We start from the raw sequence: 72,089 nt of genomic DNA on the forward strand, positions 1-72,089 counted from the left end.
TTGAGCACGTGTCGAGCACAATCCACTATTCTCAATCTTTCCTTAAATACAAAGAAATAGAAGAACTGAAGCCATTCGTACGTAAATGCAGACACGACGAAGCATATAACCGACCATTCAGCATTGCCGAGTTGAGAGCTGCCTTGATCTCATGCAAGAGCACTGCACCGGGACCTGACCGGGTCATGTATGACATGACCAAAACTGATGCAGTGACACACAAGTTACACAACTCGCACTCTTCAACACTATTTGGGCTGCCGGATACCTTCCATACACATAGAAAGGAGCGATTGTGGTCCCTGTTTTGAAGCAGTGGAAATACCCATCCATGGCGGCAAGTTATCGCCTGATAGCTCTTACAAGCTGCCTGTGTAAGCTTTTTGAAAAAATGATTAATCGCGGACTCATACACTTCCTTGAACTCAACAACATACTTGATCCCTATCAGTGTGGCTTCAGAGAAGGCCGGTCCACAACAGATCATCTTGTACGCATTGAAGGATATATCCGCGATGCATTTGTACATAAACAGTTTTTCTTATCAATATTCCTCGATATGGAGAAGGCGTATGACACAACATGGAGTTACGGGATCTTGCGAGACTTGTGAGGAATGGGCATCTGTGGAAATATGCGGAAAATAATTGAAAGCTATTTGTTGAATCTTATCTTCCGCGTGAAAATCGGCAACGTATTGTCGCGACGTTTCACACAAGAAACAGGTGTACCTCAGGGAGGCGTGCTTAGTTGTACGCTCTTTATCGGGAAGATGAACACGCTTCGTGCTTCATTACAACCTGCCATTTTTTATTCCGTCTTCGTGGACGACATTAAAATTGGCTTCAAATCCTGTAACCACGCGGTATGCAAGAGACAGGTACAGCAGGGCTTGAACAAGTTGTCCAAGTGGACCAACAAAAACGGATTTAAAATCAACCCCCACAAAAGTTCTTCTGTTCATTTTACTAGAAAGAGAGGCCTGGTTCCAGATCATTGTGTTCAACTGTGTGGACATCAAATACCTATCAACAAAGAACACAAATTTCTAGGTATTATGCTTGACTCGAAGCTTACTTTCATTCACCACATTAAATATAATAAAGAAACATGTCTACGGACAATCAACTTAAAATTATATCCCACACAACATGGGGTAGCGACAGGAAATGTCTGATGAATGTTTATAAGAGCCTAATTCGATCACGACAGGACTACAGTGCCGTCATATATAACTCTGCCGCTCCGAGCGCACTAAAGGTTCTAGATCCTGTCCACCATCTAGGTATCCGCGTAGCCACTGGCGCTTTGAGGACAAGCCCTATTGAAAACTTGTACGCGGAATCAAATGACTGGTGATTCCATCTGCAGAGAACTTACATCAGCCTCACATATTTCCTGAAAATACACTCCAATCATAAACATCCATGTTTTAGCACTGCTAACGATATGACGTGTGCTACACCTTTCTGTAATCGTCCCTCTGTAAGACAGCCTTTCTCGCTTCGTGTGAGGGAGTTTGTGATGAAAAGCATGTCCCACTCCTCGAGCTTCGCTTAATGCATCCAACCAAGCTGTTACCACCTTGGGAGTGGCAGGTGGTAGAATGTGACATATCCTTTCTAGAAGTAACAAAACACGCAGCAGAAATCGAAATCCGAATGCGTTTCCTATAACTCCAGCAGAAGCACTCCTGCGCAGACTTCTACACAGACGCTTCGCAGTCAAATGCCGGGGTATCCTATGCAGCCGTCGGCTGATCCTTCTCAGAATCCGATGTACTGCATCCGGAAACAAGTATCTTTATGGCCGAGGCCTGCGCGTTACTGTCTGCTGTGAAGCATATAAGAGAATAAAAACTTGAAAAATCAACAATATATACAGGCCCCCTAAGCGTCGTGAAAGCCTTGATGTCACTCTATACACATAAAAATTACAGCATTTAATGAACTCTATTCCGTCTTGTGTAAAGCGTACATATCTAATCAGCATATCATTACATGCTGGGTGCCTGGCCATAGGAACATTGAGGGTAACGTTCTGGCGGACGAGAGGGCCACTTCAATCGCATCGCAAGCTGTTAACCCTTCCGCTGATGTGCCTCTCACAGATCTGAGGCCTTTCTTACGAAAGAAACGGCGAAATCACTGGCAACGCACGTGGGACGCAGAAACAAATAATAAGCTTCACGTAAACTAAGTAAAGGAAAGTGGACCAATCGCAGAAATCGACACCACCCTCTTCATCCGGTTATCGATTTTCAGTGCGGTGGCTCGGCCCCATCGAATCCCTCTACACTTGAGCGTGCTCCTTGCGTCTTGTCAGCCAATTAGATAAGACTAGCCGCGCAGCGTAGGTAACGTTATTCGTTTTTCAAGCAAACAAAAGCGTCCTCCTATAAACGAGGAGAGCGTTTGATTGGTCTGTTGGGTCAACCCTGCTCAGTCAATTTGACGTCAGCAGATTGGAATAAAAACTTATTGGAAGAGTTTTACGTTATAAGGCCCTTGAATATGGTTCTCTGGTCTGGAACCCGAATGCCAGAAGTTCGTATTCATAGATTGGAAGCAACACAATATCCTCCTGTGCGTTTTGTTTCTAATTCCTATAGTGGTTATGAAAGTAGCGCTACAAGTTTAAAGCGCTCTGTGTCACGGGAGTATGTATGTATGTATTTATGTATGAATGTATGTATCTATGTAGGTATGTATGTATGTATGTGTTTGTGTGTGTTTTGAAGAGGTTATACACTAAATCTTCTGGTGTGGAGGTGGATTACCCAAAGTGAAGCTGGTCGCCGCCACCTTGTTCGGGGCAAAAAGCCCGCGCCGCCGTGGTTAGTCGTAGCAGAGCACGGACTGTGCTGCTGCGCCGCTGTTGAAATCATAGGTGCCGAGTTGTAACGCGATAGCGTTAAGGGCCCCGCATCGCAGAAATTCGGTGTCGGCGTCGTACGTCGTTGCGCAAAAAATCATTCCGAACCCCAAGCACGCAGGCTCTCCGCTTGGCGCAGAGGCGTTACTCAACTAATTGAATTCCTCAAAGTAAAAATGCGTCAGAAAAACTTTAAAATACAACCTAAACACAACCTACAGACATGATAGCGTCGGAGTGTAATTTGAATGTACCAGAGAACATAATTCTGCTGCGTGGAAACTCAAACACACATCCCTTTTCCAGTGCTTCTACCATTCATAGAGCGAAGCGGCCTGCTCGAATCCATGCAACAAAACCATCCAAATGGCGCTCGCCTCCGCTCATCCGCAAGAAAGCTGCGGTTTCCAGAAAGCGTGAGAAGCAGTCAGGGATATTCGATTGCCATCGCGTTCTACCCTTAAAGGCGAAGCTTAAGCGCCCTCTAAATTTTCGATCCGCCGGTGGGGTGCTGGGGCTCACTTCGCACCCTCTCTTTTTTTGTTTCCATTCTCATTCGTTCTGCTCCCGCCCGCCTCCCCCAGTGTTCCTTATCAATATATATATATAAACAAGAAGAGAGGGGATTAACCGAGGGTCCCGATTTTTATTAGTCATATCACGAGAAGCCAACAAACACTGACACCGAGGACAACATAGGGGAAATTACTTGTGTTTACTAAATGAAATAAAGAAACGATGAATTAATGGAAATTAAAGTGGATGAAAAAACAACTTACCGCAGGTGGGAACCGAACCCACAACCTTCGCATTTCGCGTGCGATGCTCTACCGATTGAGCTACCGCGGCGCTGTTCCCCATCCACTTTCTTGGGTATTTGTAATTAAAAATGTAAAATGTAAAATAAAGATGTCCCACAGTCGGTACCCTAGCAGCGTAACCTTCCGCATGCTTCAATGAACTTGTGCAGAGCAGCAAGCATCGAACGATAGCTCGTGCCTGCTTGGCAGGAACCAAAAGACGAAATGTTTGGTGTTGTAAGTGCTAGACCAAGTCTACTAGTTGGAAATATGATGAAAATTCTGCTGAGGAAGCAGAAGCGGCGGCAAGAAAGAAAGAAATGGTCAATAGTTTCTGGTTCATTACACGAGGGGGCAAAGGTCAGATATGGATAAAGCAGATCTATCAAGGTAAAAATTTAGGCGAGGAACTCTACAGCGGAAGCTTGATAACGTTACCTCGATATGGCGTCAAAGGCATTTATTCCTGTTCCAGCGAAATTTTAGATGTAGAAAATCATCTGCGGAATGTATGGAGGATTCATTAAAATTCAACAATAAGAGGCGTTTAAATGTAGCTCCTGTTAGAAAAGGGAAATGAGGAAGAACATTTAAGATCGGACCATTTAATGATGACGATGCGAGCGAGTCAGCTGATCCATTTAAAAAGATTCCACTATGTTCCGGACAAAGCAGACGTTAGACAAATTGTCTGGGACAAAATACGAAAATATACTCAACAGGTGCGACCGATTATAAGAAGTTAAATGTGTACACACCGAAAGCACATCTGTAACAACTATTAGTGTAGATTTCTGTGGACCCAACTGCCAGAAATTCAGCAAGGAATACAGCAGTGTAATCAGCGAGACGGAGACCAGTTAAGGTGATTTGAAAAAAATAGCAACACCGGCCTTCTCTAAATTTTGTGTTACGACCGTAGAAAAAAAACCAAGTGATACGGAAATCGACTGTAAGATGATATTGAAGGAGACCATGCAAGCATGTGCGCAGGAAGAAGCTTTGTGTATTTTGGAAAAATATCATCAAAAATCAATTTTACCTTGAACGAATTAGATTTTGGAGAACTCAGGCTCGGTAGATGAACTTGAAGTTTTGATAACAGCCCCTGAAGAAAAACTATTTGCGGCTCTCGGTAACGCCGCCAACCTGTTCTGAAATATAAATCGGGAGAATTGATGAAAACGGTTTGTACATGGGAGAGGGATACATTGTAAACCTTCAGGAAGGTCAGGGCAATAAGTTGCTTAAATCTGGATTCAAGCGGAATAATTCTAGACTCCAGATAAAACATATTGTTAACTACAAAACTTGGCAGACCAAGGCTGAAACGCAGCGCTTCCCTTTCCAGTAGTGCTGTGTTAGCTTGTATGCTGCACATCCTACAACAGAACACAGCCAAATTCGAGAATGGGGCGGACGTAAAGCTCGTAAATAATGAGCAACTTTGCGCCTCCCTGTGTTATTACTGAACGGGCACAACAATGCCATTGCACATTCTCCTTGACTGGCGTTTGGTTAGATTTGCTTCTGCCAGTTTTGCTTACCTTTAAAAGTTATTCGTAAGTACTTCAAAGATGCAACTTGAGGAGTCTTCCCTTGCTTTGGCGCAGGAGCTTCTTTCTCTTTAACATTCAATTCCGATTCATGCGCCTCTGTGTGTGTCTGCTAAGTCTGCTAAGACACTCCCTAACGGGCTTGACCATTTTCTCTGCTTGATCAAACCTCAGTGCCGCTTTCTGCAACGCTATACTTACTGTTTTTAATCGCGAAAATACGAGTGTCAGGTGTTGGAGAATGAAGTATGCGTCGAATTTTGACAGCGCTCTGAAAAATCTACTGGCTTTGGCTCCGGCGTCGTTCCGTTCTTCTGATGTAAGGCCACGAAGAGACGAAATTAGGTGGGTACAGTTTTGAACAATCTACTTCAGAAAAGTGGCCCTTAGCGTCGACCTCGTGGGAGAAAACTTCCGCAAGTTTACGCTCTCATACTCTTTCTGAAATGCCTGGAACATACTCGTATCTAGGCACTTTGGGGAGCACGTAACAAAGTTTACGATTTCTGATATCATGCCCAAGAAATCGCGACACATTTCCACTTTCTGACGCGCAAGACCGTGCAAGTGCTGTGCTCACGGCTCCTTTTGTTGCATGAGGGCTTGCAGCCCACCGTGCTACCCTCTCATATATTCAGCGCCATCATAGCATTGCCCCACGGCGATCGTCAATGCCAACATTATTACTACGGCTGAGGGCGTCCTTTAGAAGTGCAAGAAGACTGGCCGCTCTGGTGTCCGCAGTGCTATAAGATCTACAGAATAGCTCAGGTGTTTCGAAGTTCTTTTGGACAATACGAAAGCAGATCGACACATGCTCCTTGCCATATATGTCCGGTGTCTCATCGGTGACCACGGCATAATGCCCCGCTTCATGAACCTCATTTGTGAGTGACCGGAGGGCCAGCTTGATACAAAATTTACATTTTCTTTGCCTACACTTTGTGCAGGCTCGTGTAGACGAGTGTAGTGCCTAGCGGATGCAGAAGCAGAGGCTATGAGGTCATGAGCTGCACTTGGCTCGCTTGGCTGTAGCCAATCAGAGCAGACGGCGCGTCGTCTTCGGCATCAGCAGACGAAATGCGCCCGACTCCACCCTTCGCTTGGTTTGGCACTTACTGGCTGCGTATATGCCATTGACTGAAACTAAACGCCAATGTACCAGCTTCCTTTCGTCAACAAATCTAGACAAACTCCAGCGAAATACATCGCGAATGCGCAGTGCACGAAGACAACTTCCCAATGCGTATAATACGGGTGTCACACGACGCGCTTTCGATCGCGATTGTCTCCTTTGCTCAAGCTGCGGTAGGGAGCCAATCGCGGTCGAGAATTGCTGTCCGGATCGGGCTCGACCGCGATCGAAAGTAGCCGTGTTTGAAGAGCCCGCACCATTCATGAGTAAGTTAATTTTATCTTCTTGAAAGATTGGCTCACCTTCTTCTTTGGCACATGGTAACGCCAGCACTTCGCTCCCGTCCTTGGAACGAATGTTCACTACCGTCGCGATATCAGTGCCGCCAGTCACAGACAAAATGGCGCCACGCGTTTACAACACTAGCCTGCTTGTTTGTCGTCTGCTGCCTACACTAATCGAAACCGCAGTGTAGAAAGTGTAGGCTTCATGCTACACGACAGGGTTCCAGTTGGAGAGCGGAGCTACACTTTTCTACACCAAGTACTAGCTACACTCGCGTTAGGTAAAGAAAATAGCCCTAATGTAGCGACCGCGTTCGCGCCCTTTCCGTTTGTGCTTCGACGCCGCGGTGCTCACTGTGCACACTATCGGCGTCCATACATTTGCTGGTAACCTGTGTTGACAAAGTGAAACCTTTTCCGTTCCGGTTTTCGTTTCGGTTCCGCAACGGTCCGGTTTCGGTTCAACTCCGGAGCAAAAAATGAAAAAGGTTAAAACCGGCTTGACCCGGCTCAAGTTCATTTGCATAACTGAAAGACAATTACAAGACTACACACAATTATTTCGTAAATGAGCGCGCCGCTGTTAAGCTGCAGTAAATGATTATGTGTGTTGTTCTGGTCGCATGTAGTTTGCACTTAAAAAATATTTGTGCAGATCGAACACCAATGCTGGAATGTGTGTGATGCGAAGGTTTAGGGAGAGAGACAGAGGGAATAGATTATTGTGTATGCTCGGAGAGTCCTCTAGCTTTGTACTCTTCACTGCAGATGGAAGGATTGAAAGAAGGAGGGGGGATGATGAGGATATGGAGTAGGATGCGACTATACGCGCGCTTGCCCAACTAAATGGCTCATTCACCGCCTTAACTATATTAACCGGCATTAACTAAACATACCGAGAGAGCCTTGATGGCTCGCTTCGTTCATATGATGTCTGGCCATATGTGAATTAATACGGGCCCTGGGCCAGCCCGCATTCATAGGACGTTCTTACGGTAGAATTGTTCGTAAGGGAGAATTCCTGTCAATCGTGTGCATATTATTACCGAAGGCAGCCAGCCAATATCAAAGAGCATTTACGAACGAAGCGCTTTGTGAATTCTGCCTCCGGATCCTATTTGGGAGGAGCACGGACAAACACGGCTATACCTGGGAGGTTGGCACTATTTCCCAAAGGGAAGGGTTGTTGCTAAAGCGGACCAGAGCTATCTACAGATCGCTGTTTGAGGTGTAACATGGGAAAGTGAACCGATGTATCCTAGCTCGCAGTGCACCGCCTTTACAAAGTAACGACGCAAGACATTTTACACCACCATAACCATGGGCGCAGTCATATTTGGTTACGTGTCAGCGCCTGCCATTGACTGCCTTATGATCTGCATTACATCGTTAATTCGTTTATCATGGCCACGGCGGCCGCAAGCATGGCTCAGACAGCCGCTATTTCGGCAATTAAACGGTGCGCAGTGATCGGGTATACACGAAAGAAAACTATAGCTAAAGAGGCAGCGAAGTACTCTTTTCGTTTGTCCGTTCCATCTGCACTGTAATTTTATTTTCTTGTGCGCTAGCTTACCGGCCGAAGGCGACGATACGTAGCAGCTTGATGTTTGTTTTTACCCTTTATGATCCACTCTTTAGAGCGGTATAGCTTTTTAAGGCTGTTACGGCCGTGCGGCTGTTGTCGCGTTAACTGCATATAATGAGCAACACCAGTTAACACCAGTTATCATGTATACCAACTAGCCCAGTAGCAAGTGTTACTAAGTTATATTTCTTCTATAGTGGGCCCTGCCTTCTGTTCCTCTCTTTCTGCTATATACGGAGCTGTCACTACTATACGCACATATTGCCTCAGCTACGCGCCGCGCAGCATACCTGGCATGGTGCAGCTTCTCAGATCTGTGAAGCCTTCAGTTGGCCCTGCGAAGATGATATTTCGGATTTGGAAGCCGGAAGTGTGGAGGCAAGGCTGTTTTCTGTAGCTGTTTACGCGCCAAGTGCTTGGGCTCGCACAGCGGCTGTATTTTTCACCCTAAAGGTTGAAGGCCTTTCAAGGAGCTGCTGCCCAGACGACTGAGTTTTGGTGGTGGTGCCCGCTGAATCATGTGCCGAAGGGGAGCAGGTGGGAAGCTGAAAAGCCTACGCAGCTTCATGCCCTAGGAAATGTCAATTAACTTGCCCGAAGGAATTTTAATCACGCTGAAAAAAAGGCTCGAAGTATTCTGTTCCGCCGGGTCTACGGGTCCACGAATTGCTGGCCCTGAATAGGAATCTCGCCAATTGAACTGAGGGGGAAGACAACGAAAGGTGACTTTTGAACGACGTGGATAGCCTTTTGTAGAAACGTCTAGCGTGCGCATCTTCGACCTAATGTTCCGACTAGGGACTTGGTCACGTATTAAAAAAAATAACCTTCAGCTCTTGCAAGCCGAAAGAGAGGGTGGCTTCGTCTTGTCCGGCCAGAGCATTTAGTGAGAAAGCAGTGCAGCACTAGACAAGAACACTGCCCTAGCCAAGACCCAAGTAAATAGGGTGAAGACCAAGGCTATTTTGCTGTGCAAAGAAGTGGAACTTCAGAAACTGTGCAAGGCTCTCAGCAGCTTCAGTCAAGCCGCGCTGTCGGCTTTTTTCAGTGCGAAAAACACATAAGCCGCATATGCCATCCAGATGTACTTTCAGTGAGCGGCACTCATGTCACCAATATGCAAGCAGATATTTACTTATGCACCTTAATACGCTTGATGTGAACGATCTGTTCACTGTTGAGAACTCAGCTAATGTTATGTACTTCTTACAAAGCTTTTACGGATGTGGCGGTGTCTTTTCTGTTGACGTCGAAGATTTATTTCATTGTCTACCACACAAAGAGCTGTCTTTAATTGTAAGAAGCTGCATTGAACAGACTGAGGTTCTCGCCTGTGAGAGAAACGGCTACTGGAATGAGCCGTAACAGCTTAGGCGGCAAAAAGTAAATAATGCCTCAGAAAAGTCAGTCAGAAACAAGTCCCAAATGACGCATGCAAGCAGGTATTTGAAATGTTCAGACAGTGTAGTCTACAAGGTTGTCTTTAATTTCTTTCACCTGCGGAAAATCATGCATGGGACATGCAGAGAGGCCGCAGTATTATATCACATTAAGGAACACAGGTTTGTGACAGAAATACTCCAGTCAACAGGACGTTTAGCGGACCACTGCGCACTATGCGCTTGCAAGCTTATCTTCAACGAAACCAATGATTTGGCTGATTTGAGTTGTAAAATAGCACCAGAAATCTTGGAGGCTTATTTCATGTCAAAAATGACTCGGGAAATTACGTTAGCACACCTCCTGTGGAGCTTCAAGAAACAGCCTTCAATTTCATGGACGACTGTTAGATTAAGCAATACTTGTAATATTGAAGTCAGATGTGCTTAAATGAGTTTATGTTCGTCTTTGGTTTCATGCTTTGTATTTAATTTCTGTCATCCTATCTTGTAAATACCTGAAATGCGCTTTCAAACTATGAAAAGTCGAATGTTTTCTCGCATCTCTCTCCGTTTCATGTATTTTGTCCTTTGTGTGAACATGGCAGCGAAGTAAACAGAGCAGTGTCATTATATTTGCATGTTTAATGTCGTGACTCATTGGTTTATTGCAGAAAAAAAGCAATACAGCATCCGTACGGCATCGCAGCTGTCACCAGCCCATTAACCTTCATTGACGCATTCACAATGTTTTCTACGACGTGGTCATGAATCCTCGCGAATTATCCTTTTGTTTTACCCCCCCGCCCCTCCTTATGTTGTGCCCCGTGTATAGGACCCTTAAGGAAATAAAGCCATAGTGAAAATGAAACAGAGATGCCTTCATTGGCATTGCTTAGTCGGCCAAATTCCGTAATACGTATAAGGCCGAAACATATGCATAACAGCGCAAACAAACGACCCCAAGAAGGAAGGCACGTACACACAAGCGCTGACTAACAACTGGTTTTACTGGAAAGGATAGCGCACCTTATATATGCCAGAGTGAAGCAAGGGAAGTGAATGGGAAAAACATGTCAAGTGCGATAGCGTGCAAACAACGCAAGCGCAATGCAGCCAACCAAGTGCAACAAAACGCAAACAATTATTTTCCTTTTTCTTTCTCTTTGCAATCAGAACCCCTGACAGCCGCATCCAGAAGTTCGAATTCAGCACCAAAGAGAGCAAGGGAAGGAGGGCTAAAGCACTCGCTAGCTAATTTTCAAATGTGGTAGGCTTCTAAACTGATGTGCGCGGTCTTGTCACTGCTCTTTCCTAGAATCGTGGTCTCTTTCAACCGGGCCACACAATCGGTACGCTTGCTAACGTGTGCAACTATAGATGTACGTATTTATCATCTAGTTTTTTTCAGTTTTTGAGCACGTTCCCCCAAGCGGTCATTGACACAGCAACCAGTTTCGCCGACGTAAAACATCCCACATGACATGGGAATGCAATACACCACTCCAGTGGAACATTTAACGAACGGTGGTTGGTGGTTCTTTCCTTCTGGCATTCACGTTTTCTTGAATTGCAGATACGTGGACACAACTTTCCCAGCTTATTTGGGGCAGAGAAAGAAATTGGCGCGCCGTGCCTACTCGCCGCCTTCTTAAGATTGTGCACCGTTTATGGATGTAAGGGACTACCGCAGGCTTCGGTGCCTTCCGGTGATCCTTAGCCGTTGTGCTTCCCGATCCACGCTTGAATTTCAGAAGGAGGGTTTTTGAAACAGCAGTCAAGACTGAGACGGGGAAGCCTGTAGCCGAAAGGCGGCTCACCTGATTATTAAAACTGGGCTTGATCTGATGTGTGCATGATTTTTGGAGAGCCGATTCCATATACAACACCGCTATTCCTCTCTTGATTGTATTGGAGTGTGCCAAGTCAAAGGGCAGCAACTCATTCTTAGCCCGTGGGTAGTAGCCCCAGCAAACATGTCCATCACACAACGTGATATTTAGGTGTAAAAACTGTGAAATTGAAAGGTCCGGGAGTTCATGGGTGAAACGCAACCCACAATCATGTTTGCTAAATATAGATAAAACTTCGCCTACTGTAGAGGGGTAGGTGAAGGCGGGCTGCTTTTTTAAAAGCACTAAATATCATCAACATAGCTAAAAAAATTTAAAACCGGCCCCCCATTAGACGCCTATTCTAGTGCGTTGTCCACCTCGGCCGGAAAACTGTCACAATGAATAGGGGCTACGCAAGACCCTATGCAGATGCCGCCGCGCTGCAAAAACGGCTGCTCGTCAAATACAATAAAAGTAGAGTTCAAATAAGACTGCAATAAAGATAGAAAATTATCAACGGACTGAACGACGGTGTTCTGGAAGGATACGTCACTGTTATCTTCAATGCACTCTTTGACACACACTAGCTGTTGATTCTGCGGAACAGAATAAAAGAAGTCCTGCACGTCTACCGAAAAACCGAAACCAACGTGATCATTTCCCTCGAAAAACTGTACTACTGCGGCTTACTTTTTTTACGAGAAATCGGTCGTTCCCAGCAAGTGTCTTGAGCTCCTCTAGCAAAAACCATAGACACACTTCTGCCACGACCCCTCTTCACTAACAATAGTCCTAAACGGAACCTCGGGCTTATGTGTCTTGGCTGTGAGAAACAACCTCAACCTTTTCCCTCTGCTGTTAGATATGTCGCTGGCCAGCTTGCCAATGTCCGATTGCTTAGAAAAGTTGATGAAATTGGTTTTAACAGGCACTTCACTTTTGTGCACGGGACAAAGTTTTTATTAACCGCTGCCAAAGCTTTTTCATTGTAAATTCTCTTGGGTAAAACGGCGAACCCACCTTCCTTATCAGCTTGCGTAAGCATTAGGTCGTTGCTCTTAAAAAACGATACTAAAAGATAAAAAAGATAAAAAGCATTATTCGTAAATACAAATATCTTCCGGATAGTTTCCGAATGCTTCAAACTTGCCAGCTGTGGGATAAGTTTCATCCCAGCGGTCATAGTACAAACAAAACACTGGAAGTCCCGTAGTGAACCACGCTATGCTATGCGCCACTCAGGGAGCCCGACTCTTCCCGCCAAACCAATGTCAGTCGCTATCACCAATGACTCCCCATTAGGAGACTAAACCGACTGTTTGCTCCAATGCTCCATTTGTGCTTTAATTAACAACGCTTCATAACGAGCAACACAATGAATCAAACGTGCTAAGTTTGTCAATATGCTAGAGTGTGACGGCCGACGGTGAGAAGGGCAGTTTAATACACGAAAACTACTAGAAAAGTATCCTATATTCGATTCGATACAGGCACTGTCCGATCAGCATTCGATTCGGTCTCGATAATTGCTATTCGCACACCCCTACCACCTCATGCGGGAGCCCACAGCCCATATCCAGCATTGATGCAAGTTTATCAGAGACTATATTCGCACTGTCCGTCCCGCAAGTTTATGAATGGACAAGGCCATGAGGGGAACCACAGCAGAGAAAGAACATGCTAGACTCACTCCTAGAATTCCTCTGGTAGACTGCCCAGCGTATTTTTAACTTGTCCTGGGTTTGCTCCCCTTTCCTCTCCCCTTCATTTCCAGATGGACACCATTCACCAAGAAGGGAGGTCGTGCCCGTTTACTACAAATAAACAATTTGAACAACGACGCGGAATAGTAGGCAGAGAAAGCAGCGGTGTCCTTGGAAGCCGCAATGCACTACTTGTTTGATGATGTCTAAAAAAATATGCACGTCCAACGTACATGTTGGAAACAATGTGAAGTGGTTAATGAAACGCTACGAATTTGATTAACCTTGCAAAACAATGCAATATAGTTGAGTGTTAAGCATAAAATGATTTTACCTCCTGTTGTCCGCGACCTTCAAGAGACCATGAGCACAAGATCCTGAGCGGTTATCCAGGCACTCAAAACGAGAATGTAACGAGAACATACGGGCATCGTTGCGAGTCGTTTAGAAAAAGTTTATTTCAACAAGAGCTGATTCGAACACTGAGTCACAATCACAGCACAATTCCACCAGGACGATAAGATATACAAAATATGAAGCATTGTATACACGGCACGTTTTCAAAGTAGTGTCCGAGTCCTCATTCACTGACGTATAACCGCATAGAACCCCGGAAACGCTCAGTTACACAAAGTAATCATCACGTACGTATATAGAATGATGATCAAAGTATATACTGTATACACAAAGGTTATGCACAATTATGATGTGACAGAGACACTTTACATAATTTTGTAGTGATACTACGAGATGCGTATACAAAAATGATCATGTATACGAGATGACGCACACACACAAATCATGGGCACGTGCTTTCTATGCACATTCAGTGAGAATTTCTGGTGACCTGGCTACACCACTGTCGAAGGAACTCTTCTCCCAAGAAAGAGCAATTCCTCTGACAGAAACGACAGCAGCTCAGAGTAGAGCCTCACCAGATGTGCAAACAGAGCGCGAGAATAAAGCGAGGCCATCCGGGCAACCTGTCAAAACTAGAAAATGCGGGCTCTGGATCCAAACCCTTTGTACAGGACCGCATTAGAGACGCTTGTCACTGCCCAAACAAGTTACACAAAAAATATTGTATTAAAGTTCTTCCTAACGTTGGGGGGGCTCACAATATCACCCAAGCTGTAACTTCTAGTACGCTGACGTTTTATCTGTCATTTCCAATAGCGACATTCAACAGGAAGACACAGGGCACTATACACTTGAGTGTCATATTTTGGCGTTGAGACAGGGTTGCCTGTGCGCTTTTCAACGCCTGTAGTCCTTGAGTTCCGCGGCGCGTCCAAGCCGCCTTCCGTCCAAACACCATCCAAGCAGCCTTCCTCGGCGCAACGTATACGGCGCGCCGCAGAAGGCTGTTTGGCGAAAACGAGACTTGCAATAAGGTTCCGTCCGTGGCAGGAAACTATTGCGTCCATATGGCCCAGTGCACAAGTATGGGGTGGTGCGGTGTGGGGCGGTGGTGTGTGTGCCGTTGCGGACATGCACCGCCTAGTAGCATCTCCGATCAATCTGCTTTGTCGGTAGCCATTTCATGCTTACATCTACTCTCGATTACGGTGGTGGCAGAATTTTTTCTATTTCGTCAGATGTTACATGGACAAACATGTGGAGTACATCACATAAAAGCCTGGACGTGTCCTGAAGATTATTAAAATAAAATTTTAAGAAAGCTCCACTTGATGTGAAACAAGCTGTGTATTTTTCTAACGAGCGTTCAGTACTCGAATATGATTTTATGGCCTCGAACCAGAACGCTGAAGTTCTTATCAATAAATTGCAAGCAATACAATATCGTTCTAGTTCGCGGGATCGAATTCCGGCCACGGCGGCCGCATTTCGATGGGGGTGAAATGCGAAAACACCCGTCTACTTAGATTTAGCTGCACGTTAAAGAACCCCCCAGGTTGTCAAAATTTACGGAGTACCCCAGTACGGCGTGCCTCATAATCAGATCGTGATTTTGGCACGTAAAACCCGATAATTTAGTTAACACCATCGCTCTGTACGTTTTGTAACTAATTGCTATGGTTATGGTATGAAAGTGACAAGTTTAAAGCGCTATGTGCCATGGGCACTCTTCAACTTCGACACACCTTCTTCAGGTGCTCGTTCTTAAAGCAGATTGTTTGCGGAGAGGTCGCTGCTGATCACCATCAGTACCTTCAGCCTTCTGTGTAGATATTTAGAAGAAACAACAGCAGCAAAAATATTCGAGAATATTAATCTGTATTTCAAGTGTCATTCTTTCCAGGTACGATTGCACTCCAGAATGGCCTGCCTGACACTGTTTTCTGCGCGCCTTAAGAAATGTTTGCGGCTGCACCCTGGCAGCAGTTGCGCACAATCTCAACATGATCTGTAGCTGCGCAGATTGAGTGTTTGTAGCCCGCTGGAATGACACGACGCATCCTGTCTATATTTTTCTGCCCCCTCTCGCATTGTTCCGGTCGTCTCCTAATGCGTAGCTCATGTCTGTGTTTCTTTTACTAGTTGTAATATTGTTTTGCTTTGTATTTTCTTTTTGTCTACTACTGCCCTACAACAATGCCTTAGAGCGTAGGTAGGCATGTAAAAAAAGCATGTGCTTAGGCACACGCTTGCTGCGCAATGTGACAGACGCGGCGATCATCTCAAAGAACTAGCTGGATTCCCCGACTGATTTTACAAGTTTGATTTGTGTTTAATTTCTACTGATCATTCACTTCTGGTGGGTTTAGTGTAAGCGATAATGTCTTGCTTCCCTGTAAAAAAAGGGAAAAAAAAATACGGCAGCTTGTGACTTAGTGCTTAATCGGGCTGCTATGCTGGGGAAACTACCTTCGGTCCCCACCATCTGTCACGTAATTCAAATGTTCTTTTTGTTAACTGTGCGCTCTTCGGTAAGACAGCAGCAGCACCCAGCAGCCCAGCAGCCGCGGCTAGCAAAATCCCGGAGGGTTCGCAAGGAAGGCTTCGCTTTAAAACTGTAGCTGACAGCTTGGAAACGTAGGTAACATTTGTTTTCCTCACAAAACCAGCATGTATGGTTTTGTTCGCTACAGTATGTAGCTAGTCATTTCATCTGTCGTTGTGAGGCATATTGAAAACGCGGGTGTGTGCCGTGTTTGAAGCGATCAACATCAACAGACAGAGGAAGAAGTAGAAGTGGAGGACCAGAGATGGCTGCCGTTCCCACCGAAAACGCGACTGTTTCTCAAGGGCAGAAGATCAACGACGGGGTCTCTCGGCGGCCACGTTCCTCAAGCAAGCGATGCGTCTGTTGGTGAGGCTCACGATTCCAGACTATAAGCATACGCATTATGTGAAATCAACGTATTTTAGCTGAAAGCTTCCCGCCCCCGCTGAGTCTCACAGTTGACGTATTCGGCCCCTAGTAGGGTGCAGCCTAGTTTTCAGGATTCGACGAGGGGCTTGGGACGACGGCATCTGCAGAGTACGGCGGGCTTTACTATGGGTGAGCGCGAGGTTTCGTGCTTTTATCTAGCAGCTACGCACCGTGTTTGACGGATGGCGGTACGGGTATGTGCGCTCTGGCTCTGACGTGACGAGGGAAACATGGCGTGCAAGGTGAAACATGTTGACACGCGCTCTCACCGTAATCTTGTCTCTGAAAAAGAATATGAAAAAGGATGACCAGCGAAGCTGTGTATGTGTGCCCCTTAACGGCGAACTTCACCTTCGCCGCGGGTCGGCCCGGCATTTCACTATCTTCGGTATTGGCGCACGTATGGGTAGTACTTAAACGGACTGGCAATTGGCCGTAATGTGTTGTGAGACGTTGATGTAAATAAAGCGACCATGATTTATAGTGATCCCATCCAGCACCCTGTTCGCGATTTAAGCAGGAATTGTACTTTAAATTTGGCAAAAAAAAGTCACCAAAACCAGTAACTGGCGAGACCTGGCGGTAAAATCTTGGTAGTTCGGATGTATCGTATGAGATTACTGTACGTAAGTCGACTGCTGTTAGGTACAGTATAATTATTCCTTAAAACTCCAGTTCGTATGTTAATAGACACTCGCGCATCATTCTATGCTTCGGCTACGGCAACACGCTGAACTCCTTGTCACGCGTAAAGGCGCGTTTCGATTTCGATCCGATTGGTTTCATTTTGACTGCTTAAATACCAAAGCATTTGGACAGGAAACCACGAAAACATGTAGGAATCACCGCAGAAATTATTTAAGAATTCGGAAAACGCAAACAGCAGGAACACCGACCTGATAAGCAAAATCATACTTTGTTACAGCACGGCCACACTTGTCGTTTGCCTGCCACTAATGCCGGCCTATAATCGCTATCGCGCTCGCCTATCGCCGTTTTCACTATGCTTCCAATGAACGACTCACTCAGACGGAAAAATTTGATAAAAAATGTTGCACGGCGTTTTCCGCGTTAGCACTTCACGATTAGACACTCCCACCAGTAAACTTTCCTTCGTACTAAAAAGAAAATATGGGTACCATGAAAATTCACAGCCAGTCCCTTTAACGCCTGCTTTACCTCTACCGCGGATCAGCCCGCTATTTCACTATCTTTGGGCCCACGTATGAAAAATTGTTGAAAACGTATGAAAAACTCATGAAAAACCGGACGCGATATACCAGACCGTAGCCATAGACAGCTGCGTTGTAAAAACCAGAATTCCTTGCCTGTCTTTGATGTCCGCTGCTTTTGAGTCGCCTTTTCTCTGGGCGTTCGAAGCTCGCCATCTTCGCACCGTGCCAAGAATGTTTTGGGCCGGCTACTTTCATTGTGTCCGTAGCCGAGTCGCGCGAAACTTTGCAAAGGTAACAGTATCACAGAAGGCGATCGCTCGAGGCTATGACCACTGAATAAAAAAGTTGCAGTGGCGTTTCACTTCATGAACGAGGGTAACGCGCAAGCGTATGGACGCTCCGAACGTGCATTGCGGCGTCGAAGCACAAACGGAAAGGGCGCGAATGCGGTCGCTACATTGATCTAGACGGTGGAACATCTGTGGCGGGCCACAGTGAACCCGCATACCGCTACACATGCAAAGAAGAAACGCCTCGAAAATGCACCATGAGCACCGCGGCGTCGAAGCAGACGTGGAAAGGATGCGAACGCGGTGATTCTCTTTTCCACCTCCAGGCGGATTCTTCCTCCGGCGGTCGCCTCCCTCGTGGAGACAAACGTAATTTAGCCGATTTAACAGACGGGGTCGTCTACGCGCACGGTTAAAACTACTGCAAAAGCTGCCCACTGGGACTTGCGTAAGCATTCTTACCAGTCGCTAACCTTGCACACATGCGTCTCTGACGCAAGTGGACGCGTCTTGGCGATGTTTGATTGGATTCTTATTGTGTTTTATTTTTTGTTAGTTTCTTTGTTTTAAGAGGCGTGTGTGTGTGTAGTGTGTGTGTAGTGATTATAAGGGTGAAGGGAAGAGAGAAGTGCAGTGCCGTAACTGTCTCTCAAAGGAGGACACCTCAACAGCACTGCACAGGGTAGGGGAAGTGGGAAGGAAAAGATTAAGAGAGAATGAAAGAGAGCGGAGAAAAAAAAAAAGAAAAAAAAAGGCAAGAGGGTTGAAAAAGAAGAAGCAATGCGGGGCTTATAGCCGCGCTCTCAGTTGAGTTTCGACAAAAAAGTCGAGAAGGGCAGCAAACGCTCTCTTGGCGATGGAGGCGTGGGCTGCAGGAAATAGTAGTTGCTGCAACGCATACTCCCGTACTATCCGACAAGTTCCATAGTCTGTCTTGCCTTTCTTGTGATGAAGGTCAGATGCCGTGACGCTGGTCCGGTGCACGTAGGACAAGCTTCGCTTGCCTCCACTTTCCGGTACGAGAAGCGTTCGTAATTTTTTCCTGATGGCGTCACCTATCACGTTATCTTGGGAGAATGGGCACGAGACTAATAAACACTCCCATTACTCTCTCTCTCCACACACACACACACACACACACACACACACAAATATATATCTATCTATATATATATATATATATATATATATATATATGTGTGTGTGTAGTAGGCAAAGAGGGATTCTTCAGGCTACCTTTCAAACGTAAAGAACTTGAGTGGTGCTACAAGGTAAAGAGAACAAGTATTTAATTTCGACAGTTTCGATCGGTGGACCGATCTTCATCAGGGTTTACAAAAAAATGGCAGTTCGGCCCTGGTAGTGAAGACACCAGACCGGGTGCCCGGTCGTTCTTACATGCATCTCGGTTGTAAGAACGACCGGGCACCCGGTCTGGTGTCTTCACTACCAGGGCCGAACTGCCATTTTATTGTAAACCCTGATAAAGATCGGTCCACCGATTGAAACTGTCGAAATTAAATACTTGTTCTGTTTACCTTGTAGCACCACTCAAGTTCTATATATATATATATATACATATATGTTGTAGCGAGGAAGACTGGCGTGCCCTATGGACGCACTAGCATCATCGGCCCGCCGACGAAGAGGGGCTCGCGCTCTCGGTGTCTGACGCTCGACTGAGGCGGTCGCATTTCTTGGTGCTCAATTAACCACGTTGCATAGTTGGTGGAGCTGTGCTGGGTAGTACTTCCCCAACCACCCTGGAACTACGTAATCGGACACTGCCGCCATCATGCCTTACGACGCCAGCCAAATACCTCCGGCATCGCCAACATTGATTTATCCTGGCTCAGTGCGTTCACACGATCCTCCCATCTTCAACGGTTCCGACGAATACGACGTAGAAGATTGGCTGTGGATATATGAGCGGGTGAGTGTCCACAATAAATGAGACGATGCTGCGAAGTTCAGTTACGTGAACTTATATCTCACGGGTGTCGATAGCGTGTGGTACCAGAACCATGAATCCGACCTCAGCACCTGGCCAGATTTCAAGGCGCGCATTACGCAAGTCTTCGGACGCCTTGAGGTGCGGAAGCTCCGTGACGAAGAGCGATTGCGCAGCCGTTCCCAGGAACCCGGTGAAAACTTCAAGTACATAGAAGACGTTGTGGACCTTTGCAAGCACGTCGATCCATCGATGACTGAGTCTGACAAGATCCGTCACGTAATCAAGGCCATCGCAGACGACGCATTCCAAATGCTCCTCTCCAAAAGCCCGCGGACCGTGGTCGAAGTCGCTGAACTTTGTCAAAGCTACGACGAACTCAGGAGGCAACGTCTACTCACTCGACGTTCTTCGATCCCCGAAATACCCGCCGTGGTTGCTCAGTGGCTATGGTGTTGGGCTGCTGAGCACGAGGTCGCGGGATCGAATCCCGGCCACGGCGGCCGCATTTCGATGGGGGCGAAATGCGAAAACACTCGTGTACTTAGATTTAGGTGCACGTTAAAGAACCCCAGGCGGTCGAAATTTCCGGAGTCCTCCACTACGGCGTGCCTCATAATCAGAAAGTGGTTTTGGCACGTAAAACCCCATAATTTAATTTTTTTTTTTTTCGATCCCCGAAACTTCCATTGCAAGTTTAGCCGCTGTGACTAATAACGACCATCTCCTCGGCGAAATCAAGGAATTTATACGCTCTGAAGTCGCCCGCCAGCGATCCCTACTCACCGCCGTCCCAGGGCCTACGCCTTCCTTGGCTCCTACGTTGCGTCAGATGCTCCAGGAACAATTAAGTGTCCGAAGCTATTCAATCCCCTCATGCAGCGCAACCATTGCCTGTACCTCTAAGCTACGCCAAGGTTGCAGCACGACCACCTCCAGCTACTTTTTCAGCACCATCATTTGCTGCACCGCCACGTCCAATCCCTCCAGTGTACACCACCAGATCACCAGCTGGAACGGGACCCTGGCGTACATCCGACAATCGCCCCGTGTGCTTCTTCTGTGGAATCCCTGGTCACGTGGTACGGCATTGTCTCCGTCGCTTATGGCTTCAAGGTAATGACCAACCTGTCCGCTCCTGCGTTTCGCCAGCTTTCGTCCTTCTCGCCACCAAATGACTCGCACTTGCCGTCTGCAACCAACGTTATTCCTTCTGCCCGTGTTCGTCGCTCGCCATCTCCTCGTCGCCGCTCACTTTCCCCCATGCGGCGGCGTCCGGCCCTATCGAAGCAGGAAAACTAGCTACCGCAGTTGAAGAGGCGAGAACTGCTGCGTTCCAGTCGAACCACACAAGGCCTCGCTCTCTTCCGACGAACGTAATCGAAGTATCTGTAGAAGGAATCGTCACACTGGCATTAGTCAACACAGGCGCCGCCGTTTCCGTAGTTACGGAAGAACCTTGTCGCAAGCTTCGAAAAGTAATGACGCCCTTATCTGCGCTGTCACACTGGACAGCAAGTTCCCAGTGCATACCTCCCTGTTGCCGCATCTACCGCATGTTGCCGCATATATATATATATATATATATATATATATATATATATATATATATATATATATATTGCCACCTGCAGTAATGGGGACAATGCAAAAGAAGAGGGATGGAAGGCCAAGAAGGAAGAAGCGCGTTGTTGAGCCAGATAATGTTCAATATCTTGGAGTCGTTGGCCAGGTCGGGGTGGTGACTAGTAAGCGGAAAATCCCAGCAACCCGAGACGTCGGTATGGGCACTGGCGGCACAAACGATCTGCCTCCCGCAGTGGAAGCACAGAGAACGGCGGTCCGGTGTGCGCCAAACATCCGACGTCCGAGGCGTCATGCGTCGATCGTCTGCGTAATGCACTGGCTGCTCCGGCTGAAGCATAACATGAGGAGCGGCAGGCGGAAACGCTGGATGCGTGCGTCGTTCTGCGATGTATTGCACCGGTTGGGCTGGTGAAAGTCCAACCGGCTGAGCAGCGTGAAGAAACACTGGGGGCGACGAAGCAGGGAGTCTCAGGGCTTCTGCGTAGGTCGCACGGCGGTGTTCAGTCGGTGCAGGCGAGCGGAGCGCTTGGTGTATTTAATCTTTTACAACATTGGCAATGGAGCTCACCGTAGGTTGTGACGTGCCGTAAATCTGCATTTCTTCCCGCACGACGGTGCAGATGAGTTCTTGGAGGTTGTGATTGTTGCTTCCGGTCAATGTGAACATAACTGAAGCGGATGTTGCGCTTAATTGAGCTCGTAGAAGTTCGATCGCTGCAGAAGCATCTTCTCCATACTTACAGCCTGAGACAAAAATTCGGCGACAGTCTTCGGAGGGCTCCGCACAAGACCATCGAAGAGCTGCTCCTTCACTCCTCTTATCGGGTGACGGAACTTCTTGTGCGCGGACATTCCAGTGTCTCCTCGTCTGAAGAGGCGCGTCACGTCTTCGACAAATGCGGTGACACTTTCATTGGGAAGCTGGATCGCTCGTTCGCGGCGATCAGCACTGGTGTGGGTGTGTTTAGTAGCAGTTAATTTCCTTTTCCTTTGTCCTCTCGTAGCTTCAATGCTAGTCAAGGAGGGAAGGTGTTGAAGGTCCGAAGTCGGCGCCCCTCGATGATTCGAGTGCACGGTGGCAGCGCGAAGAGCCGTTGTCCGACGAAGTTACGTTTTATTCAAACGCCGAAGCGTCTGTCCGAGCCCAAGCCCGAAGCTCCGCTCTCTCTCCACACAACCAAACATGACTTTTTAAGCCCTCAGTTGTACAAAGGATTCGCAAACCAGCCAATCACACATGCGAGTTCACATCATTGTAACCAATAGCGCAACCACCTTCGTGCCGCACACAGCATTGGTGGAAACAGTGGCACTCTTTAGAACGCGCCAGGGGATAGGATTCTCAAACACACATGCCACCTCCCTCTCCCCTACGTTGGGCTGCGAGTATCGGCCCCTGACGTCTTCCCTCTTTTCACCTACAACCGGCCGCCATGCAAGCTGCCGAGAATGTTCCGTGAAATCGCGGACTATTAACTGCATATCGGCCGCACAGCGGGCTACCCTGCCAGTACTGAGAAATCTGTCTCCCGTGCAGCTGTGTGCCGGTTCGCTTGAAATACAAACAGCATAATTGGGACCCGATGACAATCGCACACAAAAGCATTCCTCTGCCGTAGCCGGCTAAGTGGTAAAGCTACCGCCATTTTCACGGTAATCCTTAGCAGGCGCACGCGGATGCCAAACATCATACCGGCTGGGCAGCGTCGCGTCGCCCAATTTCCGTGACCGTCGACGGGACATTTGGGGAGTGCATGGGCATTAGCGGTGACGGTGACCTCAAGCACCCCCCCACGCTCGTCTCCCCGAACGCTCCCCTTCGGCTCGCGCCTTCTACCCTTTTGTTCCGAGCGGGGGTCCAGTTCTAGTGCCTTTTCTAAAGTGCAGCTACTAATCCGCTTTCTCTTCACGCGTGAGTGTTGCCCGCGTCCCCTCTTCGCGGAACCCATATGCGTGCCTCATTTCCGGTTATTGGCCGATACAGTAGGTGTGGGCTCGTCCTACGCTTTGCTGTAGTCGCCTAAACTGGGCTACAAAATAACAGCGAGGTCACGTCCCTAATCTCAAACTGATGGCCCGTTCACACTGAGGAATCCGGCGTCTACAGAGAATGGAATTCTCCAGCCGCCGAAAATCGTGTCGTTCACATTGTTTGCGCACCGCGCCGCCGGAACGAGATACAGCGCCATCTGCCCCATAAAGTGCTAACCTCCAACCAAGCGCGGTATATCCCGGATGTTCGCGCAGCTCGAAATTGCGCAATTGTCTCCGTTCGCGTCGAGTTCGTGGGTTAATTTTGCGCGTTTCCACCATTGCTTGAAAAGGCAATGATGAACCCTGAGCAAGAAGAGGCCGTACTGCTAGGCCTGTTGGCAAGCACCTTTCTGGCGATGCGTGACGCGCAGAAGCATTCGCCGAAGAGACGACGCCACCGGCGTTGCTGGGTTCGTCCTGCTTTGCAAGGGCGCGCGTAGATTGGTCACGCCACCTTGTCAGGTCGCTTATATCTTGTGCTTCGCGTGGTACTTGTCGAAAAGGACGGGGCGGTTACGCACCAATTCGATGAGCATTTCCGATGTCGCGACGCGTTCGAAGACTGCGATATGACGAGAGCGTTGGGCTTGGCCGCCATCTTTCGAATTGCTGAGACGCGCTCCGATTGGTTCGCGGCGAGGCAATCCGGCGGCAGCTGCCGCAAAAATCGGTCCGGGAGCGATCGGCGCGGAAGGGGCTGTTCCGGCGGATCTCGCCGCCGCCGAACTGGGTTCCGCCGAATTGGGCGACGCTCCAGACGCCGAATGCCTCAGGTGAACGCGCCATGACTGTAGCTGACGGCGGAACTCATGCCACGACGTCAGTTGCTCCTCACGGTTTTAGAACCACATACGCGAGCCGTCCTCCTAGCAAACAGAGACATTGTACTCGGCCATACAATTTTCGACGTCTTCGAATACGTCGTCATGGAACGACTTTGGAACCCATGGGTTCTGAATTGTCTACCGGGTCGGTCATCGCGCTGTCCATACCAGTTGAGGTGGTTAGAATCGCTGTGTTGTCTTCTGGAAGCAGTCCCCTGACCAGCGGCTGGCCCAATGGACGGGTCTCTCTATTGGCACTGGGCTGGTGGTTCCCCTCCCAGAAGAAGTATGCGGCATGAGTGAGAAATACCCAGCACCTCCACCAGTTTGTCACGTGTCTCCAAAGAGGACTGGAGGCGTTTAATGGGGACAGCTGGCTTTCTGAAAAACAACGGCGGTGGGACCAAGCTATCGAGCGGGCGGGGTTAGTACGCGCACTTCTTCCGTCTTGGCCTTCCCTCCCTCTTCTTCTGCACTGTCCTCACTACTGCAGGTGGCAATATGTAACGTATGTAACATATATGATGGTAGGAACACATGTCTACATATGGAGCGCATCCTACCCCGCGTTAGTTACAGCCGCACGAATAGACCTCCGGTGGAAGTAGCCGGAGCGGTGGAGTAGCCGGAGACTTTCTAGCTACTTTCCTTGAACACATCCTTATGCATTAAAGCTTGCCTATTGCTCTCCTCAAGGTACGCCACCGTGGCTGAAGCCCGTTTGTCTCCGAAATCCGTTGCGTGTTCTTTCTTGTGGGGCGCCGACTTCTCATGTCGGCTTGATCTTCACTTCAACCGCTTCTCTGAGGGCGCGGGAAACGCTTGATTTTTTAAAAGGTACAAATCTACCTAGATCTTAGCGCACTGGTCCGGAGGCTTTCTGCCAACTATTGCAGAGAGTTGCAGTAGTGTTGCACCTGACCCACTACTGTGTTTGTTAATTTGTTTATTTATTTTGTTCAAATATTCTCAAGTCTGTGAGACATTAGAGAGAGCAGGGTTTGGGTGAGGGCTAGTTGGTATTATATTGCAAGGATGTTGACTTACAGAGCGTACATAGACAAAGGGACCGAAAGAACGACGCAGACAAGCGCTGACTTCTAAATGAACTTTTATGTCAAATAACAAGCATATATAACCAACTTGTTTTCGAGGCGGCGTTTTTTCTCTTGGTGTCTTGGCTATATATGCTTGTTATTCCAAATAAAACTTCAGTTGGAAGTTAGCGCTTGTCGTCGTCGTTGTTTGGGTCCCTTTGCCTATGTACGCCCTGCAAGTCTCAATATTACAGCTGCTGTCTGCGGTCATAGAATGTGATGTGTTGAAGCTTCCTGAGCGCGCTGCCGCTATGCTTGCTAATTTAGTTAGTAAGCGATTGTTGCCAAGTTTATACGACCGATAAAGCTACTATCCTTACTTCGTATAGCAGTCTATTAATTTGCTATCGCAATCGATGCTTCGGCTCTAAGGCCAAACTGCGACTTTATTTGTTTTGTTTACTTTTACATGTAAAACTGCTTCAGAAAGCATTAGGACGCATCTTTAGCATTAATACTGCGCATTGATAGTGTCCTCGCCATTTTTATATAGTTCGCTACCATTCGGCTGATTTAATTTTGTTGTTTCAGGGTAGTAGCTGCCTTGCTGAGCGGCTGCCTCATCACTGCCTTGGCGGTCTTTGTGCTCCTACCAGTCGTTTCAAGATCTGGCACTAAAGCACCAAGAGGCTGCCTCATCGCGAGGACGCCGAACGGTTACGCCAAGGGAAGCCTACTTCAGTTCAAGATCAACGGCACATCGTACAACTCCGTCGCCTTCTACGGCATCCCGTTCGGCGCCTCGACGACCGGAGACGGGCGGTTCGCTGAGCCCCGATGCGCCCAGCCCTGGCACGACCTGTTCAACGCCACGTACAAACGACCCCCCTGCGCCCAGTCGGACACGCATTATGGTCGCACTTACGTCATCGACGCCTCGAACACCACCGAAGACTGCCTGCACATCAACGTCTGGGTGCCCGGCAAATGCGTGACCGACCTGTTGGGCGGCGAAAACCACCGCGCCGTCGTCTTCTGGCTCTTCGGTGGCTCCTTCGTGGGCGGAGGCAACAGCTTCGACTTCTACGACGGCCGCTTCGTGGCAGGCTTGGGAGACGTGCTCGTCGTCACGCCTAACTACCGGGTGACGTCCTTCGGCTTCCTCAACTCGGGAACGGGCCGTGAAGTTGCGGGCAACATGGGGCTGTACGACCAGCTTCTGGCGCTCCGCTGGCTTCGGGAAAACGTCCACTGGTTCGGCGGCGACCGCGACCGCATACTAATCGCCGGACAGAGCGCCGGCGCCATCGCGTCCTCCATGTTGATGGCGAGCCCGATAATGTCGCAGTACGGCCCGTACCGCAGGGCGTTTCTCATGAGCGGCTCGGCGTACGTTCCGCTGCCCCGGAACGAGGGACCCGACGCGCGATGGAGCTTCTCGCGCCTGGCCTCCAACGCCGGCTGCCAGTCGGCGCGCGTCGCCGACGCTGTGCACTGCCTCCGAAACCGGAGCGCGCCGGATATCTTGAAGGCCACCAAGAATATTTCTCTGTTTTTCATGCCATCCTTCGAGGCGCCCCTATTTCCTGGCAAGATGGACTCTCTCGAGCGGCGGTTCGTAGCGGCCCGAGCGCGGGACACACTGATCTCCAACGTGGCGATGGAAGGGGAGGCCTTCTTTCAAATGCTCATGCCAGACATAGCAGGTACGCAAAAAAAGATCACGGCGCAAGTGCTGAAACAAACTTTTCCTTATTTGTTCGGCGACGCGTCGGACTCTGTGATGGAGTTGCTCATTCCTTTCTTGAAGACCGTGTACGACCTTGAAGCCCCCAACCACCGCGGTTGGATACAGGTTATCGGTGACACCATGTTCCGTTGTCCCGTTGCTTCCTTCGGGAAAAGTTTGGCCACCCTGGGAAAGAATGTGTACTACTTGCAGTACACGCCCAGACCTTCTTTTTCCCCGTTTTCCGGAGAAAATGCGACGCACGGAGACGATGTGCCAATGCTGTTTGGGCTCCCGTACACCTACCCGCACTTGGCTACTGACGAAGACAGGGCGATGTCCTACCGCATGATCACGATGGTGTCCAGCTTCGCAAAAGACGGGTGAGTGGTTTGGGAACTTGCTGCAAAATAATCTGGGGTTCCTTTACCAACTGGTTCGTTGGGTTTAACGTCCGCAACCCACACGTCGCAGGAGGAAGGTTCGGGGTCAGTGCTTTGAGGTCTTTAACGTCCATCCAAAGCTCGACACACTCATGTCTTTGCATTCCGCTTGGCTCGCGTTGGAATACGGCCGTCATAGCCGGAAATTAAGCAAGGGACCTCCTGTTCTGAGGCACAGCCATAACCATTCGGTGCCCGCGTTGTGCGTACACGTGCGGCCCGACACGCGATGTTCAGACTTCATTAAGGTTTCGATCGTTAATGTTTGCTGACTTGCTTGTAATATCAGCGTACCAGAGTTTTAGGAAAGTACTCCGCACGTTCCGTTCCGCAGTTGAACAGTGGCCACTGTTCGTGGCTGTGCGCCTAACAGTGGCTGTTCATGGCTACTGTGGCTGTGCGCACGAGGTCGCGGGTTGGAGTCTCGGCTTTCAATTCTGAGCAAGGCTGGCCCACTATGCGAAATATTGAACCATAAGGAACGCGCTTACATTTCTGGCGGTTCCCTTTTGTAACACGAGGATCTGGTCCTCAGTGCATACATATTGTTACACCCACGAAAGATCTTTATTCAGAGGCCAGGTATAGATAGTCACGACGGTCTCAATCAGGCGAGTGCTTATTGAGCTTCAGGTAGCCAGCACAACGTCGTTGTCTTCTGTCTTGGATGCGCCACATCAAACGCACATGGGTTTAACAACAAATATATATATATATATAGATATATATATATATATATATATATATATATATATACACACACACACACAACGGGAAAGTCTCAGCTGAAACCGATTCAGCGCAAATCACCGAGTTCATCAGCGTCTCTCTCTTTCACTCTGAAAATTGGCAGAACGGGTAGTCTACAATACAATATGCACATTCATATACAGTGAGCGCTAGGCCTAGGTGCGCGTGTTGGAACCCCTGACTGCCGAAATTTGTCCCAAGCCATCCGCCACGGCATTTCCCGCAACCCGGGCGTTGAAAGTCAATTTCTAAGGACTTGTATATGAAATCTACAGAGCATATCTGTGTTGCTTACTTCATTATGTCCGGGAAAACTGAGCCCCTTGGTTGGACGACGCCTGCTTACACGTTACGTTCATTTCTGGTCGCTCTTTCTTGAACCATCCTGGGAGCTCCTCCGCCACTGTTCTCAAAGACCAAAACTAATCCTTACACATTCTCACCCACTTATTCGAATGAAATTCCTAGCACGCTCCAACCCGGTTTGCAGCGATCTGGAGCCTTGTCCACATGGGAGCGAGGAAAACCGCGCCTAAGCCGAACCTTCTAGCCGCTTCTAGTGCAATCTGCATAGTCGCGTGATCGAGTTTCGGGCGGATCTCGGTGATCTCGTTCGCACTCCCAGGTTTCGAGTGGGAGAGCGGCGCCCTGACGGGACCAGCCGAATGGGAACCGCACTGCGAGAGTTCTCTATAGCTCTAGAAAGCGGCCTTACAAATGTGCCATTAATATTCTTGCCCCGGGGGGTAAAAGGGACATAGACTCTTCCGAATAAAATCAAGATTTCGTTGGATGTGCCCTTCTTCAAAGGAAAGCGCCAAGGAGGGTTTTCCCTTATTCAGCCACTGTTTTTAACGAAGACAATTGGTTTCCTTTGGGGATTTCCACAGGAAAATACAAAATTAGGCGCCATAATAGACAGCCAACGGGAAGAAACAAACACGACAGAGCGCTAACTTCATACACAAAGAAATATATCGGAAGCGATACAGGGTTCCTTGATCTTTAGCACGCCTGTTTAACCCTTCATGTAATGGCCGACGTATCATTCTTCCTACGTTGAGTTTGATGCTTCAAGATTTCGATTTAGGCGTCCGAACCTAACGCATAGCCTACAGTAGCGTTTTTGATAACGTGGACTGAGTTTCGATTAGTAGATAGTTAACGAAGCAGTTAATTGCTATTCTAAGCATATAGGCTTTTACTGGAACATTTCATTGCTTCCTTGCACAAATGGTGTCTCCTTAGCCAGAATAAAGGTGAAGTACTTGTTCAATGTTTCCTTGACGTGTAACGGCGTTCCGGCATTAGAGTGTCGAAAAATATGTTCGTGCAATCAAGGCAGCGCATTCGTTACGTCAACTCGGCAAAATGTTCACGCCTTGGGATGAGTGAGTGCAGGTTTACAGTTCGCGCTCGGTCTAACTTCTCTCTCGTGCGTTACCTTTTATTGCGAGTAATTTTGTATCGGTGCATTGTTGATCACACTGGCTTCTATAGGGTCCCTTTTATTTAGGCCGACGATGGTAACGGCGGTGATTGTGGCCCGCAGGTCTCTCCCAAGCCTGGAGGACGGGAGTCCCTGGCCGCTCTTCTCGAAGGCTTCCAACTACTCGTTCGTCGACCTCGCACACTCCGGGTTCACGCTTGGCGGCACCACTCCCGAGTGTCCCTTGCTAGAGATCATGAGGATGATCTTGAACCCGGACAAGTCGGACCGGCGAGCTATCGACAGTGCTTGGACGCCCGAAGTCGTCAGCTTGGCACTGGACATGCTTGCCGCGATACCGGCGCGAGCTCTTGAGATCGCCGCCACCACTCATGCCCGTGCTTACAAAGGCCAATGAATATGCCATACGCTCGAACCCTCCAGTGTTCACTGCGCCTTTCGGGGTGTTAAAAAGGTATCAGCTTGCAACATGTTGTGCGTCGTTGATGAATTGCCCATCTGAGGGGCGTTTGTTTTCATTACAGTGGTTTCACCAAGATAAATCGCAAAGAATAAGGGCAACACTGGACTTTAGTCTACCAAGGGAGCAGGCTGGTTTCAGGAAGGGACACTTTACAATGGATCACGTCCATGTCATCGATCAGGTAATCGCGAAATCTATAGAGTACAATCAGCCTCTCTATATAGCTTTCACGAATTAAGAAAAGGCGTTTGATTCAGTAGAGATAGTAGCAGTCATAGAGGCATTACGTAATGATGGAGTACAGGACGCTTACGCGAATATCTTGGAAAATATCTACAGATTCCAAAGCTACCTTAATTTTCCACAAGTAGGAAGACACGTATAAAGGCGTCCGACACGGAGACACAGTCTCTCCAATGCTATTCACGGCGTGTTTGGAAGAAGTATTCATGTTATTAAACTGAGAAAACTTAGGAGTGAGGATTAACGGCGAATATCTCAGCAACCTTCCATTTGCAGATGACATATTGCGCTGTTCGGCAACACAGGGGACGAGTTACAACAAATGAGTGAAGACCTTAACAGAGAGAGAGTAAGAGTGTGGTTGATTAATATGCAGAAGACGTAGGTAATGATAAATAGCCGGGCAAGGGAACAATAGTTCAATATGGCCAGCCAGCCTCTAAAGTCTGTGAAGGAGTACGTTTACCTAGATCAATTACTCGCAGGGCACCCTGATCATGAGAGGGAAGTTCGCAGAATAATAAAAATGGGTTGAAGTGCATACGGCAGACATTGTAAGCTCCTTACTGGAAGCTTACCATTATTACTGAAAAGGAAGGTATACAATCAGTGCATTTTACGAGTGCTGACATATGGGGCAGAGACTTGGAGACTGAAAAGAAGCTTGAAAACAAGCTAAGGACCGCGCAAAGAGCGACGCAACGAAGAATGTTAGGCGTAACGTTAAGAGACAGGAAAAGAGCGGTGCGGATCAGAGAGCAGACGGGGATAGCCGATATTCTCATTGACACTAAGAGAGAAAGATGGAGCTGGGCAGGTCATGTGTGGCGTAGGTTATATGACCGGTGGACCATTAGGGTTACAGGATGGGTGCCAAGAGAAGGGAAGCGCTGTCGAGGACGGCAGAAGACTAGGTGGGGTGATGAAATTAAGACATTCGCAGGTGCCAGGTGGAACCGCTTGGCGCAGGACAAGGGTAATTGGAAATCGCAGGGAGAGGCCTTCGTTCTGCAGTGGAAATAAAATAGGCTGATGGTGATGATGAAGATGACAAACCCATTAAACAAGGCACTGAACGACCCTTTACACGCGTTTTCTTTTGTATCTTGTAGAACTATTCACATTTGCACAAAGCAATAAAGTGGGCCACCTGAGCGAAATTAGTCGTAAATGTAGAATTTAGAGGCAGCAGACGGAGGAATACCGCGCAGGAAGTTATCTGATCTTGCATTTGAGTGCAGGGGTATACCGACGTTGAGGGGGACTTAGAGAAATGAAAATTTATTTACATTATGCGCAGAAATAGAAGGACGCAAGACAGTAAAATGCCATCGACGGCCAGAAACAAATCGAACGCTGGGGCCTGCGGCAAGAAGAACGTCTCTCTCTTTTCCGGTGGTTCCTTTGGTTATAGCCCCTTCAGTCTGTCGGGGTCACGTTATTTTCAGCCAGTCGTCGAGCCTATGCAGGTGTCATTTTGATCCAATCGCCAAGCCAGAAAAGGTGTCTTTCACTGTCATCCAATCGTAGGGCCCGTGCCAGTGGCGTCATGTTCGGCCAATGGGGACACTCCACGGGCTCTATTCTTCGATGGCTGCCTCCGTCGGGCGTTGCCTCTTCGCCTAGAAAGCGCTCCGGTGGAAGGGACGGGTCGTCTTGACCGGCGTTCCTGTGCAGCAAGCCGCATTTTCCGTGACGAGGGTCGACGACCTCGAACCGTCCCGGCTTCCAGTTGCCTTCCGGGAAGCGTCACGCAGGGGAAAGACAAAAGCTCCCCGCGCAACAGACGAGGGTGGGATTGCCAAACAGCCTGGCAGGTCCGGTGGCACGGTGGACGCGCTCCTGCGCACCGTAGTTGCTGTGCGACGGCGGTGCGCAGAGAGAGAGACAAGAACCATTAACCATCACGTTTGTGACAGTATAGTGTAGGTGGCTACAGACATCTTACAGTGAGCAGACTGCACACCACCCACTTGGGGCTGGTACGCACCCGCCGCCATCGAGCGCCACCTGAATCGAGAGCATGCAGGCACGAGCAGCTGCCCGCCCTTGCAGCAACGTCCCGCCGAGAGGCCGGGAATCGCTTAGTTCTATCTATTAAAATGTGGAAGAGCAGAGGGAAGACGCTCGATCGTCGTGAACTACAAGAACTGCGACACAGACTCGAATGTGTGGGACGACTTGCAGTTGGACCGGGACTGAGTACTCACTCGTCTCTTCGATAAAGATCATAATTCCATATTCATCTGTGCCAAAATTAAGGGTTAGATCGTTCGCTGCGTTGCCACACGTATTCGCAAGTGTCTCTAAGTATCTTGCATTGTCCGTTAGTGGCACTATGTCGTCCGCCGCATACATCAGTCCGGGGCTCTTCTGCTGCACCATTCGTCCATCATGCAGGTAGGACAAATCAAACCTTAATTCACTACTTTCCAGTCGGGTTTCCGCGCCCTTAACGTGAAGCGTGAACAGCAATAGAGACGGAGGACATATTTGCTTCGGTCACTGGTGAATTTCTGCCACTTCGTCACATTTTCGGCCTTGCCACACCATTTGTTCTCGGTGTATTGGCGCCAAATATGCGCGTCGCACGGCGGTCATGTCGAGCGCTGAACCTGTCGAGAGTGCTTTCAGCTTTCAAAATATTAAGTCGCCGGAAAGTGCGCTTTTGCCGCTGTCGCCGCTTGAATCGGTATCGGCGCGTTTGTCGATTGCGACTGCAACCAGTAAAGATACGATTAGCCTATTTCCATGAGTAAAATATATTGGTGTGTCGCCGAACTTAGCCCTCGCCGTTCTACTAGCGGAAATGAAGGCGACAACAGCACGCCGTTTTTGAAGGGAGCAGCAGCGGCACAATGGTTTGTGACGGTGGTCGCGGGCACTAAGCCAATACGCAAGTAGAAAGGAATACGAACGGTTTTTTTGGGGTGAATGTCAGTCCCGCTGCTACAGTCGTGACCGTTACGCGAATAAAATTGCAGTTCTTTTATGCAGCGTCCCAGAATCAAACAAAATTTTTGCCGATGAATCTAAGGTGCTGTGGCGCGCCATTACTAATTTTCGGTCAGTGCGGCCACCCGTCGCCGAATTAGGCGGCGTAGTGTGTGGCGAAAACAGTTGAAAAATTTTAGCTACAGATGTGAGCTTGCTCACAGGACTCGTATGATGTATAGCATGTCGGCTGAACCATGCGGCCCCGAATTGGCGTCTGTGTCAGCAGGTGTTTGGTGTGTTGCGACACCACGTACCCGAGCACACGAGAATTGGAACCTCCCGCGTTTAACCGTGCGCGGCTTAGGCGTGTCCGGGGAAAGGGGGATCCTGGGCGTTGAGCTGATGCTGGGTGTTGGGACCATTAAGGCCCCCCGGCGGAGACAACACACCCCTTTGGCCTCGGCTTCCCCTAGACGGCACCCTCGGACTGACCCACCCGAGGGAAATCAGTAGTTGCCTTTTCCTGTCTCTCTCTCCCTTTGGCCTTCGTCTTTCCTGTCGTTTCCTAGCTTCCTCTTACTTCCAATTTTTCCAGGCAGCAAGGGTTAACCTTGTGTGAATAGCCAACGTAGGTTATTCCATATTTGGTTCTAGTGATAACGTACAGCAGGCGTCTCCAGGACCTGTTTTTAAAGTCCCTGTAGCGTCCCCTTGTAGGGCTCCACGGTAGGCGGCTGGCGTTATTGCCGAAAATTACATTTGTCTATGGCTAGTTCCTTCCCTCCCCTTCCTGACAGCCCTCAGAAAAGAGTGCGCACCGAAGATGTGTTCCAGTTCTTTGGACGTCAAAGGCCGAACTTCCCACAATATCATCTCATTCACTCAGAAAAATCAGACAAGCAAGTACGAATAATCTCCGCTTTCTTAGTTTCCAAGTCTTTAACTGATACCCTTGGGCCAGGCTACAAGGCATCAAGGATGGCAAGTGGTGATCTCCTCTTAGAGTTGCATGATCAGAAACAATACGAAAAGTTGCCCAGTCTAGTGTCATTTGGGGATGTTCCATTGAGAGTAACTCCACACCGCACTCTGAACACCACCCGCGGCGTTGTCTCTGATGATTATTTGGTCCTGCTGACAGAGGCAGAGCTCTTGGAGGGCTTCAGTGAGCAGAATGTTATCTATGTCAAGAGAATTAAGATGAGGCGGGATGGCAAAGAAATTGAAACCAAGCCCCTAATACTCACCTTTGGTTCAAGTGCCCTGCCCGAGTACGTCGAGGCCGGGTACATTAAGCTCTGTATTAGGCCATACGTGCCAAATCCCCTCAGATGTTTCAAGTGCCAGCGTTTCGGCCCCAGTTCGCAGAGCTGCCGAGGCCGTCAAACTTGTGCGAAATGTAGTGCCGGTGACCACACCTCTAAAGCTTGCGAGAACTCTCTCCACTGTGTAAACTGTGATGGGGAGCACGCCGCAAACTCGCGGTCGTGCGATCATGGAAAAAAGAAAATGAAATTGTAACAATTAAAGCAATGGCAAATATAAGTTTCAAAGAGGCATGCAGGCGGGTATCCTACCTGCCCAACAACACTTTTGCCGATGTGGCGCGTCAGGAGGCAGCGACATAAAGGCTTCCGGCGGCTGTCCGACCCACAAGCAGTCAGTCGGCAGTTACGCCATCTGCCCCCGCAGCGGTTGCAGCTAGCGCTGCTCCGCCACCCCAGCAGAAGGGGCCATCTACCTCCGGGCAGGTGGTCTCAAAGGTCTCGTCCAACGTGCCGAGGCCTTCACGTCCAACAAAGCGCTCGGGTGAGCACGTGTCTAGCGCCTCGCAAGAGGCGATGGACACAACGACCAGTAAGACGGGCCACCAGCGCCTAAGGAGCGGCGAGCATCTTTCGACCGCTCAAAAAAAAAAAAAAAAAAAAAATCCCGTCACGGCGTCTCCAAAGGGCCCGTGAACTAATTTCAATCTCTTAAACGCACAGCACCCAAAACATTCATCATAATGTAAATACACATACGACAGTGAAATGTACGAGGACTTCTACATAACCTCGACGACATTAGAGAACTACTACGCAAACATAATCCAAGGCTGCTGTGTGTTCAAGAGAGGCATCTGAAACCCACACACACAAACTTTCTTCGTCAATACACAATCTATCGTAAAGATCGCAACGAGGCTAATGCCTCTGGCGGTGTTGCAATAGTTGCGGACAAGTCTGTAGCTTGTCAACAGATCGCCCTCCAGACGCCCCTTGAGGCAGTGTCAGTTGGGGCAATTATTTTTAACAAACTTGTGACTGTGTGCTCTATATACATACCTTCTAACTATCTCCTGATAAAAACCGTTTTCCATAAACTAATTAATCAGCTTCCTGAACCCTACATACTCGCAGATGATTTTAACGCCCACAACACGATGTGGGGAGATCCGCGATGCGACGCCTGAGGCCGATTGATTGAAAAGTTTTTTCTGCTCTCTAGTGCCTGCCTGTTCAGTAAGAAGGAGCCGACGTATTACAGTGTCCAACACAACACATATTCAGCGATAGATCTAGCAATCGGTTCTTCTTCTCTTATGCCTCACATAGAATGGTCCGTGATCAATAAATTGTATGGAAGTGACCACTTTCCTGTAACATTAAACCTGATAACTTTGCATGAGAACCCTCCACATATTCCTCGATGGACTTAGCATCGGCGGATTGGGAGCATTTTAAAGAATCATCTTATTTACCACCAGATTTTATAAATAATCTTACTATAAATGATGCCATCGCATATTTTACCGCTTTTATTACTGATGCAGACGAAAAGTTTATCCCGCAGACAAATGGTGGTTCACTTAGAAGACGTGTTCCCTGGTGGAACGAAGACTGTAGAGAGGCGCGAAAGAGACAGAACAAGGCATGGGTTGTTTTGCGCAGATCGCCCAATGCCGAAAATCTAATCCAGTTTAAAAAAATTAAATCCCCGGGAAGGCGAACACGACGTCAGGCAAAGAGGGAAAGCTGGGTGAGGTTCCTCTGCGACATTAATTCATACACGCAGGAGGCAATAGTGTGGAATGGCTTGAGAAAGCTAAAAAGGCAACAAATCCATTCGTTGCCTCTGGTGAACGACCAAGGGAACACCCTGCAAGACCAGGCAGACACTCTTGGGGAACACTTTGAGCACGTGTCGAGCACAATCCACTATTCTCAATCTTTCCTTAAATACAAAGAAATAGAAGAACTGAAGCCATTCGTACGTAAATGCAGACACGACGAAGCATATAACCGACCATTCAGCATTGCCGAGTTGAGAGCTGCCTTGATCTCATGCAAGGGCACTGCACCGGGACCTGACCGGGTCATGTATGACATGACCAAAACTGATGCAGTGACACACAAGTTACACAACTCGCACTCTTCAACACTATTTGGGCTGCCGGATACCTTCCATACACATAGAAAGGAGCGATTGTGGTCCCTGTTTTGAAGCAGTGGAAATACCTATCCATGGCGGCAAGTTATCGCCTGATAGCTCTTACAAGCTGCCTGTGTAAGCTTTTTGAAAAAATGATTAATCGCGGACTCATACATTTCCTTGAACTCAACAACATACTTGATCCCTATCAGTGTGGCTTCAGAGAAGGCCGGTCCACAACAGATCATCTTGTACGCATTGAAGGATGTATCCGCGATGCATTTATACATAAACAGTTTTTCTTATCAATATTCCTCGATATGGAGAAGGCGTATACACAACATGGAGTTACGGGATCTTGCGAGACTTGTGAGGAATGGGCATCTGTGGAAATATGCTGAAAATAATTGAAAGCTATTTGTTGAATCTTATCTTCCGCGTGAAAATCGGCAACGTATTGTCGCGACTTTTCACACAAGAAACAGGTGTACCCCAGGGAGGCGTGCTTAGTTGTACGCTCTTTATCGGGAAGATGAACACGCTTCGTGCTTCATTACCACCTGCCATTTTTTATTCCGTCTTCGTGGACGACATTCAAATCGGCTTCAAATCCTGTAACCACGCGGTATGCAAGAGACAGGTACAGCAGGGCTTGAACAAGTTGTCCAAGTGGACCGACAAAAACGGATTTAAAATCAACCCCCACAAAAGTTCTTGTGTTCATTTTACTAGAAAGAGAGGCCTGGTTCTAGATCATTGTGTTCAACTGTGTGGACATCAAATACCTATCAACAAAGAACACAAATTTCTAGGTATTATGCTTGACTCGAAGCTTACTTTCATTCACCACATTAAATATAATAAAGAAACATGTCTACGGACAATCAACTTACTTAAAATTCTATCCCACACAACATGGGGTAGCGACAGGAAATGTCTGATGAATGTTTATAAGAGCCTAATTCGATCACGACTGGACTATAGTGCCGTCGTATATAACTCTGCCGCTCCGAGCGCACTAAAGGTTCTAGATCCTGTCCACCATCTAGGTATCCGCGTAGCCACTGGCGCTTTCAGGACAAGCCCTATTGAAAACTTGTACGCGGAATCAAATGAATGGTGATTCCATCTGCAGAGAACTTACATCAGCCTCACATATTTCCTGAAAATACACTCCAATCATAAACATCCATGTTTTAGCACTGCTAACGATATGACGTGTGCTACACCTTTCTGTAATCGTCCCTCTGTAAGACAACCTTTCTCGCTTCGTGTGAGGGAGTTTGTGATGAAAAGCATGTCCCACTCCTCGAGCTTCGCTTAATGCATCCAACCAAGCTGTTACCACCTTGGGAGTGGCAGGTGGTAGAATGTGACATATCCTTTCTAGAAGTAACAAAACACGCAGCAGAAATCGAAATCCGAATGCGTTTCCTATAACTCCAGCAGAAGCACTCCTGCGCAGACTTCTACACAGACGCTTCGAAGTCAAATGCCGGGGTATCCTATGCAGCCGTCGGCTGATCCTTCTCAGAATCCGATGTACTGCATCCGGAAACAAGTATCTTTATGGCCGAGGCCTGCGCGTTACTGTCTGCTGTGAAGCATATAAGAGAATAAAAACTTGAAAAATCAACAATATATACAGGCCCCCTAAGCGTCGTGAAAGCCTTGATGTCACTCTATACACATCAAAATTACAGCATTTAATGAACTCTATTCCGTCTTGTGTAAAGCGTACATATCTAATCAGCATATCATTACATGCTGGGTGCCTGGCCATAGGAACATTGAGGGTAACGTTCTGGCGGACGAGAGGGCCACTTCAATCGCATCGCAAGCTGTTAACCCTTCCGCTGATGTGCCTCTCACAGATCTGAGGCCTTTCTTACGAAAGAAACGGCGAAATCACTGGCAACGCACGTGGGACGCAGAAACAAATAATAAGCTTCACGTGATAATGCCACAGTTAGGATTCTAGCCCTCTGCTACAACATCGCGCCGAACATATGTCCTATTCTGTCTTCTGCGTATAGTGCACACATTTGGCACCCATAATTTTCTACCCACGGGAAATGACCCTCGAACCTGTGGTTGATGCGGAGAGAAGCTGACCGTCCTCCGCGTCCCCCTGGAGTGTCGGGAAGCGGAATCTCAGAGAAAGAGATATTTTTGCTTAGCTTACCGGCAGCACATTCCTCTTCATCCTGTAATGTTTCTCGGTCCAGAACCGTTTTTTAATACAGACACAGTCCTAGGTTTCCTCACAGATGTGGTATTAGAATGTTATTAGTCCCATACATTCGTAGTGCTTCCTCTCTTCAGAGGATGCCGCTGTGATAGTCGTACTGTATAGTACATGCCTCCAGGCCCTTGTGTTTCAAGGGCTCTGGTGAGGCAGTTGTGTTGTAGCTAATTTTTGCATCTTATATGTTCTGTATATCATATCATTCTTCCGCATTGCAGTGTAAGGCTCATAGTACTCGTCATTAGTCATCGCCATAATCTTATTGCACGTAGATTTTACGCACTTTACAGCGACTATTTTTAGGCCTCTTTACAGCCGCGTCACATCAACTTCACAGAACTCATCATTCCACCGCGATATCACTAACACTCTCTTGGCGCTCTTTGGCCATACCTGGCCCTTGTGCCACTAAACAAAACACATTCATTTATTCATTCATTCATTCATTGAACCAAGCGGCAACACAAGCTGAAGCATGCACGTAAATTACACTTCATGAACGCAGACACAAAACGAAAACGCTTACAAGTAAGCGAAGCCATATATCATATTTTGACTTAAAGATATAGTGAGCGCCCATAAATGCGAGGCAGTTCTTTATGGCTTTTAATTTGAGTTGAACCTTAACAAATATAGCTTCAGTAAAAACATACCGATTTACAAAATGGGATTGTATTAACAGCCGCTACCATGACATTGGAACCGAGTGTAATAAATGTTCATGCAGCTAAAAAGCAACGAAATATCCGGGGACAACGGCAGGTGACTAGCGGCACTCGATGGCCTGGTGGAGCACGGCGTGACGTGGGCAACAGCGGAAACGTGCGCATAGTTTTACAACAAGCGACTTAGCCAAAGAACAGAAAGCCCACTTCGCCTTGCTACACGCCTCGCTGCGCATGGGCTCCTGCAGGCGACGCAGCGCTGGGTGCGAGTAACAATTTGTAACGCCATCTATAATTTGAGCCACGAAACAGCTGGTTCACCGGGACAAAGGTTGGAACGCTTTACAAGGCGAGTCGGCACTCCGTAGCCAGCACCGCCGTTAAGGCATCACCACTGTCGTAGCGGCCGAGACGGGCGGGCTCCCGCTTGTGGTGGCAGGCACTCCTGGTGGTTGCTGTCATTCCTAGATTAAATCTGGCTCTCGTTTGAGCCTGAGACCTCTTGCCTACGCTCCGCTCCGTCCGAGGCCCCACAGCGTCGTGGCCTGACGTTTCCTCCGCGTTATTGGGGGGGGGGGGGGCTTGTCGACCCAGCAGCCACCAGAACCCACCGAGGGCCAAGGCACCAGACCCAAAGGAAGTCGCAACTGACACCGTTCGGTTGCCATCATTTTGGAGCAAGAACTAACTATGTTGATCTTCGTCAAATAAGTTCATTGAGGCGTTCGTGTGTAATGTGTTTTAGGAATTTTCGTCAAGTAGACATTAAGGAAATGTGTCTGTAGTTGGTAATGAATTGACTGTTACGCGCGATAAACAGTGGAATAATAATTATTAGCAAGTTCAACAAGATTTACTTTATTATTCCCAGCGGGAATGTCAATGGTCCCCGGCCATTGCTTGCTGTAGAGGAGGTAGGAAACTCGTCAAGCGCTTTTGCATTTTCCCCCGCCTCCTCCATCCTAATGTATTGAGGGAAATAAATTGTATTGTAATGTAGCATGTTCTACTGCATTGTATTTTAGTGTATTGTACTGCATAGCTGTTCTCCATATGCGCGTAAATGTCGACGAATCGAGCGATTTACGAAAGATTATAGCCCCGTAGTGTCTTAATATTGCTTTAGGACAAGCTCTACAACATCGTCTGGCCTTGCACTCCTTTCTCCTACTAGTATTGAGAATGCTATGAACGCCATAAAAGGTACTTTTTATATATTACGAAGATTGAGAACCGAATCAGAAATGCCAGGGCCCAGATTGGTGCCACTGCGGGCTCCAAATACGACCGTGAAGCTAAGAAAGACAACTTGAGAAGTTAGCCGTGCGAAGGGCTGGACATGCTACTGCAGGTTCAACTGATAATAAGGGATCAAAGAAAGAGAAAAAAAAAGCTCCCATACACTGGCACTGGCGTGCAAACTCGGAAACATAGGGCACCACTGAGCAAACGCATAAAATGGAGAGGCGAGCGATTTGCTGCACCGGCAGTAAAAAATGCTTTCCATCTCCGTACCCTTGGCGGCAAGGAACAACCTGATTGAAAATATTAAAAGAAAATATTCACATCTGGAAACGTATGTGAAGCGAAGCTTTCTTGAAGCGGTTAATGAAATGCTAGAAATTTGATTAAAACACCCTGGTATATCGCAATATTTTGCAAGGTTGATCAAATGCGGCATAATTGATTAACCTTGCAAAATATTGCAATATACAACGGTGTTTTCTCTCTCGTCAGAACTTGCGTGGACAAACAGGTGTGGTACATCTCCTTAAAAGCTTGACGTGTCCTAAAAGTTATTTACATATTTTTTTTAAGAAAGCCCCAGTTGACGCGAAACAACTTCTATATTTTTCTGACGTGCGTACGATACTTGGGGCGCTATAACGTAAAACTATCCCAAATTTTTCTATTCCAATTCTGCAATCAGCCCTACACGATTGGTCACAAACTTTTTTGGACCGTCCCTACTTCACTTGTTTGTCACGCGACGTCACGAAAGCCGCAATAGCTACCATCTGATATGACGTGTACACACTGATTATGCATGATTTGGCCGAACAAAAGAAAATTATTTATTTCTGATTCGACGCCTTTTCGCCATTAATCCACGGCTATTGATGAAAACTTTTCGGGCTGCACCCACTTTACCTGACAGTAACGGGACGTCACAAAACCGCAAAAACTCACCGCGTCAAAGTAACGCCTACGCGTTAAAGACGCATTAAATGCCGAACAAAACTGAATTTTCTTCTGAATAGCCGCAGGCTGCCCCTTTCCGAAAGGAATAAAACATGGCGGCCGCCGATCGCTCAGGCACTGGCTACTCGCACTTGCCGGAGAGCATGAGTTTATTTGTGTGCAATAAACCTTTTTGCATGCCCGTGTAACGTTTTCGAGCACTTCCTGCACGTTTACGACTTCGCTCTGCCAACTCTTCTTTGCTGAGGGTCCGTTTTAGCGGCGTTCTTAACCTTCCGTTGCATACCGCCGCGATTTTCGACCAGCCACAACAAACTAAGTAAAGGAAAGTGGACCAATCGCAGAAATCGACACCACCCTCTTCATCCGGTTATCGATGTTCAGTGCGGTGGCTCGGCCCCATCGAATCCCTCTACACTTGAGCGTGCTCCTTGCGTCTTGTCAGCCAATTAGATAAGACTAGCCGCTCAGCGTAGGTAACGTTATTCGTTTTTCAAGCAAACGAGGAGAGCGTTTGATTGGTCTGTTGGGTCAACCCTGCTCAGTCAATTTGACGTCAGCAGATTGGAATAAAAACTTATTGGAAGAGTTTTACGTTATAAGGCCCTTGAATATGGTTCTCTGGTCTGGAACCCGAATGCCAGAAGTTCGTATTCATAGATTGGAAGCAACACAATATCCTCCTGTGCGTTTTGTTTCTACTTCCTATAGTGGTTATGAAAGTAACGCTACAAGTTTAAAGCGCTCGGTGTCACGGGAGTATGTATGTATGTATTTATGTATGAATGTATGTATGTATGTGTTTGTGTGTGTGTTGAAGAGGCTATACACTAAATCTTCTGGTGTGGAGGTGGATTACCCAAAGTGAAGCTGGTCGCCGCCACCTTGTCCGGGGCAAAAAGCCCGCGTCGCCGTGGTTAGTCGTAGCAGAGCACGGACTGTGCTGCTGCGCCGCTGTTGAAATCATAGGTGCCGAGTTGTAACGCGATAGCGTTAAGGGCCCCGTATCGCAGAAATTCGGTGTCGGCGTCGTACGTCGTTGCGCAAAAAATCATTCCGAACCCCAAGCACGCAGGCCCTCCGCTTGGCGCAGAGGCGTTACTCAACTAATTGAATTCCTCAAAGTAAAAATGCGTCAGAAAAACTTTAAAATACAACCTAAACACAACCTACAGACATGATAGCGTCGGAGTGTAATTTGAATGTACCAGAGAACATAATTCTACTGCGTGGAAACTCAAACACACACCCCTTTTCCAGTGCTTCCACCATTCATAAAGCGAAGCGGCCTGCTCGAAGCCATGCAACAAAACCATCCAAATGGCGCTCGCCTCCGCTCATCCGCAAGAAAGCTGCGGTTTCCAGAAAGCGTGAGAAGCAGTCAGGGATATCGATTGCCATCGCGTTCTACCCTTAAAGGCGAAGCTTAAGCGTCCTCTAAATTTTCGATCTGCCAGTGGGGTGCTGGGGCTCACTTCGCACCCTCTCTTTTTTTGTTTCCATTCTCATTCGTTCTGCCCCCGCCCGCCTCCCCCAGTGTTCCTTATCAATATATATATATATACACGAGGAGAGAGGGGGTTAACCGAGGGTCCCGATTTTTATTAGTCATATCATGAGAAGCCAACAAACACTGACACCAAGGACAACATAGGGGAAATTACTTGTGTTTAATAAATGAAATAAAGAAACGATGAATTAATGGAAATTAAAGTGGATGAAAAAACAACTTGCCGCAGGTGGGAACCGAACCCACAACCTTCGCATTTCGCGTGCGATGCTCTACCGATTGAGCTACCGCGGCGCTGTTTCCCCATCCACTTTCTTGGGTATTTGTAATTAAAAATGTAAAATGTAATTAAAAGATGTCCCACAGTCGGTACCCTAGCAGCGTAACCTTCCTGATGCTTCAATGAACTTGTGCAGAGCAGCAAGCATCGAACGATAGCTCGTGCCTGCTTGGCAGGAACCAAAAGACGAAATGTTTGGTGTTGTAAGTGCTAGACCAAGTCTACTAGTTGGAAATATGATGAAAATTCTGCTGAGGAAGCAGAAGCGGCGGCAAGAAAGAAAGAGATGGTCAATAGTTTCTGGTTCATTACACGAGGGGGCAAAGGTCAGATATGGATAAAGCAGATCTATCAAGGTAAAAATTTAGGCGGGGATCTCTACAGCGGAAGCTTGATAACGTTACCTCGCAATGGCGTCAAAGGCATTTATTCCTGTTCCAGCGAAATTTTAGATGTAGAAAATCATCTGCGGAATGTATGGAGGATTCATTAAAATTCAACAATAAGAGGCGTTTAAATCTAGCTCCTGTTAGAAAAGGGAAATGAGGAAGAACATTTAAGATCGGACCATTTAATGACGACGATGCGAGCGAGTCAGCTGATTCATCTAAAAAGATTCCACTATGTTCCGGACAAAGCAGACGTTAGACAAATTGTCTGGGACAAAATACGAAAATATACTCAACAGGTGCGACCGATTATAAGAAGTTAAATGTGTACACACCGAAAGCACATCTGTAACAACTATTAGTTTAGATTTCTGTGGACCCAACTGCCAGAAATTCAGCAAGGAATACAGCAGTGTAGTCAGCGAGACGGAGACCAGTTAAGGTGATTTGAAAAAAATAGCAACACCGCCCTTCTCTAAATTTTGTGTTACGACCGTAGAAAAAAAAAACAAGTGATGCGGAAATCGACTGTAAGATGCTATTGAAGGAGACCATGCAAGCATGTGCGCAGGAAGAAGCTTTGTGTATTTTGGAAAAACATCATCAAAAATCAATTTTACCTTGAACGAATTAGATTTTGGAGAACTCAGGCTCGGTAGATGAACTTGAAGTTTTGATAACAGCCCCCGAAGACAAACTATTTGCGGCTCTCGGTAACGTCGACAACCTGTTCTGAAATATAAATTGGGAGAATTGATGAAAAGGTTTGTACATGGGAGAGGGATACATTGTAAACCTTCAGGAAGGTCAGGGCAATAAGTTGCTTAAATCTGGATTCAAGCGGAATAATTCTAGACTCCAGATAAAACATATTGTTAACTACAAAACATGGCAGACCAAGGCTGAAACGCAGCGCTTCCCTTTCCAGTAGTGCTGTGTTAGCTTGTATGCTGCACATCCTACAACAGAACACAGCCAAATTCGAGAATGGGGCGGACGTAAAGCTCGTAAATAATGAGCAACTTTGCGCCTCCCTGTGTTATTACTGAACGGGCACAACAATGCCATTGCACATTCTCATTGACTGGCGTTTGGTTAGATTTGCTTCTGCCAGTTTTGCGTACCTTTAAATGTTATTCGTAAGTACTTCAAAGATGCAACTTGAGGAGTCTTCCCTTGCTTTGGCGCAGGAGCTTCTTTCTCTTTAACATTCAATTCCGATTCATGCGCCTCTGTGTGTGTCTGCTAAGTCTGCTAAGACACTCCCTAACGGGCTTGACCATTTTCTCTGCTTGATCAAACCTCAGTGCCGCTTTCTGCAACGCTATACTTACTGTTTTTAATCGCAAAAATACGAGTGTCAGGTGGTTGGAGAATGAAGTATGTGTCGAATTTTGACAGCGCTCTGAAAAATCTACTGGCTTTGGCTCCGGCGTCGTTCCGTTCTTCTGATGTAAGGCCACGAAGAGACGAAATTAGGTGGGTACAGTTTTGAACGATCTACTTCAGAAAAGTGGCCCTTAGCGTCGACCTCGTGGGAGAAAACTGCCGCAAGCTTACGCTCTCATACTCTTTCTGAAATGCCTGGAACATACTCTTATCTAGGCACTTTGGGGAGCACGTAACAAAGTTTACGATTTCTGGTATCATGCCCAGGAAATCGCGACACATTTCCACTTTCTGACGCGCAAGACCGTGCAAGTGCTGTGCTCACGGCTCCTTTTGTTGCATGAGGGCTTGCAGCCCACCGTGCTACCCTCTCATATATTCAGCGCCATCATAGCATTGCCCCACGGCGATCGTCAATGCCAACATTATTACTACGGCTGAGGGCGTCCTTTAGAAGTGCAAGAAGACTGGCCGCTCTGGTGTCCGCAGTGCTATAAGATCTACAGAATAGCTCAGGTGTTTCGAAGTTCTTTTGGACAATTCGAAAATAGATCGACACATGCTCCTTGCCATATATGTCCGGTGTCTCATCGGTGACCACGGCATAATGCCCCGCTTCATGAACCTCATTTGTGAGTGACCGGAGGGCCAGCTTGATACAAAATTTACATTTTCTTTGCCTACACTTTGTGCAGGCTCGTGTAGACGAGTGTAGTGCCTAGTGGATGCAGAAGCAGAGGCTATGAGGTCATGAGCTGCACTTGGCTCGATGGGCTGTAGCCAATCAGAGCAGATGGCGCGTCGTCTTCGGCATCAGCAGACGAAAAGCGCCCGACTCCACCCTTCGCTTGGTTTGGCACTTACTGGCTGCGTATATGCCGTTGACTGAAACTATACGCCAATGTACGAGCTTCCTTTCGTCAACAAATCTAGACAAACTCCAGCGAAATACATCGCGAATGCGCAGTGCACGAAGACAACTTCCCAATGCGTATAATACGGGTGTAACACGACGCGCTTTCGATCGCGATTGTCTCCTTTGCTCAAGCTGCGGTAGGGAGCCAATCGCGGTCGAGAATTGCTGTCCGGATAGGGCTCGACCGCGATCGAAAGTAGCCGTGTTTGAAGAGCCCGCACCATTCATGAGTAAGTTAATTTTATCTTCTTGAAAGATTGGCTCACCTTCTTCTTTGGCACATGGTCACGCCAGCACTTCGCTCCCGTCCTTGGAACGAATGTTCGCTACCGTCGCGATATCAGTGCCGCCAGTCACAGACAAAATGGCGCCACGCGTTTACAACACTAGCCTGCTTGTTTGACGTCTGCTGCCTACACTAATCGAAACCGCAGTGTAGAAAGTGTAGGCTTCATGCTACACGACAGGGTTCCAGTTGGAGAGCGGAGCTACACTTTTCTACACCAAGTACTAGCTACACTCGCGTTAGGTAAAGAAAATAGCCCTAATGTAGCGACCGCGTTCGCGCCCTTTCCGTTTGTGCTTCGACGCCGCGGTGCTCACTGTGCACACTAGAGGCGTCCATACATTTGCTGGTAACCTGTGTTGACAAAGTGAAACCTTTTCCGTTCCGGTTTTCGTTTCGGTTCAGCAACGGTCCGGTTTCGGTTCAACTCCAGAGCAAAAAAAATAAAGGTTAAAACCGGCTTGACCCGGCTCAAGTTCATTTGCATAACTAAAGGACAATTACAAGACTACACACAATTATTTCGTAAATGAGCGCGCCGCTGTTAAGCTTGAGTAAAAGATTATGGGTGTTGTTCTGGTCGCATGTAGTTTGCACTTAAAAAATAATTGTGCAGATCGAACACCAATGCTGGAATGTGTGTGAAGCGAAGGTTTAGGGAGACAGAGAGTGGGAATAGATTATTGTGGATGCTCGGAGAGTCCTCTAGCTTTGCGCTCTTCTCTGCAGATGGAAGGATTGAAAGAAGGAGGGGGATGATGAGGATATGGAGTAGGATGCGACTATACGCGCGCTTGCCCAACTAAATGGCTCATTCACCGCCTTAACTATACTAACCGGCATTAACTAAACATACCGAGAGAGCCTTGATGGCTCGCTTCGTTCATATGATGTCTGGCCATATGTGAATTAATACGGGCCCTCGGCCAGCCCGCATTCATATGACGTTCTTACGGTAGAATTGTTCGTAAGGGAGAATTCCTGTCAATCGTGTACATATTATTAGCGAAGGCAGCCAGCCAATATCAAAGAGCATTTACGAACGAAGCGCTTTGCGAATTCTGCCTCCGGATCCTATTTGGGAGGAGCACGGACAAACACGGCTATACCTGGGAGGTTGGCACTATTTCCCAAAGGGAAGGGTTGTTGCTAAAGCGGACCAGAGCTATCTACAGATCGCTGTTTGAGGTGTAACATGGGAAAGTGAACCGATGTATCCTACCTCGCAGTGCACAGCCTTTACCAAGTGACGACGCAAGACATTTTACACCACCATAACCATGGGCGCAGTCATATTTGGTTACGTGTCAGCGCCTGCCATTGACTGCCTTATGATCTGCATTAGATCGTTAATTCGTTTATCATGGCCACGGCGGCGGCAAGCATGGCTCAGACAGCCGCTATTTCGGCAAATTAAACGATGCGCAGTGATCGGGTATACACGAAAGAAAACTATAGCTAAAGAGGCAGCGAAGTACACTTTTCATTTGTCCGTTCCATCTGCACTGTAATTTTATTTTCTTGTGCGTTAGCTTCCCAGCCGAAGGCGACGATACGTAGCAGCTTGATGTTTGTTTTTACCCTTTATAATCCACTCTTTATAGCGGTATAGCTTTTTCTGGCTGTTACGGCCGTGCGGCTGTTGTCGCGTTAACTGCATATAATGAGCAACACCAGTTAAGTCCAGTTATCATGTACCAACTAGCCCAGTAGCAAGCTTTACTAAGTTATATTTCTTCTATAGTGGGCCCTGCCTTCTGTTCCTCTCTTTCTACTATATACGGAGCCGTCACTACTATGCGCACATATTGCCTCGGCTACGCGCGGCGCAGCACACCTGGCATGGTGCAGCTTGTCAGATCTGTGAAGCCTTCAGATGGCCCTGCGAAGATGATATTTCGGATTTGGAAGCCGGAAGTGTGGAGGCAAGGCTGTTTTCTGTAGCTGTTTACGCGCCAAGTGCTTGGGCTCGCACAGCGGCTGTATTTTTCACCCTCTAGGTTGAAGGCCTTTCAAGGAGCTGCTGCTGCCCAGACGACTGAGTTTTGGTGGTGGTGCCCGCTGAATCATGTGCCGAAGGGGAGCAGGTGGGAAGCTGAAAAGCCTACGCAGCTTCATGCCCTAGGAAATGTCAATTAACTTGCCCGAAGGAATTTTAATCATGCTGAAAAAAAGGCTCGAAGTATTCTGTTCCGCCGGGTCTACGGGTCCACGAATTGCTGGCCCTGAATAGGTATCTCGCCAATTGAACTGAGGGGGAAGACAACGAAAGGTGACTTTTGAACGACGTGGATAGTCTTTTGTAGAAACGTCTAGCGTGCGCATCTTCGACCTAATGATCCGACTAGGGACTTGGTCACGTATTAAAAAAAATAACCTTCAGCTCTTGCAAGCCGAAAGAGAGGGTGGCTTCGTCTTGTCCGGCCAGAGCATTTAGTGAGAAAGCAGTGCAGCACTAGACAAGAACACTGCCCTAGACAAGACCCAAGTAAATAGGGTGAAGACCAAGGCTATCTTGCTGTGCAAAGAAGTGGAACTTCAGAAACTGTGTAAGGCTCTCAGCAGCTTCAGTCAAGCCGCGCTGTCGGCTTTTTTCAGTGCGAAAAACACATAAGCCGCATATGCCATTCAGATGTACTTTCAGTCAGCGGACTCATGTCACCAATATGCAAGCAGATATTACTTATGCAGCTTAATACGCTTGATGTGAACGATCTGTTCACTGTTGAGAACTCAGCTAATGTTATGCACTTCTTACAAAGCTTTTACGGCGGTGGCGGTGTCTACCATACATTGTCTACCACACAAAGAGCTGTTTTTAATTGTAAGAAGCTGCATTGAACAGACTGCGGTTCTCGCCTGTGGGAGAAACGGCTACTGGAATGAGCCATAACAGCTTATGCGGCAAAAAGTAAATAATGTCTCAGAAAAGTCAGTCAGAAACAAGTCCCAAATGACGCATGCAAGCAGGTATTTGAAATGTTCAGACAGTGTTGTCTACAAGGTTGTCTTTAATTTCTTTCACCTGCGGAAAATCATACATGGGACATGCAGAGAGGCCGCAGTATTATATCACATTAAGGAACACAGGTTTGTGACCGAAATACTCCAGTCAGCAGGACGTTTAGCGGACCACTGCGCACTATGCGCTTGCAAGCTTATCTTCAACGAAACCAATGATTTGGCTGATTTGAGTTGTAAAATAGCACGAGAAATCTTGGAGGCTTATTTCATGTCAAAAATGACTCGGGAAATTACGTTAGCACACCTCCGGTGGAGTTTCAAGAAACAGCCTTCAATTCCATGGACGGCTGTTAGATTAAGCAATACTTGTAATATTGAAGTCAGATGTGCTTAAATGAGTTTATGTTCGTCTTTGGTTTCATGCTTTGTATTTAATTTCTGTCATCCTATCTTGTAAATACCTGAAATGCGCTTTCAAACCATGAAAAGTCGAAAGTTTTCTCGCATCTCTCTCCGTTTCATGTATTTATAACAGTGTAAACAGAACAGTGTCATTATATTTGCATGTTTAATGTCGTGACTCATTGGTTTATTGCAGAAAAAAAGCAATACAGCATCCGTACGGCATCGCAGCTGTCACCAGCCCATTAACCTTCATTGACGCATTCACAACGTTTTCTACGACGTGGTCATGAATCCTCGCGAATTATCCTTTTGTTTTACCCCCCCCCCCCCTCCTTATGTTGTGCCCCGTGTATAGGGCCCTTAAGGAAATAAAGCCATAGTGAAATTGAAACAGAGATGCCTTCATCGGCATTGCTTAATCGGCCAAATTCCGTAATACGTATAAGGCCGAAACATATGCATAACAGCGCAAACAAACGACCCCAAGAAGGAAGGCACGTACACACAAGCGCTGACTAACAACTGGTTTTACTGGAAAGGATAGCGCACCTTATATATGCCAGAGTGAAGCAAGGGAAGTGAAGGGGAAGAAATTACCGACGATTACGTTACTTCCTAATGCGAAATTTGAGCGCAGCAAATAAGCTGTTTGACCTTTTCGATAGATTGAGGCAAAGAAATCGAGCAACACATGTATGCGCTATCACAGAATTTTTTTTTTATTTTTCACACGTATTCCTTTAACAAAGACTCCACTAACAGTTCTTGACAGTCATGAAGGAAGCTTTGTGCTTCTGCTTCAGCCTCGCTTACTGCTGGTTGCTCTCGACGGCGGCGATGAGCCTCCGCTTCGGCGGCGCGAACGGCAGGGTCTTCTCGGCGGCGGCGCTTAGCCTCTGCTTCGGCGACGCGTACTCCTGGATCATCTCGACGGCGGCGACGGTAAGCTTCTGCTTCGGCGGCACGCACCTCTGGATTCTGACGGCGACGGCGCTGGGCCTCTGCTCTGGCAGCTCGTTTAGCAGCAGCAGCAGCAGCAGCAGCAGACGGAGGACTTCCATCGGTCGTCTCGCTCATGGCTCAGAAAGAACTGGCAGATAATTTCGCAGTGGCGAACGGCAGCGGCAATTTCGGCTCGGGCGGTGCACATATACAGATCCGCCGCCACCGATCTGGCTCTCTGATTGCCATCGCACAGGGGTTGCATTGGAGGAGGAGCGAAGAAAGGAATTAAGTTCGAGGCGGCGCTTTGACAACCGGAGACTCGCAGGAAGAGGGGGGAGGGGGGCGGCGTGTACACCCAGCGGCAAACGATGGGGGCAGAAGCGCGCGCAGCAAGCGGACAACACGATAAAGGGAGGAGGGAAGAGATAGCAGCGACTGACTGATGCCGCTGACGCCGATAGTGAGTCAACCCCAGCTGCGGAGTTGGTTTCAGGGACAACGCCGCCGATGCCGACACAAACAATATGATACCCTCGCTTTCGCAGCGCTAAGAACCAGGTCTAGCCGTGGGAAGGTGGTCACGTATTCGTCGACGTGCCGGGGCCTACGTGAAATAACCGGCGCGTCGGCAACTGAAGAGCACCCTATCCGCCACACAAGAACAGGGGGGGGGACCCTTTCCTCCTCTTTCTGCATGGCGGCGACGGTGTTCTATGCAGTCACGTTATCTTGACTCTCTAGCGGCGTCAGCGGCATCCAGCGGTATCAGTCGGTCGCTGCTAGCGCTGGGGGGATGAAAGGGGGGCGGAGCTGGTTACGAGGCCGACGACAACGCCGACGACGACACGAAACCCAGGAACGGACGCCAAAGAGCTGCGCTCTAAAACATGTCAAGTGCGATAGCGCGCAAACAACGCAAGCGCAACGCAGCCAACCAAGTGCAACAAAACGCAAACAATTATTTTCCTTTTTCTTTCTCTTTGCAATCAGAACCCCCGACAGCCGCATCCAGAAGTTTGAATTCAGCAGCAAAGAGAGCAAGGGAAGGAGGGCTAAAGCATTTGCTAGCTAATTTTCAAATGTGGTAGGCTTCTAAACTGATGTGCGCGGTCTTGTCACTGCTCTTTCCTAGAATCGTGGTCTCTCTCAACCGGGCCACACAATCCGTACGCTTGCTAACGTGTGCAACTATAGATGTACGTATTTATCTAGTTTTTTGTTCAGTTTTTGAGCATGTTCCCCCAAACGGTCATTGACACAGCGACCAGTTTCGCCGACGTAAAACATCCCACATGACATGGGAATGCAATACACCACTCCAGTGGAACATTTAACAAACGGTGGTTGGTGGTTCTTTTCTTCTGGCATTCACGTTTTCTTGAATTGCAGATACGTGGACACAACTTTCCCAGCTTATTTGGGGCAGAGAAACGAATTGGCGCGCCGTGCCTACTCGCCGCCTTCTTAAGATTGTGCACCGTTTATGGATGTAAGGGACTACCGCAGGCTTCGGTGCCTTCCGGGTGATCCTTAGCCGTTGTGCTTCCCGAGCCACGCTTGAACTTTTGAAGGAGGGTTTTTGAAACGGCAGTCAAGACTGAGACGGGGAACCCTGTAGCCGAAAGACGGCTCACCTGATTATTAAAACTGGGCTTGATCTGATGTGTGCATGATTTTTGGAGAGCCGATTCCATATACAACACCGCTATTCCTCTCTTGATTGTATTGGAGTGTGCCGAGTCAAAGGGCAGCAACTCCTTCTTAGCCCGTGGGTAGTAGCCCCAGCAAACGTGTCCATCACAGAACGTGATATTTAGGTGTAAAAACTGTAAAATTGAAAGGTCCGGGAGTTCATGGGGGAAACGCAACCCACAACCAAGTTTGCTAAAAATAGATAAAACTTCGTCTACTGTAGAGAGGAAGGTGAAGGCGGGCTGCTTTTTTAAAAGCACTAAAAATCGTCAACATAGCTAAAAAAAATTTACAACTCCTCCCGCCAAACCAATGTAATTCGCTATGACCAATGACTGACTCCCCATTAGGAGAATAAACCGACTGTTTGCTCCAATGCTCCATTTGTGCTTTAATTAACAACGCTTCATAACGTACAGCACAATGAATCAAACGTGCTAAGTTTGTCAATATGCTAGTGTGACGGTCGACGGTGAGAAGGGCAGTTTAATATACGAAAACTACTAGAAAAGTATCCTATATTTAATTCGATACAGGCACTATCCGATCAGCATTCGATTCGGTCTCGAAAATTGCTATTCGCACACCCCTACCACCTCATGCGGGAGCCCACAGCCCATATCCAGCATTGATGCAAGTTTATCAGAGACTATATTCGCACTGTCCGTCCCGCAAGTTTATGAATGGACAAGGCCATGAGGGGAACCACAGCAGAGAAAGAACATGCTAGACTCACTCCTAGAATTCCTCTGGTAGACTGCCCGGCGTATTTTTAACTTGTCCTGGGTTTGCTCCCCTTTCCTCTCCCCTTCATTTCCAGATGGACACCATTCACCAAGAAGGGAGGTCGTGCCCGTTTACTACAAATAAACAATTTGAACCACGACGCGGAATAGTAGGCAGAGAAAGCAGCGGTGTCCTTGGAAGCCGCAATGCACTACTTCTTTGATGATGTCTAAGAAAATATGCACGTCCAACGTACATGTTGGAAACAATGTGAAGCGGTTAATGAAACGCTACAAATTTGATTAACCTTGCAAAACAATGCAATATAGTTGAGTGTTAAGCATAAAATGATTTTACCTCCTGTTGTCCGCGACCTTCAAGAGACCATGAGCACAAGATCCTGAGCGGTTATCCAGGCACTCAAAACGAGAATGTAACGAGAACATACGGGCATCGTTGCGAGTCGTTTAGAAAAAGTTTATTTCAACAAGAGCTGATTCGAACACTGAGTCACAATCACAGCACAATTCCACCAGGACGATAAGATATACAAAATATGAAGCATTGTATACACGGCACGTTTTCAAAGTAGTGTCCGAGTCCTCAGTCACTGATGTATAACCGCATAGAACCCCGGAAACGCTCAGTCACACCAACTAATCATCACGTATATAGAATGATGATCAAAGTATATACTGTATACACAAAGGTTATGCACAATTATGATGTGACAGAGACACTTTACATAATTTTGTAGTGATACTACGAGATCCGTATACAAAAATGATCATGTATACGAGATGACGCACACACACAAATCATGGGCACGTGCATTCTATGCACATTCAGTGAGAACTTCTGGTGACCTGGCTACACCACTGTCGAAGGAACTCTTCTCCCAAGAAAGATCAATTCCTCTGACAGAAACGACAGCAGCTCAGAGTAGAGCCTCACCAGAAGTGCAAACAGAGCGCGAGAATAAAAAGAGGCCATCCGGGCAACCTGTCAAAACTAGAAAATGCGGGCTCTGGATCCAAACCCTTTGTACAGGACCGCATTACAGACGCTTGTCACTGCCCAAACAAGTTACACAAAAAATATTGTATTAAAGTTCTTCCTAACGTTGGGGGGGCTCACAATATCACCCAAGCTGTAACTTCTAGTACGCTGACGTTTTATCTGTCATTTCCAATAGCGACATTCAACAGGAAGACACAGGGCACTATACACTTGACTGTCATATTTTGGCGTTGAGACTGGGTTGCCTGTGCGCTTTTCAACGCCTGTAGTCCTTGAGTTCCGCGGCGCGTCCAAGCCGCCTTCCGCGGCGCAACGTATCCGGCGCGCCGCGGAAGGCTGTTTGGCGAAAACGAGACTTGCAATAAGGTTCCGTCCGTGGCAGGAAACTATTGCGTCCATATGGCCCAGTGCACAAGCATGGGGTGGTGCGGTGTGGGGCGGTGGTGTGTGTGCCGTTGCGGACACGCACCGCCTAGTAGCATCTCCGATCAATCTGCTTTGTCGGTAGCCATTTCATGCTTACATCTACTCTCGATTACGGTGGTGGCAGAAGTTTTTCTATTTCGTCAGATGTTACATGTACAAACATGTGGAGTACATCACATAAAAGCCTGGACGTGTCCTGAACATTATTAAAATAAAATTTTAAGAAAGCTCCACTTGATGTGAAACAAGCTGTGTATTTTTCTAACGAGCGTTCAGTACTCGAATATGATTTTATGGCCTCGAACCAGAACGCTGAAGTTCTTATCAATAAATTGCAAGCAATACAATATCGTTCTAGTTCGCGGGATCGAATTCCGGCCACGGCGGCCGCATTTCGATGGGGGTGAAATGCGAAAACACCCGTCTACTTAGATTTAGCTGCACGTTAAAGAACCCCCCAGGTGGTCAAAATTTACGGAGTACCCCAGTACGGCGTGCCTCATAATCAGATCGTGATTTTGGCACGTAAAACCCGATAATTTAGTTAACACCATCGCTCTGTACGTTTTGTAACTAATTGCTATGGTTATGGTATGAAAGTGACAAGTTTAAAGCGCTATGTGCCATGGGCACTCTTCAACTTCGACACACCTTCTTCAGGTGCTCGTTCTTAAAGCAGATTGTTTGCGGAGAGGTCGCTGCTGATCACCATCAGTACCTTCAGCCTTCTGTGTAGATATTTAGAAGAAACAACAGCAGCAAAAATATTCGAGAATATTAATCTGTATTTCAAGTGTCATTCTTTCCAGGTACGATTGCACTCCAGAATGGCCTGCCTGACACTGTTTTCTGCGCGCCTTAAGAAATGTTTGCGGCTGCACCCTGGCAGCAGTTGCGCACAATCTCAACATGATCTGTAGCTGCGCAGATTGAGTGTTTGTAGCCCGCTGGAATGACACGACGCATCCTGTCTATATTTTTCTGCCCCCTCTCGCATTGTTCCGGTCGTCTCCTAATGCGTAGCTCATGTCTGTGTTTCTTTTACTAGTTGTAATATTGTTTTGCTTTGTATTTTCTTTTTGTCTACTACTGCCCTACAACAATGCCTTAGAGCGTAGGTAGGCATGTAAAAAAAGCATGTGCTTAGGCACACGCTTGCTGCGCAATGTGACAGACGCGGCGATCATCTCAAAGAACTAGCTGGATTCCCCGACTGATTTTACAAGTTTGATTTGTGTTTAATTTCTACTGATCATTCACTTCTGGTGGGTTTAGTGTAAGCGATAATGTCTTGCTTCCCTGTAAAAAAAGGGAAAAAAAAATACGGCAGCTTGTGACTTAGTGCTTAATCGGGCTGCTATGCTGGGGAAACTACCTTCGGTCCCCACCATCTGTCACGTAATTCAAATGTTCTTTTTGTTAACTGTGCGCTCTTCGGTAAGACAGCAGCAGCACCCAGCAGCCCAGCAGCCGCGGCTAGCAAAATCCCGGAGGGTTCGCAAGGAAGGCTTCGCTTTAAAACTGTAGCTGACAGCTTGGAAACGTAGGTAACATTTGTTTTCCTCACAAAACCAGCATGTATGGTTTTGTTCGCTACAGTATGTAGCTAGTCATTTCATCTGTCGTTGTGAGGCATATTGAAAACGCGGGTGTGTGCCGTGTTTGAAGCGATCAACATCAACAGACAGAGGAAGAAGTAGAAGTGGAGGACCAGAGATGGCTGCCGTTCCCACCGAAAACGCGACTGTTTCTCAAGGGCAGAAGATCAACGACGGGGTCTCTCGGCGGCCACGTTCCTCAAGCAAGCGATGCGTCTGTTGGTGAGGCTCACGATTCCAGACTATAAGCATACGCATTATGTGAAATCAACGTATTTTAGCTGAAAGCTTCCCGCCCCCGCTGTGTCTCACAGTTGACGTATTCGGCCCCTAGTAGTGTGCAGCCTAGTTTTCAGGATTCGACGAGGGGCTTGGGACGACGGCATCTGCAGAGTACGGCGGGCTTTACTATGGGTGAGCGCGAGGTTTCGTGCTTTTATCTAGCAGCTAGGCACCGTGTTTGACGAATGGCGGTACGGGTATGTGCGCACTGGCTCTGACGTGACGAGGGAAACATGGTGTGCAAGGTGAAACATGTTGACACGCGCTCTCACCGTAATCTTGTCTCTGAAAAAGAATATGAAAAAGGATGACCAGCGAAGCTGTGTATGTGTGCCCCTTAACGGCGAACTTCACCTTCGCCGCGGGTCGGCCCGGCATTTCACTATCTTCGGTATTGGCGCACGTATGGGTAGTACTTAAACGGACTGGCAATTGGCCGTAATGTGTTGTGAGACGTTGATGTAAATAAAACGACCATGATTTATAGTGATCCCTTCCAGCACCCTGTTCGCGATTTAAGCAGGAATTGTACTTTTAATTTGGCAAAAAAAGTCACCAAAACCAGTAACTGGCGAGACCTGGCGGTAAAATCTTGGTAGTTCGGATGTACCGTATGAGATTACTGTACGTAAGTCGACTGCTGTTAGGTACAGTATAATTATTCCTTAAAACTCCAGTTCGTATATTAATAGACACTCGCGCATCATTCTATGCTTCGGCTACGGCAACACGCAGAACTCCTTGTCACGCGTAAAGGCGCGTTTCGATTTCGATCCGATTGGTTTCATTTTGACTGCTTAAATACCAAAGCATTTGGACAAGAAACCACGAAAACATGTAGGAATCACCGCAGAAATTATTTAAGAATTCGGAAAACGCAAACAGCAGGAACACCGACCTGATAAGCAAAATCATACTTTGTTACAGCACGGCCACACTTGTCGTTTGCCTGCCACTAATGCCGGCCTATAATCGCTATCGCGCTCGCCTATCGCCGTTTTCACTATGCTTCCAATGAACGACTCACTCAGACGGAATAATTTGATAAAAAATGTTGCACGGCGTTTTCCGCGTTAGCACTTCACGATTAGACACTCCCACCGGTAAACTTTCCTTCGTACTAAAAAGAAAATATGGGTACCATGAAAATTCACAGCCAGTCCCTTTAACGCCTGCTTTGCCTCTACCGCGGATCAGCCCGCTATTTCACTATCTTTGGGCCCACGCATGAAAAATTGTTGAAAACGTATGAAAAACTCATGAAAAACCGGACGCGATATACCAGACCGTAGCCATAGACAGCTGCGTTGTAAAAACCAGAATTCCTTGCCTGTCTTTGATGTCCGCTGCTTTTGAGTCGCCTTTTCTCTGGGCGTTCGAAGCTCGATATCTTCGCACCGTGCCAGGAATGCTTTGAGCCGGCTACTTTGATTGTGTCCGTAGCCGAGTCGCGCGAAACAGTATCACAGAAGGTGATCGCTCGAGGCTATGACCACTGAATAAAAAAGTTGCAGTGGCGTTTCACTTCATGAACGAGGGTAACGCGCAAGCGTATGGACGCTGCGAACGTGCATTGCGGCGTCGAAGCACAAACGGAAAGGGCGCGAATGCGGTCGCTACATTGATCTAGACGGTGGAACACCTGTGGCGGGCCACAGTGAACGCGCATACCGCTACGCATGCAAAGAAGAAACGCCTCGAAAATACACCATGAGCACCGCGGCGTCGAAGCAGACGTGGAAAGGATGCGAACGCGGTGATTCTCTTTTCCACCTCCAGGCGGATTCTTCCTCCGGCGGTCGCCTCCCTCGTGGAGACAAACGTAATTTAGCCGATTTAACAGACGGGGTCGTCTACGCGCACAGTTAAAACTACTGCAAAAGCTGCCCACTGGGACTTGCGTAAGCATTCTTACCAGTCGCTAACCTTGCACACTTGCGTCTCTGACGCAAGTGGACGCGTCTTGGCGACGTTTGATTGGATTCTTATTGTGTTTTATTTTTTGTTAGTTTCTTTGTTTTAAGAGGCTGCAACGCATACTCCCGTACTATCCGACAAGTTCCATAGTCTGTCTTGCCTTTCTTGTGATGAAGGTCAGATGCCGTGACGCTGGTCCGGTGCACGTAGGACAAGCTTCGCTTGCCTCCACTTTCCGGTACGAGAAGCGTTCGTAATTTTTTCCTGATGGCGTCACCTAACACGTTATCTTGGGAGAATGGGCACGAGACTAATAAACACTCCCATTACTCTCTCTCCACACACACACACACACACACACACACACACAAATATATATATATATATATATATATATGTGTGTGTGTGTGTGTGTGTAGTAGGCAAAGAGGGATTCTTCAGGCTACCTTTCAAACGTAAAGAACTTGAGTGGTGCTACAAGGTAAACAGAACAAGTATTTAATTTCGACAGTTTCGATCGGTGGACCGATCTTCATCAGGGTTTACAAAAAAATGGCAGTTCGGCCCTTGTAGTGAAGACACCAGACCGGGTGCCCGGTCGTTCTTACATGCATCTCGGTTGTAAGAACGACCGGGCACCCGGTCTGGTGTCTTCACTACCAGGGCCGAACTGCCATTTTTTTGTAAACCGTGATGAAGATCGGTCCACCGATCGAAACTGTCGAAATAAATACTTGTTCTGTTTACCTTGTAGCACCACTCAAGTGCTATATATATATATATATATATATATATATATATATATATATATATATAGATATATATATGTTGTAGCGAGGAAGGCTGGCGTGCCCTATGGACGCACTAGCATCATCGGCCCGCCGACGAAGAGGGGCTCGCGCTCTCGGTGTCTGACGCTCGACTGAGGTGGTCGCATTTCTTGGTGCTCGATAAACCACGTTACATAGTTGGTGGAGCTGTGCTGGGTAGTACTTCCCCAGCCACCCTGGAACTACGTAATCGGACACTGCCGCCATCATGCCTTACGACGCCAGCCAAATACCTCCGGCATCGCCAACATTGATTTATCCTGGCTCAGTGCGTTCACACGATCCTCCCATCTTCAATGGTTCCGACGAATACGACGTAGAAGATTGGCTGTGGATATATGAGCGGTGAGTGTCCACAATAAATGAGACGATGCTGCGAAGCTCAGTTACGTGAACTTATATCTCACGGGTGTCGGTAGCGTGTGGTACCACAACCACGAATCCGACCTCAGCACCTGGCCAGATTTCAAGGCGCGCATTACGCAAGTCTTCGGACGCCTTGAGGTGCGGAAGCTCCGTGACGAAGAGCGCTTGCGCAACCGTTCCCAGCAACCCGGTGAAAACTTCAAGTACATAGAAGACGTTGTGGACCTTTGCAAGCTCGTCGACCCATCGATGAGTGAGTCTGACAAGATCCGTCACGTAATGAAGGCCATCGCAGACGACGCATTCCAAATGCTCCTCTCGAAAAGCCCGCGGACCGTGGTCGAAGTCGCTGAACTTTGTCAAAGCTACGACGAACTCAGGAGGCAACGTCTACTCACTCGACGTTCTTCGATCCCCGATACTTCCATTGCAAGTTTAGCCGCTGTGACTAATAACGACCATCTGCTTGGCGAAATCAAGGAATTTATACGCTCTGAAGTCGCCCGCCAGCTATCCCTACTCACCGCCGTCCCAGGGCCTACGCCTTCCTTGGCTCCTACGTTGCGTCAGATGCTCCACGAACAATTAAGGGTCCAAAGCTATTCAATCCCCTCATGCAGCGCAACCATTGCCTGTACCTCTAAGCTACGCCAAGGTTGCAGCACGACCACCTCCAGCGACTTTTTCAGCACCATCATTTGCTGCACCGCCACGTCCAATCCCTCCAGTGTACACCACCAGATCACCAGCTGGCACGGGACCCTGGCGTACATCCGACAATCGCCCCGTGTGCTTCTTCTGTGGAATCCCTGGTCACGTGGTACGGCATTGTCTCCGTCGCTTATGGCTTCAAGGTAATGACCAACCTGTCCGCTCCTGCGTTTCGCCAGCTTTCGTCCTTCTCGCCACCAAATGACTCGCACTTGCCGTCTGCGACCAACGTCATTCCTTCTGCCCGTGTTCGTCGCTCGCCATCTCCTCGTCGCCGCTCACTTTCCCCCATGCGGCGGCGTCCGGCCCCATCGAAGCAGGAAAACTAGCTACCGCAGTTCAAGAGGCGAGAACTGCTGCGTTCCAGTCGAACCACACAAGGCCTCGCTCTCTTCCGACGAACGTAATCGAAGTATCTGTAGAAGGAATCGTCACACTGGCATTAGTCAACACAGGCGCCGCCGTTTCCGTAGTTACGGAAGAACCTTGTCGCAAGCTTCGAAAAGTAATGACGCCCTTATCTGCGCTGTCACGCTGGACAGCAAGTTCCCAGCGCATTACCCCCCTGTTGCCGCATCTACCGCATGTTGCCGCATATATATATATATATATATATATATATATATATATATATATATATATATATATATATATATATATATATATATATATATATATATATATATATATATATATATACATATATATATTGCCACCTGCAGTAATGGGGACAATGCAAAAGAAGAGGGGTGGAAGGCCAAGAAGGAAGAAGTGCGCTGTTGAGCCAGATAATGTTCAATATCTTGGAGTCGTTGGCCAGGTCGGGGTGGTGACTAGTAAGCGGAAAATCCCAGCAACCCGAGACGTCGGTATGGGCACTGGCGGCACAAACGATCTGCCTCCCGCAGTGGAAGCACAGAGAACGGCGGTCCGGTGTGCGCCAAACATCCGACGTCCGAGGCGTCATGCGTCGATCGTCTGCGTAATGCACTGGCTGCTCCGGCTGAAGCATAACATGAGGAGCGGCAGGCGGAAACGCTGGATGCGTGCGTCGTTCTGCGATGTATTGCACCGGTTGGGCTGGTGAAAGTCCAACCGGCTGAGCAGCGTGAAGAAACACTGGGGGCGACGAAGCAGGGAGTCTCAGGGCTTCTGCGTAGGTCGCACGGCGGTGTTCAGTCGGTGCAGGCGAGCGGAGCGCTTGGTGTATTTAATCTTTTACAACATTGGCAATGGAGCTCACCGTAGGTTGTGACGCGCCGTAAATCTGCATTTCTCCCCGCACGACGGTGCAGATGAGTTCTTGGAGGTTGTGATTGTTGCTTCCGGTCAATGTGAACATAACTGAAGCGGATGTTGCGTTTAATTGAGCTCGTAGAAGTTCGATCGCTGCAGAAGCATCTTCTCCATACTTACAGCCTGAGACAAAAATTCGGCGACAGTCTTCGGAGGGCTCCGCACAAGACCATCGAAGAGCTGCTCCTTCACTCCTCTTATCGGGTGACGGAACTTCTTGTCCGCGGACATTCCAGTGTCTGCTCGTCTGAAGAGGCGCGTCACGTCTTCGACAGATGCGGTGACACTTTCATTGGGAAGCTGGATCGCTCGTTCGCGGCGATCAGCACTGGTGTGGGTGTGTTTAGTAGCAGTTAATTTCCTTTCCCTTTGTCCTCTCGTAGCTTCAATGCTAGTCAAGGAGGGAAGGTGTTGAAGGTCCGAAGTCGGCGCCCCTCGATGATTCGAGTGCACGGTGGCAGCGCGAAGGAAGAGCCGTTGTCCGACGAAGTGACGTTTTATTCAAACGCCGAAGCGTCTGTCCGAGCCCAAGCCCGAAGCTCCGCTCTCTCTCCACACAACCAAACATGACTTTTTAAGCCCTCAGTTGTACAAAGGATTCGCAAACCAGCCAATCACACATGCGAGTTCACATCATTGTAACCAATAGCACAACCACCTTCGTGCCGCACACAGCATTGGTGGAAACAGTGGCACTCTTTAGAACACGCCAGGGGATAGGATTCTCAAACACACGTGCCACCTCCCTCTCCCCTACGTTGGGCTGCGAGTATCGGCCCCTGACGTCTTCCCTCTTTTCACCTACAACCGGCGGCCATGCAAGCTGCCGAGAATGTTCCGTGAAATCGCGGATTATTAACTGCATATCCGCCGCACAGCGGGCTACCGTGCCAGTACTGAGAAATCTGTCTCCCGTGCAGCTCTGTGCCGGTTCGCTTGAAATACAAACACCATAATTGGGACCCGATGACAATCGCACACAAAAGCATTCCTCGGCCGTAGCCGGCAAAGTGGTAAAGCTACCGCCATTTTCACGGTAATCCTTAGCAGGCGCACGCGGATGCCAAACATCAAACCGGCTGGGCAGCGTCGCGTCGCCCAATTTCCGTGACCGTCGACGGGACATTTGGGGAGCGCATGGGCATTAGCGGTGGCGGTGACCTCAAGCACTCAACCTCCAACCAAGCGCGGTATATCCCGGATGTTCGCGCAGCTCGAAATTGCGCAGTTGTCTCCGTTCGCGTCGAGTTCGTGTGTTAATTTTGCGCGTTTCCACCATTGCTTGAAAAGGCAATGATGAACCCTGAGCAAGAAGAGGCAGTACTGCTAGGCCTGTTGGCAAGCACCTTTCTGGCGATGCGTGACGCGCAGAAGCATTCGCCGAAGAGACGACGCCACCGGCGTTGCTGGGTTCGTCCTGCTTTGCAAGGGCGCGCGTAGCTTGGTCACGCCACCTTGTCAGGTCGCTTATACCTTGTGCTTCGCGTGGTACTTGTCGAAAAGGACGGGGCGGTTACGCACCAATTCGATGAGCATTTCCGATGTCGCGACGCGTTCGAAGACTGCGATATGACGCACGGAGGAAGGAAACTAAGGAGAGGCCCTGACGTCACTCTTTGTGAAGCAAAAGTGAAGCCGGAATTTGGCGTTGCTCATGGCGATGCTCCGCCTTTTGGGCCACCATCCTCTCTTGTTTACATCTTTCGCGAAACCACGCCGCGCTGCGCGTGGTGTCGCGCGCGCTCGCGCAACATCTGGCAGAGCACGGTGCAGGTAACACAGCGCAACAAGACACGGTGACTAACGCAAACCCGCCCACTCAGCGCCTTTGCCACGGCCCGAAACCTACCAGCAGAGCAACACGTGTGAGCGCTCAAAACCATAACAACGCCGCCATTGTGGCCCAAAAGGCGTGGCCATACAACAAAAAAAATAAAGAAGCAGCAAAAAAATGAGAACCTACTACGTCATTTCCGCCACACTTTTCTCCTAGCGCGCGGAGTGGCTAGGGCCTCTCCTTAGTTTCCTTCCCCCGTGGATATGACGAGAGCGTTGGGCTTGGCCGCCATCTTTCGAATTGCTGAGACGCGCTCCGATTGGTTCGCGGCGAGGCAATCCGGCGGCAGCTGCCGCAAAAATCGGTCCGGGAGCGATCGGCGCGGAAGGGGCTGTTCCGGCGGATCTCGCCGCCGCCGAACTGGGTTCCGCCGAATTGGGCGCAGCTCCAGATGCCGAATGCCTCAGGTGAACGCGCCATGACTGTAGCTGACGGCGGAACTCATGCCACGACGTCAGTTGCTCCTCACGGTTTTAGAACCACATACGCGAGCCGTCCTCCTAGCAAACAGAGACATTGTACTCGGCCATACAATTTTCGACGTCTTCGAATACGTCGTCATGGAACGACTTTGGAACCCATGGGTTCTGAATTGTCTACCGGGTCGGTCATCGCGCTGTCCATACCAGTTGAGGTGGTTAGAATCGCTGTGTTGTCTTCTGGAAGCAGTCCCCTGACCAGCGGCTGGCCCAATGGACGGGTCTCTCTATTGGCACTGGGCTGGTGGTTCCCCTCCCAGGAGGAGTATGCGGCATGAGTGAGAAATACCCAGCACCTCCACCAGTTTGTCACGTGTCTCCAAAGAGGACTGGAGGCGTTTAATGGGGACAGCTGGCTTTCTGAAAAACAACGGCGGTGGGACCAAGCTATCGAGCGGGCGGGGTTAGTACGCGCACTTAGAGCGTACATAGACAAAGGGACCGAAAGAACGACGCAGACAAGCGCTGACTTCTAAATGAACTTTTATGTCAAATAACAAGCATATATAACCAACTTGTTTTCGAGGCGGCGTTTTTTCTCTTGGTGTCTTGGCTATATATGCTTGTTATTCCAAATAAAACTTCAGTTGGAAGTTAGCGCTTGTCGTCGTCGTTGTTTGGGTCCCTTTGCCTATGTACGCCCTGCAAGTCTCAATATTACAGCTGCTGTCTGCGGTCATAGAATGTGATGTCTTGAAGCTTCCTGAGCGCGCTGCCGCTATGCTTGTTAATTTAGTTAATAAGCGATTGTTGCCAAGTTTATACGACCGATAAAGCTACTATCCTTACTTCGTATAGCAGTGTATTAATTTGCTATCGCAATCGATGCTTCGCCTCTAAGGCCAAACTGCGACTTTATTTGTTTTGTTTACTTTTACATAAAACTGCTTCAAAAAGCATTAGGACGCATCTTTAGCATTAATACTGCGCATTGATAGTGTCCTCGCCATTTTTATATAGTTCGCTACCATTCGGCTGATTTAATTTTGTTGTTTCAGGGTAGTAGCTGCCTTGCTGAGCGGCGGCCTCAACACTGCCTTGGCGGTCTTTGTGCTCCTACCAATCGTTTCAAGATCTGGCCCTAAAGCACCAAGAGGCTGCCTCATCGCGAGGACGCCGAACGGTTACGCCAAGGGAAGCCTACTTCAGTTCAAGATCAACGGCACATCGTACAACTCCGTCGCCTTCTACGGCATCCCGTTCGGCGCCTCGACGACCGGAGACGGGCGGTTCGCTGAGCCCCGATGCGCCCAGCCCTGGCACGACCTGTTCAACGCCACGTACAAACGACCCCCCTGCGCCCAGTCGGACACGCATTTTGGTCGCACTTACGTCATCGACGCCTCGAACACCACCGAAGACTGCCTGCACATCAACGTCTGGGTGCCCGGCAAATGCGTGACCGACCTGTTGGGCGGCGAAAACCATCGCGCCGTCGTCTTCTGGCTCTTCGGTGGCTCTTTCGTGGGCGGAGGCAACAGCTACGACTTCTTCGACGGCCGCTTCGTGGCAGGCTTGGGAGACGTGCTCGTCGTCACGCCTAACTACCGGGTGACGTCGTTCGGCTTCCTCAACTCGGGAACGGGCCGTGAAGTTGCGGGCAACATGGGGCTGTACGACCAGCTTCTGGCGCTCCGCTGGCTTCGGGAAAACGTCCACCGGTTCGGCGGCGACCGCGACCGCATACTAATCGCCGGACAGAGCGCCGGCGCCATCGCGTCCTCCATGTTGATGGCGAGCCCGATAATGTCGCAGTACGGCCCGTACCGCAGGGCGTTTCTCATGAGCGGCTCGGCGTACTTTCCGCTGCCCCGGAACGAGGGACCCGAAGCGCGACGGAGCTTCTCGCGCCTGGCCGCCAACGCCGGCTGCCAGTCGGCGCGCGTCGCCGACGCCGTGCACTGCCTCCGAAACCGGAGCGCGCCGGATATCTTGAAGGCCACCAAGAATATCTCTCTGTTTTTCATGCCATCCTTCGAGGCGCCCCTATTTCCTGGCAAGATGGACTCTCTCGAGCGGCGGTTCGTAGCGGCCCGAGCGCGGGACACACTGATCTCCAACGTGGCGATGGAAGGGCAGGCCTTCTTTGAAATGCTCTTGCCAGACATAGCAGGTACGCAAAAAAAGATCACGGCGCAAGTGCTGAAACAAACTTTTCCTTATTTGTTTGGCGACGCGTCGGACTCTGTGATGGAGTTGGTCATTCCTTTATTGAAGACCGAGTACGACCTTGAAGCCCCCAACCACCGCGGTTGGATACAGGTTATCGGTGACACCTTGTTCCGTTGCCCCGTTGCTTCCTTCGGGAAAAGTTTGGCCACCCTGGGAAAGAATGTGTACTACTTGCAGTACACGCCCAGACCTTCTTTTTCCACGTTTTCCGGAGAAAATGCGACGCACGGAGACGATGTGCCAATGCTGTTTGGGTTCCCGTACACCTACCCGTATTTGGCTACTGACGAAGAAAGGGCGATGTCCTACCGCATGATCACAATGGTGTCCAGCTTCGCAAAAGACGGGTGAGTGGTTTAGGAACTTGCTGCAAATTAATCTGGGGTTCCTTTACCAACTGGTTCGTTGCGTTTAACATCCGCAACCCACACGTCGCGGGAGGAAGGTTCGGGGTCAGAGCTTTGAGGTCTTTAACGTCCATCCAAAGCTCGACACACTCATGTCTTTGCATTCCGCTTGGCTCGCGTTGGAATACGGCCGTCATAGCCGGAAATTAAGCAAGGGACCTCCTGTTCTGAGGCACAGCCATAACCATTCGGTGCCCGCGTTGTGCGTACATGTGCGGCCCGACACGCGATGTTCAGACTTCATTAAGGTTTCGATCGTTAATGTTTGCTGACTTGCTTGTAATATCAGCGTACGAGAGTTTTAGGAAAGTACTCCGCACGTTCCGTTCCGCAGTTGAACAGTGGCCACTGTTCGTGGCTGTGCGCCTAACAGTGGCTGTTCGTGGCTACTGTGGCTGTGCGCACGAGGTCGCGGGTTGGAGTCTCGGCTTTCAACTCTGAGCAAGGCTGGCCCACTATGCGAAATATTGAACCATAAGGAACGTGCTTACATTTCTGGCGGTTCCCTTTTGTAACACGAGGATCTGGTCCTCAGTGCATACATATTGTTACACCCACGAAAGATCTTAATTCAGAGGCCAGGTATAGATAGTGACGACGGTCTCAATCAGGCGAGTGCTTATTGAGCTTCAGGTAGCCAGCACAACGTCGTTGTCTTCTGTCTTGGATGCGCCACATCAAACGCACATGGGTTTAACAACAAATATATATATATATATATATATATATATATATATATATATATACACACACACACACTCAACGGGACAGTCTCAGCTGAAACCGATTCAGCGCAAATCACCGAGTTCATCAGCGTCTCTCTCTTTCACTCTGAAAAGTGGCAGAATGGGTAGTCTACAGTACAATATGGACATTCATATACAGTGAGCGCTAGGGCTAGGTGCGCGTGTTGGAACCCCTGACTGCCGAAATTTGTCCCAAGCCATCCGCCACGGCATTTCCCGCAACCCGGGCGTTGAAAGTCAATTTCTAAGGACTTGTATATGAACTCTACAGAGCATATCTGTGTTGCTTACTTCATTATGTCCGGGAAAACTGAGCCCCTTGGTTGGACGACGCCTGCTTACACGTTACGTTCATTTCTGGTCGCTCTTTTTTGAACCATCCTGGCAGCTCCTCCGCCCCTGTTCTCAAAGACCAAAACTAATCCTTACACATTTTCACCCACTTATTCGAATGAAATTCCTAGCACGCAGCGATCTGGAGCCCTGTCCACATGGGAGCGAGGAAAACCGCGCCTAAGCCGAACCTTCTACTAGCCGCTTCTAGTGCAATCTGCATAGTCGCGTGATCGAGTTTCGGGCGGATCTCGGTGATCTCGTTCGCACTCCCAGGTTTCGAGTGGGAGAGCGGCGCCCTGACGGGACCAGCCGAATGGGAACCGCACTGCGAGAGTTCTCTATAGCTCTAGAAAGCGGCCTTTCAAATGTGCCATTAATATTCTTGCCCCGGGGGGTAAAAGGGACATAGACTCTTCCGAATAAAATCAAGATTTCGTTGGATGTGCCCTTCTTCAAAGGAAAGCGCCAAGGAGGGTTTTCCCTTATTCAGCCGCTGTTTTTAACGAAGACAATTGGTTTCCTTTGGGGATTTACACAGGAAAATACAAAATTAGGCGCCATAATAGACAGCCAACGGGAAGAAACAAACACGACAGAGCGCTAACTTCATACACAAAGAAATATATCGGAAGCGATACAGGGTTCCTTGATCTTTAGCACGCCTGTTTAACCCTTCATGTAATGGCCGACGTATCGTTCTTCCTACGTTGAGTTTGATGCCTCAAGATTTCGATTTAGTCGTCCGAACCTAACGCATAGCCTACAGTAGCGTTTTTGATAACGTGGACTGAGTTTCGATTAGTAGATAGTTAACGAAGCAGTTAATTGCTATTCTAAGCATATAGGCTTTTACTGGAACATTTCATTGCTTCCTTGCACAAATGGTGTCTCCTTAGCCAGAATAAAGGTGAAGTACTTGTTCAATGTTTCCTTGACGTGTAACGGCGTTCCGGCATTAGAGTGTCGAAAAATATGTTCGTGCAATCAAGGCAGCGCATTCGTTACGTCAACTCGGCAAAATGTTCACGCTTTGGGATGAGTAAGTGCAGGTTTACAGTTCGCGCTCGGGCTAACTTCTCTCTCGTGCGTTACCTTTTATTGCGAGTAATTTTGTATCGGTGCATTGTTGATCACACTGGCTTCTATAGGGTCCCTTTTATTTAGGCCGACGATGGTAACGGCGGTGATTGTGGCCCGCAGGTCTCTCCCAAGCCTGGAGGACGGGAGTCCCTGGCCGCTCTTCTCGAAGGCTTCCAACTACTCGTTCGTCGACCTCGCACACTCCGGGTTCACGCTTGGCGGCGCCACTCCCGAGTGTCCCTTGCTAGAGATCATGAGGATGATCTTGAACCCGGACAAGTCGGACCGGCGAGCTATCGACAGTGCTTGGACGCCCGAAGTCGTCAGCTTGGCACTGGACATGCTTGCCGCGATACCGGCGCGAGCTCTTGAGATCGCCGCCACCACTCATGCCCATGCTTACAAAGGCCAATGAATATGCCATACGCTCGAACCCTCCAGTGTTCACTGCGCCTTTCGGGGTGTTAAAAAGCTATCAGCTTGCAACACGTTGTGCGTCGCTGATGAATTGCCCATCTGAGGGGCGTTTGTTTTCATTACAGTGGTTTCACCAAGATAAATTGCAAAGAATAAGGGCAACATTGGACTTTAGTCTACCAAGGGAGCAGGCTGGTTTCAGGAAGGGACACTTTACAATGGATCACGTCCATGTCATCGATCAGGTAATCGCGAAATCTATAGAGTACAATCAGCCTCTCTATATAGCTTTCACGAATTAAGAAAAGGCGTTTGATTCAGTAGAGATAGTAGCAGTCATAGAGGCATTACGTAATGATGGAGTACAGGACGCTTACGCGAATATCTTGGAAAATATCTACATAGATTCCACAGCTACCTTAATTTTCCACAAGTAGGAAGACACGTATAAAGGCGTCCGACACGGAGACACAATCTCTCCAATGCTATTCACGGCGTGTTTGGAAGAAGTATTCATGCTATTAAACTGAGAAAACTTAGGAGTGAGGATTAACGGCGAATATCTCAGCAACCTTCCATTTGCAGATGACATATTGCGCTGTTCAGCAACACAGGGGACGACTTACAACAAATGAGTGAAGACCTTAACAGAGAGAGAGTAAGAGTGGGGTTGATTAATATGCAGAAGACGTAGGTAATGATAAATAGGCGGGCAAGGGAACAATAGTTCAATATGGCCAGCCAGCCTCTAGAGTCTGTGAAGGAGTACGTTTACCTAGATCAATTACTCTCAGGGCACCCTGATCATGAGAGGGAAGTTCGCAGAATAATAAAAATGGTTTGAAGTGCATACGGCAGACATTGTAAGCTCCTTACTGGAAGCTTACCATTATTACTGAAAAGGAAGGTATACAATCAGTGCATTTTACGAGTGCTGACATATGGGGCAGAGACATGGAGACTGAAAAGAAGCTTGAAAACAAGCTAAGGACCGCGCAAAGAGCGACGCAACGAAGAATGCTAGGCGTAACGTTAAGAGACAGGAAAAGAGCGGTGCGGATCAGAGAGCAGACGGGGATAGCCGATATTCTCATTGACACTAAAAGAGAAAGATGGAGCTGGGCAGGTCATGTGTGGCGTAGGTTATATGACCGGTGGACCATTAGGGTTACAGATTGGGTGCCAAGAGAAGGGAAGCGCTGTCGAGGACGGCAGAAGACTAGGTGGGGTGATGAAATTAAGACATTCGTAGGTGCCAGTTGGAACCGGTTGGCGCAGGACAAGGGTAATTGGAAATCGCAGGGAGAGGCCTTCGTTTTGCAGTGGTAATAAAATAGGCTGATGGTGATGCTGAAGATGACAAACCCATTAAACAAGGCACTGAACGACCCTTTACACGCGTTTTCTTTTGTATCTTGTATAACTATTCACATTTGCACAAAGCAATAAAGTTGGCCACCTGAGCGAAATTAGTCGTAAATGTAGAATTTAGAGGCAGCAGACGGAGGAATACCGCGCAGGAAGTTATCTGATCTTGCATGTGAGTGCAGGGGTATACCGACGTTGAGGGGGACTTAGAGAAATGAAAATTTATTTACATTATGCGCAGAAATAGAAGGACGCAAAACAGTAAAATGCCATCGACGGCCAGAAACAAATCGAACGCTGGGTCCTGCGGCAAGAAGAACGTCTCTCTCTTTTCCGATGGTTCCTTTCGTTATAGCCCCTTCAGTCTGTCGGGGTCACGTTATTTTCAGCCAGTCGTCGAGCCTATGCAGGTGTCATTTTGATCCAATCGGTAAGCCAGAAAAGGTGTATTTCACTGTCATCCAATCGTAGGGCCCGTGCAAGTGGCGTCATGTTCGGCCAATGGGGACACTCCACGGGCTCTATTCTTCGATGGCTGCCTCCGTCGGGCGTTGCCTCTTCGCCTAGAAAGCGCTCCAGTGGAAGGGACGGGTCGTCTTGACCGGCGGTCCTGTGCAGCAAGCCGCATTTTCCGTAACGAGGGTCGACGACCTCGAACGGTCCCGGCTTCCAGTTGCCTTCCGGGAAGCGTCACGCAGGGGAAAGACAAAAGCTCCCCGCGCAGCAGACGAGGGTGGGATTGCCAAACAGCCTGGCAGGTCCGGTGGCACGGTGGACGCACTCCTGCGCACCGTAGTTGCAGTGCGACGGCGGTGCGCAGAGAGAGACAAGAACCATTAACCATCACGTTTGTGACAGTATAGTGTAGGTGGCTACAGACATCTTACAGTGAGCAGACTGCACACCACCCACTAGGGGCTGGTACGCACCCGCCGCCATCGAGCGCCACCTGAATCGAGAGCATGCAGGCACGAGCAGCTGCCCGCCCTGGCAGCAACGTCCCGCCGAGAGGCCGGGAATCGCTTAGTTCTATCTATTAAAATGTGGAAGAGCAGAGGGAAGACGCTCGATCGTCGTGAACTACAAGAACTGCGACACAGACTCGAATGTGTGGGACGACTTGCAGTCGGACCGAGACTGAGTACTCACTCGTCTCTTCGATAAAGATCATAATTCCATATTCATCTGTGCCAAAATTAAGGCTTAGATCTGTCGCTTCGTTGCCACACGTATTCGCAAGTGTCTCTAAGTATCTTGCATTGTCCGCTAGTGGCACTATGTCGTCCGCCGCATACATCAGTCCTGGGCTTTTCTGCTGCACCATTCGTCCATCATGCTGGTAGGACAAATCAAACCTTAATTCACT

General features: G+C 48.4%; 1 protein-coding gene across 1 annotated transcript; it reads left to right on the top strand.

Moving 5' to 3' along the window:
- Positions 1-24,474: 24,474 nt before the first annotated feature.
- LOC140213965 (acetylcholinesterase-1-like) lies at positions 24,475-30,158 on the top strand. Its single transcript, XM_072285159.1, has 3 exons — positions 24,475-24,638; positions 25,981-27,501; positions 29,864-30,158. Exons 1-3 carry the CDS (start codon positions 24,475-24,477, stop codon positions 30,156-30,158), a joined length of 1,980 nt encoding a protein of 659 aa, XP_072141260.1.
- Positions 30,159-72,089: the final 41,931 nt, after the last annotated feature.

This window comes from Dermacentor andersoni, chromosome 11 (genome assembly GCF_023375885.2).
Source record: "Dermacentor andersoni chromosome 11, qqDerAnde1_hic_scaffold, whole genome shotgun sequence".
NCBI classification, from domain to species: domain Eukaryota; kingdom Metazoa; phylum Arthropoda; class Arachnida; order Ixodida; family Ixodidae; genus Dermacentor; species Dermacentor andersoni.

Excerpts from the sequence above, each read along its gene's own strand:
- LOC140213965 (XM_072285159.1), top strand. The coding sequence starts at position 24,475 with ATGGGTTCTGAATTGTCTACCGGGTCGGTCATCGCGCTGTCCATACCA. Across the intron at positions 24,639-25,980 it reads TGGTTCCCCTCCCAGAAGAA|GGTAGTAGCTGCCTTGCTGA; the intron begins GTATGCGGCATG and ends TTGTTGTTTCAG. Across the intron at positions 27,502-29,863 it reads TCCAGCTTCGCAAAAGACGG|GTCTCTCCCAAGCCTGGAGG; the intron begins GTGAGTGGTTTG and ends TGTGGCCCGCAG.